We start from the raw sequence: 72089 nt of genomic DNA on the forward strand, positions 1-72089 counted from the left end.
GCCAATGATAAACTGATCCCCTTGATCCAATCAATATTTAAATATGTCCAGGGTTAAAGTTTGCATTAGTCTCATTTTCACTCTGATTTCAAAGGTCTTAAGGAAATGACCTGTCATATGTTTCCTGAACGCCCCCTGTCTCCAGCATTTCAACTTATCAGCACAGTATAACCGTGTGGAATTTCATTTCATGTTTCCATCCCAACTCCCAGCTGTCTCCGCACTCGGTTCAAGTCCAGTGGGAGAATATTGGCAGGTCTGCATTTTGGCTCTCCAGATTCCAAACTGTCACAGCACCGATGCAGTCATCAAAACTCTGCTGTCTTATCTTCACCCAGCAGAGCCTTTCTGCTTCTGTCAAGCCTGATCGTCAGTCGTTGGCCAGCTCTGAAAATGCTCTCTGAGGGAAAAAGAAAGGTGGACGTGTAGGAGGCTTGCACCTGACTGGGACGGGATCTTTCTGTGTGATGACTTCTGAAATATGACTTTTGTAGTAACTGTTTTCTTCTAAGTTAAAGAGTGGAAATAATAATCTACCACAGCTTTTACATAATGATTGGAAGCAGAAGTATGCACGATGGGTTTTTAGGTGGGTTCTGGTAAATATTGTAGAGATGCATCGTACAACTCAGGATGACATATCACAGCACCTACCCTTAAAATGAAACATTAACAGATTAAGATCAAAAGATATTACTCATAATGATGCCAAACTTTCTCAGTGCAATTTCTTATTTTTTTAAAGCACAATAACAATTCAGGAATAATTCAATCAATCTGCTATGAAATAAATACAAACTGTTAAATTGTCTGGATGCCAAGTGATAGTTATAAAAATGAGAAGTATATAGTGTCATAAAAGATTAAATAGAAGAGAAAAAAATGATAACTTTATCGAAGTTAAACCTCTGTTTTGCTAAAGACACCATTAATAAGTTTCCAAGCTATAGACAGGAAAAATACTTGTAGTCCATACACTTGATACAGGACTTTTGTCCAGAATAAATGAGAATCCTATAAATCATTAATAAAAAAACAAACAAATCAATACAAATGGAAACGTTTCTTGAACAGATGTTTCACAAAGGACAAAGACACAGAAGCTGACAGCACATAAAATGTGCTCCACATTATTAGTTGTCAGGGAAACAAAAAATCAAAATTAGTAACTACTATATATTCTTGGAATATCTAAAATTTTAAAGACCAGTAACACCAACACTGGTATGAATATAGAAAAACTGGCACTCTTCTAACTACTAGTGGAAGAATAACATGGTAAAATGTTAGAAAGTTGAGTTTCTTAAAATGAAATAAGCTCATTGACATTATAACCTAGTAATTTCACTTTCATGAAAACATATGCCCCTGAAAATATTTGTACAAGAATATTTACAATAGCTTGATTTATTTTAGCCAAACCCCAGAATGCCCAAGAACAGGAAATGGATAAAAAACTAATATACCTATCCTATGGAACATGATTCAGCAATAGCGTGAATGGATATCAAAATTATTGTAATGAGTAAATGGAACCAGACACAAAAGAGTACATAATATATTATTTCACTTACATGAAATTCTAGAATGGGTAAAACTAAACTGCATTATAAGAGTCCAAACAATAGTTTCCTCAGGAGGAACCTATGCACCCCAATGTTCATAGCAGCACAATCTACAATAGCCAAGTGTTGGAAGCAACCTAAATGCCCATCAGTAGATCATTGGATCAAAAAACTATGGTACATATACACAATGGAATACTACGCAGCAGAAAGAAAAAAAGAACTACTAAACTTCACGACAGCATGGATGGAACTGGAGAGCATTATGCTAAGCGAAATAAGCCAGGGGGCGAAAGACAAATACCATATGATCTCACCTGTAAGTGGAACCTAACCAACAATACAAAGATGCAAGGAAAATAAGACCAGCAACACTGAAAGGAAAAGAAATCAACAGAGACAAGAGGGAAGGAGGGAGCAGGGTGGGGACAAGGAAGGGAAGGGGAAAGTCAAGGAACATATAGCAAGGACTCATGGACAAAACCAAAGGGGAAGAGCTGAGGGAGGGAGGGAGGGGGCAAGGGAAAGTGGGTGGGGTGGTTGGCAGAGACAAATGTATTTGAAAAAATAAAATTAAATTAAAAAAAAATAGTTTCCTCAGGAATTGAAGGTAGGGACTGACTGGGAAAGGACACAAAGGCACTTTATGGAGAGATGGAAACGGTCCGTTTCATGTTAGTACTGCGGGTTACCTAGGTATATGTATTTGCCAGAGGTCATTGATGTGTAAACATAAAATATACACATCTCACTGTATAATTTCACTCAACCTAAGTGTCCATCAGTTAGTGAGTGGATCAAAAAACTATGGTACATTTATGCAATGGAATACTATGCAGCAAAAGGAAAGGAGCTCTTATCCTTTGCAACCACATGGATGAAACTGGGGAATAGTATGCTAAGTGAAATAAGTGAGGCAGTAAAAGGCAAATACTATATGATCTCACCTATAGATGGAACCTAAACAATGGAAAACAAGCAAGTAAAATATAACCAGAGACATTGAAATGAAGAACAAGCTGACAGTAACCAGAGAGGAGGGAGAAGGGGATTAATGGGGGAAAAAAAAAGGAAGGGTCATCAAGAAACATGTATAAAAGGCCCATGGACAAAGCCAAAGGGGAGGTAGGAATGAGGGTGGGAGGTAGAGGTGGGTGGGGCTGGCGAGAGTGATGGGGGGAAAATGGAGACAGCTGTAGTTGAACAACAATAAAAAACATTAGAATAATAAAAAAAAATCTTTTCCTAAATAAAATTTATTTATATTTCTTCTACATTTTCTAGGAGTTTTATAGTTTACATTTAAATTTAAGTCTATGATTCCAGTTGATTTTATATACAGCACAAGGTATGAGTTTAAGTTCATATTTTGCATGTTAATATCCAAATGTTTCAGCACCATTTGTTAAAAATATTATTTTCCTCCATTAATTCCCTTCATAAATATGTCAAAATTGAATTTATAGTGGTTATATTTCTGGTCATTCTGCTCTTTTTCATTTATCAACATGTCCATCTTTTCACTAACAGTACATTACCTTGATTACAATATATATTAATCTTGAAATCAACCAGTTTAAAACATATATACACATATATATTAAACTCGTTTTATTACATACCTTAAACTTTTGAATACACCTATATTTTCTTTCCAAAACTCTTTTTTTCTCAATAAGTTCTACTTTATATTTAGTCTAAAATTTGAAATATTGCAATGATACAAAATATTAGAAAATCATGTGTTTTATTCCCATTTTGTACTTTTATAATCCAATATAGTCTCAAGATTCTTACATCATCAGCATTATCAAATAAGACCTCTATCTTTCTCAGATTTAAAAACAACTTGCTACATGGTTTAATTTCCTTAATATGAATGATAAGGTATTTAACATACTTATAATATTTTCAAAGAACATTTGAAGTAGATTATGAAGAGGAAAATATTCATACAGTGAAGCTAACAAAATAGATGTGACAAAGCTTTTGTTAGTTCTCTTTGTTTTTAAGGTTGAAATGGGTTAATTGCAATAGTCATCACACTGTCAAAGGAAAAAAAGAAAAGGTTCCCAACCCTACTTACTCATATAAGAATTCTTAGTCACAGTCAAAGTCACTCCCTGTCATTTCCGGAAGCCCCCTTGCACTTGTTCACATGCTATTAACAAGAAGGTCAGCCAAAGTTATCCCGCAATACTTGTTATATTTTCTATCTTTGTTCTGATCCTTAGTCCATGTCAATCTCTATTGTCCTCTAAACCACCTAACAAAATCTCCCTATTATACCATGGCATTTGTTCAATTTAAGAGTGAAAATCCCATGAAGAACATTATAGTAAAAAGAAAGGCCAATTATATGACTCTTTGCAGTAAAGGTAAATATGTAACATTACAACATTTTTCACTGAAAGCTCTCATATAGTGTTCTCTAGCTTGGTTCAAGGATTTATAGTTATGCCAGTCTAATTCAATTTAATGGGGAAAGTACAAAGAATCAGCAACTGGAGTAAATATGTCTGAGAATATATACAAATTATCTCTTATTCTTTTTCATTAGTTTTCAATATGCCCAATATACAAATTTCTTAAATATATTGCCTTGGCTAATACAAGGTTGCAATTTTTACCTATGTGAAATACTGACAATCAAAACAAGCACAATTTAAATCTCATCAAATGAGTTATAGGTTTAGTAACCTGGAAGTGTCATAATACACTGGGTTTTCAATATTGTAGGAATCAAATCAAAGATGAGTTACTATCAAGTCCATCACTAAACATTTTTTACAGATAATTCATTAACAGTATGATATCTGGTTGCTCTTTCTGTCACACTAATGAAAGTATTCTTAAATGTCTTTTATCTGTGATCCCTTGAAAACCAAATCTAATAATCTTAGTCTTCAATTTAAATACCTCTCTGAAGCATTATATAATTAACAACTTAAAATTTCTTTTTTTAATGTTTGAGTTTCTTGTATTTATTCAATAGTAGTTACCAGAGTTAATCCCTAACTGATAAAACATTAACTACAGGAATAATCTTTCCATAAATCAAGCAACATAAAATTTAGGAGACCAGGCAAAGTCTATAAAAATTAATCTGTGTTTATAGGAGGTATGAAAAGAACAATTTATACAATAACATTTGAGCATGAATCTATTTCTCTGTGTGTGTGTAATGTACATATATATGTATACATATATATACACATATACATATAGATATATAATTTATAAATGCACAGGTAAAATCAAAAAGATAAAATGATGCAATTGTTACCAGAGTTTACAAAATATTAATTATAGCAGTTTCAAAAAAACAGAATTACAGATTTTGTATTTTAAGAAAAACTCATCAATAAACTGACACTATCAGTGTGTACCTGCGTTTGTCAAAAAAGAAAAAATCAGAAAGAAGTAGTCATCTAACTTTTAACTTATTTGCCAAAAAGACTAACTAAAAGCAACCACTTAATATTTGTTAAATATTTGTTCTTCCTTGGCTGATGAAAAACAACCAGAATCTAATTCTCTCAAAAATTTTCCCTCATTAATCTTCAACCCAGAATTTTTATGATCGGCCATCTGGACATATAACAAACTTTCTGTCTTATTTCCATTTCACATGTCTGCTTTCATTCTAGCTTTTACCATTGGCAAAATATATCTCCTTAAAAAATTAACTTTATAACTATTATAGAAGATTGAACAAATGGGCTTAAAAAAGCCCTCTCATAAATTATATAAAGGTATAGAAAATGGATAATAAATGCTAATCTGGTCAGATAAATTCACTAGTGAATTAAATCAAACATTTAAGGAAGAAATTATTCCAATTATCTACAATCTCTTCCAGAAGATAGAAGCAGAAGCAGTATTTTGTAATGCATTCCATAAAGCCAGGATTACCCCAATAGCAAAACCAGACAAAGACATCACAAAAAAACTACAGACCAATATCACTCCTAAACATAGATGGAAAAGTCCTCAACAAAACATTAAAAAATCAAATCTAACCATATATAAAAGAATTATACACAATTCCCAGGTGTAATTTATCTCATATAGGCAAGACTAGTTTAACACTTAAAAATCAGTTAACATAATGTATAATATTAACAAATTTAAAAAAGAAAAACTGTGTTATCATATCTATAAATGAAGAAAAAGTATTTTACAAAATCAAACACCCATTTTGGTAAAATCTTTCAGCAAGCTAGGAATAGAGCATATCCTCCTAAACTAAATAAAAAATATCTACAAGAAACCTACAACAAACATTATATTTAATAGTGAGAAACTAGAAACTTTTCCCCTAAGATCAAGAAAAGTGGTAAGGATGTCTCTTCTGACCACTTCTTTTCAACATTATCCTGGAAATTCTAGCTAATGCAATAAAACACGAAAAGTAAATAAAATGTATACAGACTGGGAAAGAAGAACCAAAACTATGTTCTTGGATGACACGGTTCTCTATGTAGAAAATCTAAAAATATTGACTAAAAAAATTCCTAGAGTAATAAATGATTGTAGCAAGAGTACAGGATAGAAGGTTAATATACAAAAGTCAATCACTTCCTTATATACCACTAATGACCAAATGGAATTTGAAATTAAAAACACAATGCCACTTACATTAATACCTCTCAAAATGAAATGCTTAAAAGTCTAACAAAACATATAGAAAATCTATATGAAAAAAATTACCAAACTCTGATGAAAGACATCAATGAATTAAATGAATGAGAAGATATTCCATGGTTGTTGATAGAATAACTCATTGTCAAGAAGACAGTTTTCCCCAACTTGATCTATGAATTCCCAGTAAATTATTTTGGGTATATTGACAAACCTATTTTAAAGGTTATATGGAGACACAAAAGATCCAGACTAGTAAAAACAATACTGAAAGAACAAAGTTGAAGGATTGACATTACCCAACTTTTTATAAATCTTCAGTAAATGAGACAATGTGGTGTTGGTGAAAGAATAGATAGATCAGTGGTACAGCCCAAAGAATCCAGGAATAGACTCAAATAAATACAGTCAACTTATTTTGGCAAAGGAGTAAAAATAACACAATGGTGCAAAGATAATCTTTACAACAAATGGTGCTGGAACAATTGCACATCTACATGCAAAAGAATAAATCTAGACTCAGACCTAACAACCTTTACAAAATTAACTTAAAAGGTATCATAGGCCTAAATATAAAATTCTTAGATGACGACAAGGAGAAAAAAGTTGACCACGAGCATGGTGGTCACATTTTACATACAACACCAGAGGCATAATTAATAAAGGAAATAATTGATTGGCTGAATTTCCCAGCAGCAAGATTAATTGAGAAGAAAACTGTGTTATTCCTTTAAATTTCTGAGGGAAAATAATTTTACACCTGGAATTCTACATTTCCAATGAACTAGGAGGCTAGCAAGAAGGCTTTTTTAGACAGGCAAGTTCTCAACATTCTGGCCTCTCACGTACATTTTTGCAGGAAGCTGCTAGAGAATATTCTCTACTAAAAAGAGAAAATAAACTCAAACAGAATGTGATAAACACTCTCAGGAAATATCCAGATTTTCCCTTAATTAAGGTCCTATTTCCTCAGCATTTGGCAGAGCTTTAATCTTTTGTTCCCTGTAGAAACTACCTCAGCTGCAGAGAGCTGTCTTACCCAAGGTAATGTCAGTTGACTGAGTGGGTCATAGCCAAGACATTACTTAGTGTAGACCTAAGCACCTGAACATTTTGGCTCAACTTGGGCCAATTCTAAAGAGCCATTCTAACTCTAGGACTCCTCGTAGAGTCAGCAAAGTCTGTCTTGAAGTACATTGAAAATCACCATGGGCACAGAAAATGGTGGGGACGGTGACTGCGGGAGTGTGGTGGGACATGGCAGGGAAGACCAATGGGGAAAACGGTGGGACAACTGCAACTGAACAACAACAGCAACAACAAAAATTTCTTCTCTTGCACAGCTTGCTTCTTCCTCTCTACTGGTATTGACCCCAATGTTACTTCTTAATGAACTTCCTACACCCAGCTCGATTTGCGTCTGCTCCCTGAAGAACACAACCTGTGAAAAAGGTAATAGAATAATAGTATTCAAAAACAGAAATTCTAATATAGGAGCAAGATGAAGGTAAGTAATATCCCTGATTTTGTTGAAGGGAAATTGCAGATCAATATCTATGCAGCCTACCTTCAAACAGATCTGTCTAGAGAAGAAAGTTGAAGAGTTCCAGGAATAAAATATCCAAAAAATTTTAAGATTTATACAATACTGAATAATTTAATCATGTCATGAGAGAATCGGTTTGTGTTTTTTTGTTTTTTGCTATAGATGCTGGGAATGAATTAATTGTCAATCCATAAGTGCAAAAAAAAAAGCAAAATAAGACCAAAAAAAACTAATAATATGCAGAAAAACCAAAATTGTAGCATAAAGTATATGTAATTGCAGCACTGCTCACAATTCACATATGAATAATATGCACAGTCACAATAGTGCAAAAGTGAATATTGAGCTTAACAGGGCTTATTACCTAACTGTTCTGTGGAGGAAGTATTCTTGTATTTCACTTATTGCATTTTTGTAATAATTAAGTATTTCATTTTGAAATATCAATAGATAGTATTGAAAACTGAATTCAATGGCGTAGAAAAAAATACATAAAAAATACAAAGTTCAAGATGAGCAATGGAAGAAATATACTAATAACAGATATTATTAAAAATGCACATTTATAATTTTTTTAAAAATATTCTTAAGACAATTTTATTTTATTGGCTCCCAATAATTTCTAGTATTTTTGTCTTCAAAATGCTAATTCCCCTTTGTTATGACCTGAACATGTCCCTACAAAATTCATATCTAAAATTGTCATTTAGTGTTTAATTATGTTTGCTTGCATATTTTTCAATTGACAAGTTCTAAAAGTAGGAATATTATTTACTTTTCTCTGAGTAGCCTAGCACAGTGGTTACTATACATAGAAAATCTTGCTAACTTTGATCAACTTAAAAAATATAAAGTTATTGGTAATTGCCTCAGAATCATTCTATGTAGCTGTTAATTTTATTTTACTCTTGGTTGTTTATACATCATTTGATTTTCTTTAGTGTTTAGAAAATTCCTGTGATCTTATGAAAACATAATCCAAGAATCCAACTCAAATTATATGATGACAGAGTTGTAGATTATAATCTACAATATGGCAATATAATCAATAATACCTTGACAACTATGCATGGGGCCAGGCAGACCACTCTGTAAAGTGCATGACTTTCTAACCACTTTGTTGTATATCTGAAACTAATACAGAATAACATTAAATATCAACTGTCATTAAAAAATTAAAAACTAACATTTAAAAATTCAACTCATATACACAAAGACTTTTTAATGTCCAAAAACATATTTAAATCTGAAATTTTATTAAAATTAATGGGCTCAAATAAAATTAAAACAATCTTAAAAATGAAATCACATTTTCTTAAATAGGAAGAATATAAATTCCTTCATGTCTTTGACATCAAAGATGTTGACTAAATGTAAATAGTGTACAAGAAATTCTAAGCCAATGCTCTGCAAAACAAACTATGATAAAATTTTACAATCTCATCTGGTTACCATGGTGATGAGTTCATCTGAAATTTAATTTTGTTTATTAGCATTTTGCCTCATTCTTACATTTGCTAAATGAACTGTAATTGGAGTAACAGAAAGATTATAGAAATTGAATATTAAATGATGATTATGAAATCCTGATGCTGAAATATTAAGCAAATCAAAACCTCATATACATTTACCATATATACTATATACTACAGTGTATGGAACACTTTAAAAATACCAGTCACGGACTCTAAACTTTCTCATCTGGAATCATTACAGGACATATTTCTAAGTACAAAAGAACTGAAAAGTAATATTTAGTCATCATTTTTTATGAAAAAAGCCCATTTAGCATAGACACCACCCTATTGACAGGCCTGCTTGGGCAGCTTCTGGCATCAAAATAGAGGCACCTCGAGCCAGTGCTTCCAACTCCAACTACCAAAGATGATTGTTTTTAAATGAATGATCTTCTCCGTTCTCTCATGTCTTTATTTAGGTATAATATACATAAAATAAAATTCACCAACAATATGTTCTGAGTTTGAAAATTTTTGAGATCTATATATAGTCATGTAACTACAACCACAATCAGGATATAAAATACCTCTATCACCTCAAAGAGGTTTCCTTGTGCTTTTTGCATATCCTTAAACCAATTAACTTTTTGTTACAATTACACTCCTTCCATCCTCTTTATGATATTTTATGTCCAATTAATTAACAGATTATCCTTGTAACATTACTGCTGTTTTCTTAGATGATTCACCTCTTCCTCAAATCTCTCTCTAGATTTTGGCTTCCACTGTATTTATTCTGAATAACACATATCACATATCAATGCATCACATTCTTTACCCTCAACTCATGGACAGGTTCCCCAAATAACCCATCTGCTACTGTGTTTAATATAAAATGGCAAACCATATCCTGTAGGTGCCTTTGAATTGTAGGTCCTATAAAAATTGCTAAATTCATACAGTCATTTAATATAGCCATTCCCCTAAATTCAAATCTTTATTCATTTGTTGTATGTCATTCAGGTCACTGGAAATGAAAGGATAACTTAGGAAAAAATATATATATTAAAATAAATCAATTAGAATAATTAAGAAATTAAATTTATCACTTACAGAAACAATTTTAAATATTTATGCAGAGAAAATATAACTGATTTCTATATTGATATATTAATCTACAGTTATTTCAAATTTGAAAAAACTAAAATAAGTTCAAAAATACTTTTGATTAAAAGGTATTTTAGATAAGATCAGTAATAAAAATAAAATTAATGCAACTTTTTTTGCAAATATAGAATTAAAATAATCAAATGACGGAAAAGTGGCAATGACTTCAGTTTCAGTTCTTATTTTATAATAATCATGGACAATCTAGAGAGCTTAAATAGAAGGTAAAGTAAGAAGTTGAAAGGTATGAAAACATAATCCCTTAAAAAATGTTAAAGCTATGATTTATGTTTGACCCTAAGCAGAGGTAAGACTAAAAGAAGTTTTAATAGATGTCTTGAAATGATTCATGGGTTCCCATGAAAATGAATGAGAAGACATCATGCATATTTCTCTAGAAGGATGACCTCAATCAAACAATGACAAAAGCAAAATTTATAAAGAAAACATTTTGCAAGAAATTCTGCAAAATTGACTGCAAAATGTGTCTAAAGCAGTTCTCAGCAGAGGGTAATTCTGTGTCCCATGGGACAATTGGAAATGCCTATTGACATTTTATCACTAGCTTGGGTGGCGAAGCGAAGGTGTCAGTAGCATCTAGGCTCAATATGCTGCAAAACAACCTACAATGCACAGAGCAGCACCTCACAACAATATCCAGTCCAAAATGGCTACAGCACTAAGACTAAGAAAGCCAGGTCTAGATAATGAAACTGTACAGTAGGGCAATCAGTCAACTTCGGGTTCCCAAGATTTCCCTCTACTATCACTACTCTAAACGAAGCTCAGCAATTTTGCTCAGTGTTATTGTATAATTCCTCTTTGAGTTCTTACTCTAGAAGCATGAATTCTACTTTGTAAAGTAAATTGTACATGTATGAGAAGATTAGTAATGGCACAAATTAAAGCAGAATAAAAGTATAAATTAACTGGGGACTCCAATACTTCAGAGAAAAAAGTGTGTTTCTAAACTTGAGTATTAAGCATACATATTCTGGATACTTTGAATCCTGGTCCCAATTTTGATATTTTCTAGTTACGAGACTCAGAGCAAAATATTTGGCTTCTGAAACCTTCCCCATTCTCATCTACAACATGAAGATCTAACTTTTAGATAAGTAAATTAGTATTTGAAAGGTGCTTATAAAAATGCTTGGCATAGAATATCAGCTATTATTATTTTTATGATGGCACCAAGGTACTCAGAGATATTTTTACAGAGAAGATGAGATTTGAGCTGAAGTTATGGAATATGTAGATTTTAGATAAATGAAGAAAGGGCATTGTGCATGAAAAGAGTTTCTGGCCATACTGTATGAAATGCACAGCCCTCCCCACTCCCATCTCTTTTCATTGCCTCCCTGGAGCGTCTATTCTCTCTAATTTTCTCAGGACTTTTGTGATCATATCCAACCTGAACCAAGATGCTAACTAGTGTGGCTTAAGTGAGACAGGAGAGAATAGCACAGAAACTACCTTTTCTATGTTGTAAGATATTTTTCTGCTTTTGACATGCCTATTTATTTTTGTTGCTAAAAATAACTATATTTTGATATTATTAAAGTACTTTAAAATTGACTTATGTGTCAATTACACAATACTCCATAAGAATTAAAGAAGGATTAAACTGGCATAAAAGCCATATTATTTTTGAAGAATATTATACTTTTAAGCCAGAAACAAACAAAAAAATGCTGCATAATTTTTAATGTCATGGTGAGTTACTTGATATCCCAGTGTGGGGTTTGTGTATATTTTGGAAGAGGAATGATTCATATGTTAAACTAAAATCCAGAATAAAGCTGCCTGTGTCTCATTCAAATATTATATAAACATTGTAATACATCTTCATCTGGAATATAGAAAAAATTCTACACAAATCCTAGATTGAGGCAGTATAATAAATAACAATGAAATGTGAAGTGCATTCATCTGTATACAGGCTTTTGTAAAATAATCCAGTCTCGATAATAATTTTTTTTTCCTGGAAAATAAATAAACTTGAGAACATAGGCAATTTCCTCCAAGGTCATTCAGCACAATATTATTAAGGGCAGAATCAGAGATGCAACCTCAGTTTGCAACAAGATTTTAAAATTTGTTGATTCTGTAAATCTTCTGGATTGCTTTCAAGGTCAAGAACCATAGCCTTAGATGTGAGGTGATAACATAGGCAAACCAATACCTGTCACATGCAATACTTTATTTTTTGAAATCTTTGCTTCCAAAAATCTGCAATCCTAGAGCTTATTGCTTTTTATTCCCTTCTGTACAGTTTCTATCACCTATCATCAACATGAGTGAAAAACTGACATAGTCTTAAGATCCTATTAATACCTGACAACTTTAAACATTTTTAAATGTTTTTGATAAAGAAAAATGTATAACCTAAAAAGTCACTGGAGTAAATATAATGCAAATAAATATGGTACACATGGAAGGAACAATTTTGGATGGTTATTTGAGAGAGCACAGGAAGGGGACCACTATTTTATACATGCGGATGTGTGTGTGTATGTGTGTATATATGTATATCTTTTATGTATTAAACTTTTTTATTTTATTATTGTTCTATTACAGCTGCCCCAATGTTCCCCCTTTGCTGTTCTCCACCCCCCACTCCTACAGTCAATCTGCACCCCGTTGTTCATGTCCATGGGTCATTCATACACGTTCCTTAACTAGTTCCTTCCCCTTCTTTCTATACTATTCCCCTCCCCTCTGGTCACTGTGAGTCTGTTCCTTTTTTCCCTGCCTCTGATTCTATTTTGCTCATTTATTTGTTTTGTTAATTAGGTTCCTCTCCTGGGTGAGATCATATGGTATTTGTCTTTCACCGCCTGGCTCATTTCACTTAGCATAATAGTCTCCAGTTCCATCCATGCTGTTGTGATAGTTAAGATTTCTTTCTGACTGCTGTGTTGCATTCCACTGTGTAAATGTACCATAGTTTTTTGATGCATTCATTTACTGATGGGCACTTAGGCTATTTCCAAAACTTGAACATTGTAAATAGCGCTGCTATGAACATAAAGGTGCATATGATCTTTTGAATTGTGTTTTGGGATTCTTAGGGTATAATCCTAGCAGAGGGATTGCTGGGTCAAAAGGCAGATCCATTTTTAGTTTTTTGAGGAAATCCCATACTGTTTTCCGCCTTGGCTACACCAGTCTGCGTTCCCACAACAGTGCACTAGGGTTCCCTTTTCTGCACATCCTCACCAGCACTTGTTTGTTGTTTTGTTAATGATGGCCATTCTGACAGGCTTAAGATGGTATCTCACTGTGGTTTTAATTTGCATCTCTCTGATGGCTAGTAATGGTGAGCATCTTTTCATATGGCAACGGGTCCTCTGCATGTCTTCCTTAAAGAAGTGTCTGTTCAGGTCCTTTGCCCATTTTTTAATTGGATTGTTTGTCTTCATTGTGTTGAATCAAGTCAAGATACCATAAAAGTCCTAGAGGAAAACACAGGCAGTAAAATGTCAGATATCCCTTGCAGCAGTATCTTTGCCAATATATCTCCTAGGGCAAAGGAAATAAAGGAAAAAATAAATAAATGGGACTACATCAAATTAAAAAGCTTCTGCATGGCTAAAGAAACATCATAAAAATGAAAAGGGATGCAACTATATGGGAAAACATATTTGCCAATGATACCTCAGATAAGAGTTTGATCTCCAAAATATATAAAGAACTCATACAATTCAACACCAGGAAGACAAACAATCCAATTATGTATTAATTTTGTAGAAATGTGCCAATATTTTCTCTTTTATCTCTACAGAATGGTTGAATCACGTGTCTTTCTACTTTAAATGGTCTCAGGATATTTTAAGAGAACAGTTTATACTGATTTTAGTGCTCTTTCAACATAGCTATAGTTGAGAAATAGAGTGGAAAATGCATATAAATTAGGTTATTTTGCAAATTGGGTACATCTTCAATATTATCTTCCTTTTCTTAATGGATTTAAATTAAAAACACTAATGACTATATTAGCATATTTTGTGCTCAGTAGGAGACATAATAGAAGGATTCTGTGGGTACATTTGGAGAGAGATAAACAGTTGAATATCATTAGCACCAAAATCAAAATAATATTTCACTGAAAATATTGAGTTCTAAAGAAATGTCAAATGCATTTCAGAAAATTTTAAATAAATTTATGGAATAGTTGTTAACCATGCTGAAATGAAGACCTTATTGAAAAGCATAATTTTCCTTCTACTATTTTTTTAAAAGTCTATTCCTCTGTGACTTATTCTCAAATAAACTCTGCTATCTCTTGTGTTAGAAGAATATTATCCTAAGCATGTTTATTCACCTGGTCTACAAATAAGGTTTTTAATGTTATTTTAGTAGAAATAATTTGCTTATATTTGTTCCTTTGCTCTCTTTTACATGATCATTTGCATATTTAAAAATTGGAATGAAAACTGGTAAAGTCAAATCATGTTTGGTTACTTAGAATTATTCTCAACTGGGATTTTATGACATGCACAAGGGGGAATTTCACAGAACATAAATGCGGTTCATACAGCTAAGGGGGCTAGAGCTGGGAATAAAAAAAATAAAAAATAAAACAGAAAGTAAACTTCCCTCTTTCTCTAGGACCACATGATCTGCCTTTCTGATTTTTTGGCAGACCTATTACATTTTCCCTTTTCTTTCCTTTTATTTTTTCATAAGGTAGTTTCCTTGGTCTAAATACAACGGACCTTAGCCATTCAGGTATGTAATCAACATGTTTTTACAAGTTCAACTTAGTGCCAACTGCCCAGAATTCTGCTATATCACAGCTTCCAACTGCCTAGAATGAAAGCCATTAACTCAGATCAGCTCTTTTTTTAAAGATTTTATTTATTTATTTTTAGAGAGAGGGGAAAAGAGGGAGAGAGGGAGAGAAACATCAATGTGTAGTTGCCTCTCGAGTGCCCCCTACTGGAGACCTGGCCCCCAGCCCAGGTTTGTGCCCTGACTGGGAATCAAACCTGCGACCCCTTGGTTCATAGACCAGAGCTCAATCCACTGAGCCATACCAGCCAGGGCTCACATCAGCTCTTATCTTCCAAGAGCTATATGCCTAAACCTGACCCATTCAACTGATATGACCACAAATACTTGATGTCATGAAGCTGAATCCTTAATTTACCCAACAAATATTTGTACTTACTGGTAGATAAACACTATGCCTACAGCAGAAAATAAAGGCAGTCTTTTATATCATGAGCAACACAGTGTATAGGAACAGAGTGTTTTTCGAATAATCACACTAATTAAAGTATAATTAATTAACAGAAAAACTCAGAAGAAAAGTCTGAGTTTTCCCGGAGAAATCTGCATTTCTTTAAGAGTTCATGACAAAGGAAATTTATCTGCTTTGAAAGGTCAGGAAAAGCTTTTCTGAGTTAAGGAAGTAGAGACATGATTGAAATAATAGGAGTTCACCAAGGAAGAAAAAGAAGGTGAGAACAGCATACCTGAGAAAGGAAAACCATGTACAAAAGCCCTGTGTAGAAGACAGAATGGTACACCCACATACTATAAGAAGACCTCAGGAGCTGCTGAAAAGGACACAATTATATAGAGCCAGTAGAGGTTTTAAGAGGTACAGAGGGGCCACTTCGCTCAGCCTTGCTAGATCAGTTTTTACTTCATTCTCTATCCTTAGAGCAATGAGAGCCTTAGAAAAACATTAAATAAGTAGGTAACTTACTGAAGCTTTTGTTTCAAAAGTGCCCCTAATTGTAATGAAGAGAGAAATTTGTATGGGGGCAGAAATAGATGCAACATCAGTTCGTAGTCAAGTTCATAACACAAATAAGAAATGATGAAAGTTTGGCCTAAAGACATGGTAGCAGGAATGAAGGAAAGTGTTTAGACATGAGATATATTCAAAAATAAAACTGAGGGCCTCGCTGGGTAGCTCAGCCAGCTGGAGTGTCATCTCAATGCGCTAAGATTGTGAGTTCCATCCCCTCAACAGGCACATGCAAGAATCAACCAACAAATGTATGAATAAACTAAACAACTCAATCTCTCTCTCGCTCACTCACTCTCTCTCCCTCTTCCTCTCTCCCTAAAATCAATAAATTAAAAAAAAGCTTTTGAAAACTGATACCACAAGAATATGTTTCAACCTATAATTGGAAGACCATACTAAAAAAAAGGGGGAAAGAGACAGAGCATGTAAACTTGTTAACATTCATGAAGTACCTAAATTGTTAGGATTAAAGATATCCAGGTATTGAGTTGAATTGTGTTACCCAAAAGACACAGTAAAGTCTTAACCCCCAATACTTCAAAATGTTCCCTTTTAGAAAACAAGGTCCATGTAGAGGTAATCACCTAAATATTAGGCAATTAAGATCGGCTCTAATCCAATATGATTGATGTCCTTATAAGAAGGGAAATATGGACACAGAGACAGAAAGGCACTGAGGGAAAACAATGTGAAGATGCAAGGAGAAGGTGGCCAACATAAGATTTGCAGCAATGGGATTAGCTCTAGTTCTTTGTCTCCTGTGGAGCAAATTTTCTTCCTTTTAATTCATAGACCAAATCTTCAAACCGCCTCTGACAGCAGTCCATCCAGCCTGAGGATGCAGGCTCTGTTACTTTGCCTTTCTCTTCTTTTACGTTTCAGCATTTTACGGTGAGCATGCTTCTATACGTTTGTAGCAGAGAAAATGGATGAAAGAGTAAATGCTTTACCCTCTTTTGACTAGAAGTCCACAAATAGAATCTCTGAGCTACTGTTTTGTTTTTTAATTTATTCTTTTTCATTCCCTTCAAATAGGTGGTGAAGGAGAAGTAAATGGAGAAAGAGGGGAGAGAGAGAAAGAGCATATTTGTAGCATTTAAGGAATTATGTCTGAATGAAATAGAAGAGAAAGAGAAAGCTCATTTTTAAATTTCCTAGCTGTTCCAGGAAAGAAAGAAAGGGCACACAAATTAATCATTCTCTATGCCCTGTGAGTATGCATGCCTCACACCTATGAGTTTAAGAAAAGGTGTTAAATAGTTTCAGCATTTTAATTTTCTATTACCTTAGAAATTTAACACTAAGAGATAAATGGATAGATAGATGGGTGAATGGATAAATATGTAGATAGATAGAGACATATAAATGATAGCTGGATAGATATAGATATAAATATATAGTGTTTTTATTCTTTGAAAGTTCTTTTTACCTCTCTAAAACATCCATAGGTAATGGTCATACATTAAAATTCCAGAATATGATTCTATCACAATTTTTAGAAGTTATCACCTATTGCATACAACTTCCATTGTGCCTCATATAACATAATAGCATCTGGTGTTTTAACTTCCCATTGACCAGTGGCCCCTGAATATTGTAGTGAGAACAGATCAAGATTGTCAAGTGAAATTATAAACCAATTCCACTTTCTCCTCATTTGTCACTCTATTCTTTTTTTATACTATTGCTAATTATTACCTTTATTTATGTTACATTAACTGTTCCTTGTCCTGTAAAATGTATATAATGCTTAGCAGCATATGTCATATTACAAAAATTAAAAAAATGACCTGATTAAAATACAGGTAAGATACCTCACCAAAGAAGATATACAAATTACAAATAAGTATATGAAAATATTCTCTATGTCATATGATATCAAAACATACAAAGTAAAACAAAATGTCATATCATTACATACCTATTAGAATAGCCAAAATCCATAACACTGGCAACAGAAATTCTGACAAGGATATAGGACAACAAAAATTCTCATATTCTGCTGGCAGGAATACAAAATGTCTCAACCAGTTTAGAAGACAGTCCAACTCTTTCTTACAAAACTAAACATGCTTTTACCATATAATCCAGCAATTGTGTATTTACCCAAAGGAGTTGAATTAAAAAGTTCCACACAAAAAGTTTAGCAAGGATATTCATTGCAACTCTATTCATAGTTGCAAAAACTCAGAAGCAACCAAGATTTCCTTCAGTAGGTAAATAGAAAAACTGTGATACACCCAGACAATGGAATATTATTCAACACTAAAAAAGAAATTAGCTTGCAAACCATCAAAAAACATGGAGGAAGCTTAAATGTATATATTACTAAATGACATGTCAATATGAAAAGGCTGCATACTATATGATTCCAACTATATGACTTTCTGAAAAAAGGCAAAACTATGGAAACAGTAAAAAGATCAGTGGTCACCAGGAGCTGGCAGAAGTTGGCAATGAATAGGTAGAGCACAGGGAGTTTCAGAGCAGGGTACCGGCTCTGTATCTTACTGCAACAGTGGATTCATGTCACTATTCATTTATTAAAATCCATACAATGTACAATACCATGAGTGAACTCTACTGTAAACTAGGAAATTTGGGTGATAATGATATGTCACTTTATGTTCATTATTTTTAACAAACGCACCACTCTGGTGGAAGATGCTTATTATGATGGAGACCATGCATGGGTCTGGGAACTGGGTATATGGGAACTCTCCATTCTCCACTCAATTTTTCAGTGAACCCAAAATTCTCACAAAAACTAAAACCTATTTTTATAATGTATAAAATTCATCATTTTAGACTTTTGTCTGTTTCATAATTCTATCAATGGTTGCATAAAAGTTTTTAGAAGAGTCTTCATCGTTCTCTTTAAAATCATGATTTTCTGCTGAGATGTATTTGTCCCCAGATGAGAAGTAAATGCCTATTCATTATAAAAGGGAGAGACTTATTTTGAAAGACTCATTTAGGTTTTGGGAAAAGGAGAGCAATTTGTCAATGATATGAGGGAAGTGGAAGATGAATTCTTCTAGGGAGAATTGTGAAGTGAAAGAGCTTGCCAATGTTGCAGGTCCTGGAGAAATGTAATATTTTCCAGGATTTGCCTTGCATTAATTCCACAAAGGGACATGATAGAAATTTGAAAGAACTAAATATCATGATTCATCATAAGGACATAAAAAAGAAGTTTAGCAGAAAAGCTTAAAAGGAAGGTTTAGTCCAGATTCAAATGGATTTATAAATCCTCAAGATAAGAAGCACCATTGTAATTTTGTTGCCCACAAAAGATAATGTGTATGTGAAGGTGCATGAGTCATGTAAGTATCTATGAAACAGAGAGATTTGCAATGTTGAGTACCTTGGAAAGGCCAGTCAGGGTCAGGACCAGCCAGGTGGACAAGGGTGTCATGTACAAGCATTTCTAAGAAAATGTGGTTTGGAATAAAGACTAAGTGTGGCCATGAGATTGAAAGCCTGAGTATGAAACACAGAGGACAGAACCACAGTCAGAAGGGAACTCTAAGGAGGGTACACGGTAGCAACTAGAAGTGCAAAATGTGAGGAAGGCCATTACAGTAGCTGTTATTGCAAGGTATACAACATACTCTAAATTTCTCTTTTGTCCCATTCAAGTTCTTCTCTCTGTCTGACTCTCTCTCCCCCTTCTCTCCCTGACATCATCTGAATATTTCAAAATGTGTGATATACTATGAAATATTAAAAGTACCTTTTATGAAGGAGGACCCAAAAAACCCCAAATTATCTTCCAGAGGGCAGGCCCTGTAATACAGCCTTCCCCCTCTAGGTGAGTGTTCTAGGAACCCATCTGTATCAGTGTACCAGCTGGTGTTTTTCTGAGAGGCTGCCTTCAGCTTCAGTGAATTTTTTTGAAGACTCTTTCAATGTGTTCTCCCATTTCATGATGGGTGATTTATGAGCGCAGCTGCCCACAGTGTGCTTGAATGTTCAGCAGTTTTTGACCCCAAAACAGCATTACCCCCATGCCTCACCCTCCTTATTCACTGGATCTTGTCCCAAGTAACTTTTATTTGTTTCTCCAATAAAAAAAAAGTCTTCAAAGGGAAACGTTTCATTAATGTGGAAGAGGTAAAACAAAAAAACAGCAGAAGCACTAAAGGGCATCAAAGTTGACAAGTTCAAAGATTGTTTTGAGAGTGAGAAAAAAAGTCTTGCTAGGTATATTGCGTCAGAATGAGAGTACTTTGAAGGTGACTGAAGTTTAAACATGTAAGAATAAATACACAATTTTATATAAATACCGGTTTTTTTGTGGTCCCCCCTTGTATATTACTTCTCAACCTACTCTCTTACTATTCCTTCCCACCATCGTTATTTTCCCTTCCCCTAGTTTTACTTTTTTAAGACTTGTCAAAGTGTGTGCTTGTCATAGCCTTACCTTATCTAGTTCACATAGAAATTTAAAGTGCTCATTTGAGCATTTACTTGTCTAAAGAAAAAATTGTATTCAGATAACAATGTAAGATAAATATCAATCTCTGCACAAAAGACTATTCTTTCTTACCTCTAGTACTCTAACGTGTCTTCTCCCTCTTCATTTCCAAACCTTCTCCCACTTGGGAATTCTGCTTACTTTTCATGGTTTCCCATTGCTTTTATAGGCATTTTCTTTTTATCTGGGTAGAGTTCCAGTCCAGGTGTGATAGTGGAAGTATATGTGAATTTTTTTGGTAGATCTTCATAATTCCACTTATGTAGCTTTTTTCCTTTAATTTTTTAAATTCTTAGTAAGTTTAAGTTGTTTCTCACTATCTTTGAAAAATGAGTAAGAACATTATTTCTAAAGGCCATGCATTAAAGCAACAAGAAGGGAAATGATGTCCGCGTCATCGCCTGGCAGACCAGGCCAGGCCTTAAATTGCAGATCTGTCCGACAGAGCCCAGGATCCAGGACATTAGTGCTTACCTTCCTAGTTAAATAAATTTCAAAGTGTTTTCTTCACACACACAAAAAAAAATAGATTTGATCACCATGGTCTTGTAAGAAATGTTTTGCTTTCTGGAAAGAAGTGCAGATAGTTTAGGGTTGGGTGAAATCATCTTTTGCATTACAATCAGCATTCATCATTGATCCTGAAAGAAGACACATGATCCAAGGTAGTGTAACAAGGACTATAGAGGTTGCCCAAACAGGAAAACCCCCACTAACAGGGCTGGGGGCAGGGGACAAGGAGCAGAGCCATTGAGAGTTACTTTGCATATCTGAAGAACTTGGCTAGTGTTTCAGTAATACTAATAATGCTAGGAGCCAAAGAGATGGGCGTGCCTCCCACCTGCGATGCAGCCAGGAGGTGGTCCCTGGTTATTGGACCTGCATGAGCAGTTTGGAGGCAGTTGCTACATCACAGGGCCAAGTCTGTCCAGACTAACAATGGCAGCCAAAGAAAGGTAGATGTGAACAGAGTACTGGCAGGTGAAACCCTTTGTGGAAGGAGTTGTAAATGGGGTTACAGAGGAAGATCCATGCAGGGATTTAAACCCAAGCATGGCAGCCATGAGAGATCTTAACCACATGCTTGGGAGGTTTTGGATTAAGAGCTGGAGCCTAGTTGAACACAGACCACTGGGAGAAGCCAGAATGTGAAAATGGGAATGTGCCCAGCTGAGCTACAGACTTCCATTTGTTTTTCTGAGAGAGGCAGTACCTCTGACTGGTCTGGGTTGGCAAGGGGAGGCAGGACTGTGTGCGTTTGTGAGTGTTTTGTGTTTTAAAAGAATGGGAGTTAACAGAAAAATTCCACCATTATTTTAATCCTGTATAACTTCTGAATAAATAGTTCCATTCCTTTTCATAACACTCTGGCATTGGGAGTCGTAGTTTTTTGGTTTTTGTTGTTGGGTTTTTTTTTGTTTGTTTTTGTTTTTGGTGGCAGGCAATAAAACCCAAAGGTGTTTCTGTTTCAGTAGTAACTGCCATTTTCTTTTAATGAGCATTTGGGGAGAGGGGTTGACAAGAAACCATGTGATATCCGAGCCAATCAAAACTGTGAGGCAGCACAGAACATAATATCTCATACAACCCTCTTTTAAGGAGAAAATGGGCTGATCCACTGGAAAAAATGAACCCTGACTGAAATTCCGCAACAACAAAACATTTTATGTTTTTTTCCTAATACTGCAGGTACCCACCTCTAATTTCCAGGAGATTTCTTTTCCTCCCCCTCTGCACTTTTTCCTTACCATGATTGGCTAACATGTTTTCAGAGATTACCTTGTAATTTAGTTATTAGTTTCATCTCAACTGATTTATGATCAGACAGATGTATATTGCCTAGCTTAAGAAGTAGAATAACAACAATAACAAAAACTGTTTGTCTACTGTACTTCTTCACCCACCTAGTTCCCACAGATGGACTGCTCCTCCCCTGTCCAACAAGATCGCCTCTGGCTACACGTGCCAATTAATATTTACATTAATTAAAGTAAAATGAATCATTCAGTTCCTCAGACACACTAGCCACATTTTGAAATGCTCAATAGCCACATGTGGTGAGTGGCTACCATAAAGAGTGCAGGTGTAGAGCATTTTCATCGTCACAGGGTTCTGCAGGAAAACCTTAGGTAGTACTGGTGGTATTATTTCTAATTTGTAGATGGGCACAAGGATTTATGGAATATAATACACTTTGAAGTTCTCCCCACTAAGAAATAGTAACTCAGGGATTTTGACAATGTTAGTTGCTTCCAGCAGCCCCTTCCAGATGGTAAGAAACCTGCTACCCTAAATGAAGTATAAAACTGCAAATTCTCATAGGGATAGAGAAGTGAAACAATGTGAACAGATCATGCGTGAAGTCAGAAAAGTGGGGAAACCTGTGTACACTTGGAGTACGTCTATCCAGCCAAAAACATTTATAAAATGATTTTAAAGATAATCTCACTTCCTTGGTCAAAAAACAGAAAAACCCACTCATCCTAGAGTTTAGGTCTCTAGTTCATGGCAACTATGTTATGTGTTTACATATTAATTCAATTTCATTATATTTTTAAGGGAAATTAGCAAAGAGAGTAAGTTAATGATAAGGTAGAAGAAGAGTTGTAGAGGTTAGAAAAGTCAGATCATGTTATTCAATTTATAGTTGAAATTAATCTAAAATAAAAATTGTAAAAATTATATCCCATAAACAGAATTATATATTTTAAGTTAAACTAAACTATATTAAAGAAATTGCATAGGTGAAACAGTTTTGTTAAATGAAGATAAAAACTGTTTCCTAGAAATTAGGTACAAGGGGATTCAGGATGGGAGGGAGAATTGAGAGGGCAAAGAATTCAATGACTATTAGAGAAAATACAAATTTTTTTTTAATTAGGTGGGTTTGATTTTTTTTTTTTATATCACAGTGGCTTTGCTCACAAACAAGAGAAAACTACTCTTTGTCTAAGGAAAGATGTCACTGTCTACACTCCATAAGAAAAACATAAAGTAATATGTTTAGTAATGTAACTTACTGATAAATATAATATCTATTACTATATTATTCTTTGCTTTTATGTCCTGTCTCACTTAGTAAGAAAATGTGCCCTCACTATTCTTATATGATTGTGCACAAACCACTTGAAAAATTTTGGAAATAGATAAGAACACTCAACCTATAAAGAAAAATAACTTCAAGTCCAGAAATAAACCACAGAAAATTGGGAACTAGTGCTAATAAGAAGACATAAAGAGCAGGGTCAGACTAAGAACAATGTTTTATGGTTCAAACTCCAATTTAAAATTAGTTCCATGTAAAATTGTAATTTTTCCAATTCCTCTTTTAAACCTATATTAATATTTGTAAATACTTTCTTTGTTTCCTGAGAATCATATCTTGGGGATTATAGAAATGACATTTCCAAGGAACATAAAAAAAAGAACCAAGGAGAAAGAGGAACAATATTTCACCTTCTATATATATATATATATATATATCTACCTTTATTACCTGTTTTTGCTTCAATAAAATTAATAAGTGGTAGAAATTAGTATTTTTAATAATTAAACAAAACAATATCAACATGAAATTCCATATTTCAGTTCAGCTCAACTTTACTCTTTATCTAGATATACCCATCACTATACATTAAATCTTTGTTTTACTACTCATTCATTTTTAATGTAAACTTTAGGATAATATTTTCTTCTTTAGATTATTTACATTTTAAATATTTTACTATTTTCATATTTTATTTTAAATAATTAATAAATATTAGTGATCCAGAAAGCGAGCCTATATCTTACAAGGTAAAAGTACAACAGTGCCTATGTCAGTTTTTTCTCAAAGAAAATATACCGTAACCAATATATTTGTATCTTAAATTTCCAGATTTTTACACTACAACTAGTTGGGTTTTAATTTCTTTTAAAGTTTCATAAAATAAAACTTTCTGTGATACTAAAACATGCACAATTATATACCTAAAACTTAGAAGCTTCTTTGAGCAGAGAAATTATCTATTTGAGTGTCAAAATTGCTGCTCACAATTTGCACATTCTAAATTAATGCCACAGTTAGATGCAAGAAAATATTTTAAAAAGACATTACAAGTTTGAGACATATTTTAAGTTAAGCTTAATGGTGTTGGGAAGCAATGCTATTTCATATTTGAGTCAAATAACATTTTATGGCACACAGATGCAAGGACAAATCCCAACATAAGCTCACAGAGGCATAAGGGAATTCCAAAAGTTTTAAAATGTTACCTGACTTTCTCATTAAGATTGCAAAAGTTTTATGCCAAAAATAGAAATCTATATCTTGTTTAAATGAAATTGCTGAAAGTCTATTTTTAAATCAAAATATTATATTATTAAAAATACTACTAATTTATTAATTAGTGAGGCTACAACATGTGAAAACTTTAAGGCAGTGATTTTCAACCCTCTTTCATCTCATGACACACGTAAACTAATTACCAAAATTCTGTGGCACACCAAAAATATATTTTTGCTGATCTGAAAAAGGTATAATTTTGATTAATTTCAAAAAATAATAGTTATTACCTACCCTTTTTGCTCCAAAGTGATGTTTTAAAAAATTAAATGCCTATCCTTGTATATAAAGGTTTGTGTTACCAAGAATTAACTAATCAGACACAAACTTATTGTGTGACATGACCAATATAATACAACTTTATTATATGACCTCTATATTTATGATCCAGGACAGGGCATTCACACCAGATGGCTATTGTTGTGTTAGCTGTTGTAAATTTCTATTCGTCTACAGGAAAAAAGGTCAGTGTCCCAGACTAAATAGTCAGGTATTCATGCTTTAAAAATTCTTATAGCATACCACTTGAAAATCACTGTCCAATGGATAATCAGTGAATCAGCTATAAAATAAATTTTCCCTTGATTAAATTAATTGAATGGCCCTCCTCTCTACTATTTACAGAATCAAATTACCCTATGTGTTTTTTTTCTTTTTATTGACTCCATAGCTTGTCTTTTTCAGAATTTCATGTAATTGAAGTCATACAGTATGTAGTCTTTTCAGATTGGCTACTTTCCCCTAGTAATATACTTTGAAGGTTTTTCCATGTCTTTGCATAGCTTCATAACTCATTTTTTATTAGTGCTGAATAATATTTCATTGTTTAGATATACCACATTTTGTCTATTCACCTACTGAAAAACATCTTTACTTCCCAGTTTTGGCAACTACCAATAAAGCTGCTATAAACATCAGTGTGCAGGTTTTTGCATAAATATAACATATTCAACCTCTTTGGGTAAATACCAAGGGGCATGAGAGCTGAATTGTATGGTAAGAATATGTTTACTTTTATAAGAAACTGTCCAACTTCCTTTCAAAGACAATGTACCATTTTTCATTCCCACTAGGAAGGAATGAGATTTCCTTTTGCTACACATCCTCACTAGCATTTAATGATGTGAGAGTTTTCAATTTTGGGCATTCTAATAGGTATGGTAGCTCATTGTTATTTTAATTTTCATTTCTTAGTTCTAAATGCTGTGGAACATCTTTTATATGCTTATTTGCTATTCCTTGGTTAAGTGTTTGTTTTCTTAATGTTAAGGTTTAACAATTTTTTGTATATTTTGGAGAGTGGTCCTTTATCTAATATGTTCTGCAAATATTTTCTCCCAAAGTGTGGATATCTCTTTGTTTTCATTTAAGTACTTTCCAATATAGTAAACAGGGTAGAAATTAAGACTTTAAATATTGGAAAGGAATAATCATCATAACTTGTGACTTATACAACTGTCTGCAGAAAAACACAACACACAAGTAGAAAATTTATTAGATGTTATACTTCAACTTTAATACTCTTTAGTTTTTAATAAGTGGAGGAGGAAGTTGTTTTTAAATGCAATAAAAGCCTATAAAAGACCTAATAATAAATAATTTTTGAAATGTCCAAGCCTGAGATGAATAATAATTCATAATGAAGAACATTAGAGGCTGAATAATGAAATGTATGCAGTATCAATACATTATTGTATTTAATATAAGTCTGTGTCCTTTTAAACATTTCAATAAGTTTTCAAATAATTCAGACAAGGCATTTGAAGTAACCTTCTAACTCCATAGACTAATTATTTATCTGGAAGAGAAAATGTTCAAAGAAAAATAAGTAAACATTTTATAAGATGAGTGGCATTCCTAATTTATCAATCAAGGGTAATGAAAGCCACAAGTCTTCAAAAAGAAGGCTAAACAAAATTTAAAAAGTATTCTTATTTATCCAATATCAAAATATGCTAATAGTAATACTAAATAAAACCATATGATATTTGTGTTAGGAGATATATATATGTATATATGTGTGTATATATGTGATATATATGTAGAAGATACACATACACACATATATATGTAGTAGAATAAAGTAACCCTGTTGAAACACAGACATATGTGTATGTGTGTATTGGTGAACTCTTTTGGACTACAAGAGGACTGGCCCCACAGTCATCTGAACTTGCTGCCCTGGCTGTAGAATCAATGTGCGAGTAAGAGAACATCTTTCTCTTATTAAGTTGGTAATAATTATAAAATACTGTAATATTCCCTGTTAGCAAGTATGTAGGGAAGTTATTATTCTTTATACAGTAATCTTGAAAGAAAAAATTAATATAATTATTTGGAGGCCAAGTTTGCATTTTCCTCAACAATTAAAAACTACATAGCCAGTCCTAGTTCAAGATGACAAATAGCCAGCATGCCCCCTTTTTTCTTTTTTTTCTTTTTCTTTTTTTTATTTACTTTTTAAATACATTTGTCTCTGCCTCCCCCCCACCTCTTTCCCCTTTTTATGCTTGCTAAAAAAGTCATTGATATCAAAAGATGTCAAAAAAGAGCATATACACTAAGGCATTAAAAACAATAAAATATATTTCAGCAAACCAAACATGAACTTCAGGTGGATTAAAACATTAGTGGAACAAAATTCATTGTTAACTCAGAGCTGAAAAGGATGGAGCACCGAGGTTTTAAAGAAAAAACTAGTAGAGCCCTCCTGGAACAGCTGGGGCTGACAGCCAAAGCACTCTAAACTGGTTGAACTGGCTGTAGAATCTCTGCGGGACTTATCCCTCGCAGGGCCCAAAGGTACATGCCAACTCACAGTCCTGAATTTCCACAGGGAACATTCACCCACAAGTTGAAGTCAGAGAAATTATTACTAAAGAAATGAAGTCAACTTTCAGGGGTGAGGGGGTTGCGGCTGGGACTCCCAGGACCAAGGCTGATGTTCCACCCAAATTTGATATGTGGGGGCTCAAAGTCCATCCTCTCAGATTAATTATATTTTGTTCCTGTAAAATATAACCCGTCAAAAGATAAGCATGCACACAGAGAAAACCCCTCATTCAAAAATCAATCTGGTAATTGTGTGAGAAACCAATGACAAATGTTTAATTAAGCAAGTCTTTATTTACAAATATGATCGAGCATCACCAGGCAATTGAGGAAAACCAACAGCAAAAGTGTAAATAATCAATGTAAACATAGAAAAAAAAGTCCCAGGAATAAACATAAGTAACTGAAAAGAACACCATAACAAAAATAAGAAGAAGCTACTTAGACTTCTAAGGAAGATTTTAAAATATTGCAATCAGAGAGGAAATCAAGATATGAAAAGAAGGCAATCAGAAATGGAAGAAGGCAAAAGATGTGTGGTAGTCATATTATTATAGGCTCAAAATATTTCTGTAATTCTTCCCTGGGCCTCCAGGGCATTCTCTCGGGTCCGCTTCCCACCCACTAATGTCAGGCTGGGCCTTCTTTTGTGAATTGTTTTGGGCGATAGAATGTGATGAGCAGAACTGACAAACCAAATCGAAAATAAAGCTTTAATAGATATTGCACGAATCAACCACTGTTCTTCTCCTGCTGCTGGGAAAACAGCAGGTCCCAGATAGCTGGCAGCATCATCGTTTGGAGTCCCAAAGGGAAGAAGACACAGGGAGCAGAGCCATCGCCAGTATGAAGCATTGGCCAAAAACAAGCCCCTGTAGTGGTAAGCCACTAAGATTTTAGAGCTTTTCATTACTACAGTATTAAACTGAGAAGGTTTGCCAACATAAACAGTTAAGTAAAGATCGAGAGAAAAAGCAAATTACCCAGAAAATAGGGCCAAAAGATGAACAGATAAAATGCATGAGGAAAAAAGCTAGGAATCATGGAAAATCAATTCAGAATGCCAATACAACCTAACAGGGCACTAAAGCGCATAGGGGAGAGATGGAATACAGAGGTTGCTAAGGCTGGAGAAAGATACAAGTTTTCAGATAATAAAAATCACAAAGCAGCAAACAGGATTTTTTTAAAGGTGCACATTTTCATGAAGTTTCAAGGGAAAGCTAAAGAACATAGAATCTTACAGAGAGAAAAAAACAGAATTACAGGAAGCAAAAATATGATCAACAAAGGTTTTTAATATTAGACACTAAAAACTAATGAGCTAAGTCCTCAAGTGTTAGGGAAAACTATTTTTAACACAGAATTCCTTGCCAAAACAAGCAATAATGATACGTAGGGAAATAATACAAAAAACAAACAGTGAAACACTGGATCCTAGATACAGTGAAACTGTATCTGAGAGTATAATAAAGAACTTGGAATATGGCAGTTGTAAAGCAAGTTTAGAAGTATTTTAGTATGTGCTAAACTATTTAACAAATTGTTTGACGTAGTATCTGACAGCTATTAATGATAGAAGGAAATTCTGTATTCTTTCACTTGCTCTTCTTTCAAGAAAAGGAAAGTAAAAGGAAGTACTACAGAAAAACTTGTGTAAGAAAAGCATGGTCTAAATATAAATTTTAAAATTGAATGTTTTGCAAAATATACTATGATATAAAAAGAATAATCCATTCATTGTATACTTAACATATATCTAGCATTGGATTAGTTACATGATTATATTTTATTCTCTATAAATCCATTCAAGTGCCTTGTTCTAAAGTAAATAAAATTTATTGACTATAATTGTTTATTGTCTTTTTATATTTTCCTTTTAAAATTATTATAAAATGATTCAGATAAAATTCAAAAACAATTATATAACATTTCTATACCTATTATTTAGCTTAAAAAGCATTTTTAAAAAATTTAGGTCTCCTGTATACAAGTCTTTCCAAGTTCCTTCCTCTTTGTCAGATTTTTAGGAGAAGCCAATACCATTGTTTAGTGGTTGCCACTTTTGCATGCTTTTATCATGTATCACCTATGTACAATCCTATAAACAATAGGTCATAACTGCTTAAAATAGTTAAACTTTATAAAAATTCGTCCACACTGTAATATCAATATATAAGCTATTTTCTATTCCATATTGTATTGAGAGTTACATATGTTGATGCTTATATACTAGATTCATTACTTGTAATAGCTGCATAGTGTTTCTGGTATTTAAAAACAAATTATCTATTTTTCTGTTGAGAGATATTATGATATTTCCAAATTTTAGTCATATTATAATGAATATTTATAATTATAACTTCTTATGAACTTGCATAAAAATTCCAAAATGACAGTGGCTCTCAATCTAGTCAAATGCAACACCTTCTTTTTATATCAACTATTTCGTCACGTACCATCACTCTTTGTTAAAAGCATTCGGAAATAACATAATTAAACCTATACACATATCTAGAAAAGATAAATAACTATAAAAGAAAAATAGAACTCAGGTAAGTTAAAGAATATGTATTTTAATACCTAAAACTCAGGGACAACTACATTGAGTATATAATAAGATGGGAGATACTTACTCCTATATATAGATTCACCTGAAAGCAACATGATATAATAAATAAACATTGATGAGGGAAGGAAAATATAGATTGTAAATATGTTTAAAAATCTATGTTGATACAGAAGGTTGTATTTGTAACTTAAATACCATGATCTCCTTTACTATTAGCGGTAGTTTCAAATGGTGAACAGCAGCATGGTAAATTTCCAAATAAAAGAAAATTCACTCCTAGGAAATTCAGGGTATATTAAACCATACAAAAGTAATACTTCACTCCTTAATATAACATGCAGTCATATTTTAAACTCAGGTTATTTAAAACAGATATATTGCAGCTAGGTAATTGTCCAGAAAAACAATTGAAAAAATATATAATTGTGAACAAAACAATGCTTTGTTGTATGGGGGTTTTTTTTTTGGCCCTACCCACTCAAAGTAAGAATCCTCCTCCAATCACTGTGGCAACTACCCGACATCTCTTACATTTCCAAAATATTAATAGGTTGAGAACAACTTAGATACCTCCTTAGAGAACTTTTAAGAATACCCGGGAATTACTATTTTCTAGGAAAAGAATTGCTACATTATAGACCATACTTCAAATTTATCAGGTAACACTTAAATTTGTCAAGAGAATTTATCTTAATTTATACATCACCCATCAGTGAGTTTCCATTTTTCAAATCTTTATTCATATTTATTGTGGGTCAAATTTTTCATTTTTGCCAATCGAATGTGTGTGAAGCTATATATATATATAATTTAAATTGATATGATGTGGTTATTTGTCATACTGAGCATTTGTCTTATATTTATTGGCCACTGAAATTTTACTGTCTTTGAATATTAGAAAATGATTTGTAATAAAAACAGCTTAACAACATAGACATTTACCAGTAGGGATGATTCAACAAATTATAACAATTATAAAATGGTATGCAATTGTTAAAAAGAATAAGACAGAACTTAAGCCCTGGCAGGAACATATTGACTAGACATAGTGACGCTACAGAATAAAGGCCCAGAATATTATGAAGACTATTAACTCATTTAGGTATATATACATATACACATATAAATATTAGGAAAAGCCTTGGAAGAATATATTCCATATATAAGTAGTGCTGTCTACTGACAAAAAAAATAAAATTAGATAATTTGAAATGGGTTTTTAATCTTACTCTGTATTATTTTATTTGAAATAGCTCCTGGATTTGATTAAGCATCACATTTAAAATATAAAATAGTAAGTAATTAGAAAAAAGGGAAATAATTTATTGGGTGACATTGGCTAACGAGATTATATAGGTTTCAAGTGTATAGTTCTATGATACATGACCTGTATATTGCACGGTGTGTTCACAAGCCAAAGTCAGGTTCCCTTCCGTCACCATATATTCGACTCCCTAACCTTATTCTGCTTCACCCAAACCTCCACTTCCCTCTGGTAACCAGCATCAGAGAAAGGAAAGCTTCAGCTTTTCTTTTTAATTGCTCTACGTTCACATTCTTGCATATATGTCAATGCTGGAAGTTAACTGTGTGACTATGTAGCTGAATTGCACATGACAAGATAAGAAACAAATGTGAGAAACCCCTCCATAGTGAATGCTCTATAATTGCTGAAGTCCCGATTACTCGGCATCAGAGATTCAAATAAGGAAACAATGTTACAAGACAAACACCCAGATAAAGTTTTCTTTATAGCTATATTACAATAAAATATTCTCAGATTTCCTTACTAGAACCTCTTTTCATTTATTCAAGTAAAAGTATTAGCTGGTCAATATTCTTGGATACTGCTACTATTATTCTTGTATATCTTAAGCCCTCTAAACTCCAGAGGTTATGTTTACATATGAAATATGTATCTTTCCTGATAGAAACATACTCCCTCATTAAAAAAAAAAAAAGCAAAGTTTCATTATTTGTTCCCATGATCACTACTACGGGGTGTTGGCCTCTGTTTTAATTGAACCATTTCTTATATGATTATCTTGCCCAAGTTCATTGCCTAGTGAAATGACACAACATATTTAAAGCAAACTAATTTGACTGCAAAATTTTTCACATCATGCACCTGGGGCACACTTCACCTCTTTGTGACCAAGAGTTTATGAGACTAATCACAGGTAGTAAAATTGCACATAGTAAACATTTCCTTTTCTAAAAAATTTCAGGAGAGATATGTGTAATATTTAATAACGGTACATATTTAATAATTAGTATTTAATAATGTTATAATATTCAATATATTGTATTAGTTCGTCAATGTAACTATTATACTGTCTGTGGGTGGGAGAGATTCTCTCTCTTTTCTTTCATTTTGAGGTAAAACAGAAGGGATCATTTTCTCTCCAGTTTTCCTCTTTCTGGGCATGTCATTTGTAAAGCCAAGTGACAGTAGCTTTAATAATAAATAGAATAATATTTACAAGGTACCTATTATCTGTCAGGCACTATTTCTAAGCACACTATGTGTTGACATATTTAAACTTCCACAAACTACAATAAAGTAGGTATTATTTTCACCTTTCAGCTAAGGAAATGGACACACAGTGAAAATATGTAACTTTGTCCCAGGTCACATGGGTTGGTCAATTGTACAGCAGGAAATCAAAACCAGGTAATACGTTCTAGTCTTCCCTCTTAATCACTGAACCATAATGCTTATAACTAAAACCAGTGACTGTACCATTTGCTATATTTATGTATTATCAAGAGTGCTACTTACTCTTCATGGGGGGCTCTTTGTTTTGTCTTCTCCGATGGATTCTCCAGTGGCTCATTAGCGCTGCCTCCAAGAATTCCTTTCCCAACAGTCAGCCAGGGATTTACCCACCCAGCAGGAAGACCGCTGCTCTGTGAGGTTTTTCTGAGCAGCTTAAGTAGAAAAAGCAGTGTGTAATTTGCATTTTGGAATGAGACTTTATGGAAATTTTGGATGAGAAAATTTATGAAAATAGTGTCGCAGTTCTTCTTGCCACTTAAATGGAAACTTGTCTCGTTTTTCTCCCCCATCCCCTACTTCTTCTAAAGAAAACATGATTGAAAAGCTGACATTTCTCCAACAAAAAAACTTGGCTAAACACTAGCCAGTTTTGTGTCAACATTTTCCTTATAACATTTTCAGGAAAAAAAACCCACTTAAATCCTTATTTCTGGTATTATTATGTAGGGGTCAGCTGGTGATAGAATTATAGTTAAGGTAACATCCATATTGTACATCTATTATTATTTTAGAGTCTATGTTATAGTCTATTTCCCCTGTTCATAACACCAAGCAGAAAGATTTCTGTGTGAAGAGAAATTTATTATATATGGTAATATTAGATTTTTTAATCCTCACTAATATTGGCCAAAGTTGTATTTATACATTATCAGAAAATAATTTTATTTTATAGCAGTGGAAAAGCAGAGAGCAAAAAATGGCTTTCTTCATGACAAAGCCCATTATTACAAGCCAACAAAGCTGTACTTTTAGGCATTATTGGAAAGCAGAGGTGAATATGTTAGCAGTGGAGTTAGACCTCGGTTCTTGAGTTCAGCTAAGAAAGAATTCAGAACCTAGCACTCTAACACAAGAAATTTATCTAGAAAATCACAGAGGTAGAATAAGTGAGTCAACAGGGCTGCATAGACTAGGAAACAAGTTACAAAGTCAAAATGAGGTCTTCTGGAGCTTAGGAAAAAGAAAGCAAAAGTACACACCTGAGAGAGAGAGAGTGTGGTCATGCTCTAGAGCAGAGATTTTTAACCATTTTCATCTCATGGCACACATACAGTGATTACTAAAAATTCTACAGCACACACACACCAAAAAAAATACATTTCTTGCCAATTTGACAAAAAATAGGTATAATTTTTATTTATTCACACTCAACAGCTATTGTTTTGGCTGATGTCATTTTTTTTTTTACAATCTAAGGGAAAAGAGATCAGTGCCCCTGACTAGTCAAATATTACATGTTTTAAAAATTCTTGTGGCACACCAATGAGCCTCTGCAGCACACTGGTTGGTTGAAGACCCCTGCTCTAGAGATGGGGGTGGCGGAGGGGAGGAGAATGCACTGGGTCCCTCATCTTAAGTTTTATCTGTTTTCCAAAGGTGGGGATTTTAGGGGAGGTCTCAGGGGAGGATATCAATAGAATATATATTAGCTTTCCAGGTGTGTCCTTCCAGAGTCCTGGTCTCTACTGGTGGATTGGTACTGAGGTGGGTATCGTTAGTCATTGCATCTGGTCCTGATTTTAGTATGGGATCTCGTCATCTGGTTTTAGTGCTTCTCAGGGCCTGGAGCTGAGACACAACTGAGGCTTAGGTGTTATCTCTAATTTGACTAAAACTCTGCCCCTGTGGTCAACTTTTTTCCTAGGGTGATTTGATGCTGATCACAATCTCATTGTCCTGCAGGCTCAATGTTTAAGGAAGTGGTCAAGTAAGGGCTTGTATTGGAGTCATACAAGGCTATCCTCTGGCCCCTTGTTCCTTCTCTAAAGGGCTCTAAAATGCATGACTAACAACATGAAAGGTCCTGAGGTCTAAACAACATGACTAGCAAAATGGTAAGGGAGGAAAGGTCATCTTGGGGGTAAGATCCTAGCCTATAATACTTTTGTTTTCTCTAGCTTTGCCTGTTGCTAGGGACCCAAGACTTTCCAATTGGTAACATTTCATACCTTGCCTATTGTTCCTCATCTACTCTTGCATGTCTAACTGCCTACTCTATCGATTGCACACCAACATTTATTTCTTTTTTGTTTATAACATTATAATTTTCTGCTGGAACTGAGCTGTCAAATAGAAAATATTTCCATTAAAACCAAGTGAGTCTTGTAAGCATTTCTCTCCTAATAGGATCTGCTGCCCTAATTTATTTTATAATTTTCTTAATAAACCCATCTTTCTTAAACAGGAATTCTAGACAAACAAGTTGATTTAAACTCAAGATACACAACAGATGATAACTGATTTTCTCCGAGGAATTACTTTGCATTCCATCACAAATATCTCATTAATTCGCAGAGATTCAGTCGCCAATGCCATGTATAAGTAATTTCTGTTTAGTAAGGGCAGGGGCACTATATGGCTGTATAAAGTGCCACTGCCTTTAAATTTAATTTAAAGACTAAAAGAATAAAAAAAAACATTCTGTTGAATTGTTTAACAATACTGCTTTTGGGTCAACTATGAGAGATCCATAGAGTTCACCAGTCCTTAATACAATTTTTGTTCAGCTGACACAGAATGATTATTGCAGGGTCCAATATTATGATGTTGATTCAACCACTTTAGATGCTAGAGCTTCATGTAAGGCAATGTGCCATCCATTTGGTTGGGAAACAAATGATAATCCCACATTCATCAATGTGAGCTACCACAGCAACCCATCAATTCTGAAGGTATGAAAAAAGGCTACAGCAGAAGTGATGAATTGGGTTTCTCACCTTTCCAATGCAATAAAAACACTCAAACTGCAGGTTATTAATTATCTTCTACATTAGAATGAATAAGTGAAGAATGCAGTGATATTTTACACATGTGAAGAGACACATTGATCATAACAATCTTCATCTAAATAAAAAAATGGGGGTAGAGGGCATGTTTCAGACATTACCTTATCACATTAAAAAGTTAACAATTCAAGAATCTAAGTTTTACAATTCCAAAATTGACATTATCACTATAATAATGATAATGCCAGAGATAACTATGCATGGAAATGATTTCCAGATTATAACTTGTAAAACACTTTCCTGGAGTCAACTGTAATCTTCCAAGGTAGGCATGTCCACATCCCCTCTTAATATCTCTTCTTCCCTTGTCTCTAAAACAACTTCTGTTCCAGACTCCTACATATCAATTAAGAATGTCATCATCTACTCATACTTTCCTCTTTTCCCTTATTGTCTAGATACAATTAGCCAGCATATCTTTTTGAGCCTCAGTTTCTGATGTGCATTGACTGTATCGTTTCCTCTCTTTCCTCTTTCTGGCTCTCTTATCTTTAATTCTAAATGAAAAAAAAAATTCCTAAAATTTAAATTGCCTTTCTATAACTTAACTCTGTAGGTATAATGATGGTACTAGAGTAAGAAAGTAACACGGGCTTCACAAGTGGTTCAAGCAAAGTGCGACGTGTAGACCAATGAAAATATTTGAACCTGATATCACAACAAAAACAGAAGTTAGGAAGAAGTCAAAGGATATTCTCCAATGATCTCTATCACATTTTGACCACTAGTCTTCTTTTGCACAAATGAGAAAATTTTTTTTAGTTAAAATCCCAGTCATAAAAAATTTGAGACAATGGAGTCTCAGAATTCCTTCTACCATTACAGAGAAAGTAAACTCAGCTGCCTTTGTGAAAGGCTGTTTATTTTCACAAAGGCTGGATAAGGTACGCGGAAAAATTTGTAGCAGTGCACATCGATCCTGAAAAAATGAAAATGGTGTCAACAGGCTGTTTTAAGTGTGTGTACAGAGACCAAGATTAAAACAGAAGGAAGAAATGAAGAACAACCATTGAAGAAGAGAAGTTTGGTTAGGGTATCGTTTCTGAATCCTGGTTGTTGGTGATAGAAAGTAGCTCCTATATTGCACTAAGACTACTGCACATTGCACATGATGCATGTTTGTTGAAGATCTCGTAACTTCCATCAATCTAGGTTCCTGAAAAACAATGCAGAAGACAATTTCCCACAAACATTTCCATACTCTCAGTTCTACTACGCATGCAAGAAATAAACTTGTGGTGTGCTTGAACCAATATTCACTTTAGGGTTTCTTTTTTACAGTAGTTATCCAATAAAGAAAGAGAAAGTCATGGGATGACAGAAAAAAAGGAAAGAGAAAAAATGAATATAAAACAATCAAGAAAAGACCAAAAAGAGAACTATGTCAATAAAACAACTTACTGGGATTCAAGCAGAAAGATAGCAGTTTCTGTGAATCACTTAATGACTGCGTGTATTTGATATAATGAAATGTATGAATAAGAAGTAAAAATATGAATGTATGATACATGCATATTTTACCTATAAAGAAAAAACAAAATTGTCTATTAAATGATGGTTCAATTGAAAGCAATCTAAAACTGTGGATGATTGACCAGGGAAGTTTTCTAAGGGAATAATGATTTACCTGTGACCTGAACAAACATGGAGATTGCAGGAATGAGTATTTCAGGCATAGGTTATAGCAAACATCATGAATGCTAGCATAGTAAAAAGCCTCCCTTAAAATTTACTGCCATAAAAAGTAAGTAAATTTATAAATAGTGTAAGGCTCATGAGGATGAAAGACAGGTAATATGGTTTAATATGACATGAGATGATGTCAAAATGGTAAGAAAGGATAGTCAGATTATGAAGAGTTCGCAGAGCATGGTGGGAATTTGATTTTTCTTCCATGTGCACTGAGCAAAAGGGAGCGAAGACAGCTTTTTTATATGGTGAACTTGCAGTAAGTACTGACTAAATGAGATAATCTCGATATCATTATAATTCTTGCTGACAGACTCCAATATTAGTTATTTTTAATGCTATTTTGCCCCATCAAGTGAGTCACCAAGCTATCTCTGAAAAAAAATTCCAAACTCTTCCCCTGTTCTCGTTCCTTTTTGTACTTTACTGGAGGAGTCTGCATTCTCTTTTTCCTAGATTATTATGTAGACTTTTTGTTTACAATTAGACTGTTCCTTATTGAATTTATCCTCTAAATGCAACATTCTTTCTTCAAAATCTCTGTCATTCTCAGAAAAGACTGGTTTCCCCTGGGCTATAGCAGTGATTTTCCGTCAGTGTGCCTCAGCACGCCGGGGGACCCCGAGAATTTACAACATGCAATCCCTGACTATTTAGTCAGGGGAACTGACCTCTTTTCCCTTAGATTGTGAAACAGAAAAATGACAACAGCCAACACAACAATAGCCATCCAGTGTGAATTAATCAAAATTACACCTATTTTTTGTCAAATCGGCAAAGAGGATAACATATTTTGGTGTGATGCACAGTTTTAGTAATTAGTTTTTGTGTGTCATGAGATGAAAAGGGTTGAAAATCGCTGCTCTATAGAAATCCAGAAACTGTAAATCCGAGTCCTCCACAGGTAACACTCTGCCTATAAACCTTGAATCATTAAATAAAATGCCTCCGTTGTACTGAAATGGGACTGGGACTGTGGTCAAAGAGTAATATGTTCTATGGGAAAAAAAGAAGAGCCAAAAGGTGAGGTGTGCAGGAAGACAGATTTCAGCTCAATATTAAAAAATATTTTAGGGAAGTTGAACTGTTTCACACTGTCAGAGATTGTCTCCTGACACAGAGAATTTAAGTACAATTCAGTGACACTATATGGGATAATGTAAAAAGTCAACCAACCTGCTTTATGAAAGAAGGTGAATTAGATTAATTGGACTTTTTTCTAATTAAATGTCTCTGTAACTTTTTTTTAATTTAATCTCTATTGTATTTTTTCCATTACCCTTTGGTCCCCTTCTACCTCCCGCCCTGCAGCAGTCACCGCACTGTTGTCCATGTCCATGAGTCCTTTTTCATTTTTGCTCAGTCCTTCCACCCCCTCATCTCCTCCTGACGGGCTGTCATCCTGCTCTCCATCTATGAGTCTCTGTACCATTGTCTCTGTAACTTTTGAATAAACTTAAGAATTCAACTATCATATTCTAGAGTTAAGACAATAATAAACTAAGTCCTTCATAATATTTCCAATATGAAATGTTTCCATTTACAACACCCTATCCTTTGATTATTTAATTCAAACTAAAAGGAAAAAAAAGCATCAGAAGTCACAAGAAAGCTGTGTGATGTGTGTGATAACGTATTATCTACAGCCTTTGAGCTCTTTGAAGATAAGCTGTTGAATAATGTCACAAGATTATTATTGTAGTTAGAATATAAATACAGGCTTAACATCTTGTCAAGATGATACAACTTTCAAAAGAATACAAATGAGCTATTCACACGTGCAATTTTAAAGCAAGATTCAAAAGATTAAATCAAACAAAAGCTACCTTGTATTTTATCAAATGTACCCTTTTCATGGAAATAAATTAAGATAATTAGATCAATTAATTTAAAATTTATGTTTGCCTGCCCTTTATTTTATAGGAGAGAATGTTTTAAACATTTCTTATGACCTTAATTGAAATGAATTGTATAACTGATTTATTTACATTAAGATCAATATTGGTATTTAAACTGGATATTTTTGTGACATTTATTTTAAAAGTAAAAATTGACCATAATAAGTCCCTAATTATTTAGCTAATTAAATGACATGCTGAAAATAAGACAGACCATAAAATTTTAGAGTTTTATATTGTTGCCTTTAAAGCAAAGTAACATTTTCCAAGAGTGTAGTCTTCTAGTATAAGTGAATATGGTTAATTCTCAAAAATAAACAACTGCTTAACTACCACAAAGCACAGAATCCACAGCACAAATTTAAAATATCAAAATGGGAAAAGTAATTATTCTCTTGGTATAATTAATCTGTCTACTAAGAAGTGGGCAAAATTGTAGTTTAGTGCTATCTATGATTCAGAAGCCAATTTTAATTCCACTGAAACATTATGCTTCTAACTTGTGTATATAATGCTAAAAATAAGTTATATCTTCATATTTACTGTGTAATTAGGAAAACACAGGACAAATTGAAAGGATGTCTATACTCAGACCAACTGCAAAACTTTTAGAAATGTTTATGCTCCTTTACAAACTAGCAATCACTTTTAGGAGCTAGGATTGGTAGGCCTACTTCTACTGCACTTTCATTCAAAAATCTTAAACACAGAGTTACTTAATGCTGATATACAGCAAAAGACATAAAAATTAAAATTTTTCACAATGAGTCCTAGAGAAAAGAGAGTATTTTTAGCAGCAGATGTGGGTCATTTCATGCCATATCTATTCATCGAATGACTGTTTTCACCAATCAATTCAATAATCAATTTGACACCAAAGTAACCTGGCAGCCAAGGAGAGTGGACTGGAATGTGCGTGAGTGAACAATAATGACCTTACTGTACTAGTCAGTTGGGGCGGTAGACACCATTGAATGAGCATGTGCACTAAGTGTCCATGGCATTCAAAATGAGCAAGTGAAGCAAAAAATCTGCATCAAATTTTGTGTTAAGCTTGAACATTCCTCCGTGGAAACTATTTGGATGATTCAGAAGGTCACAGCTATGGGCAACTGGTGATTGGCAGCTTCTTCACTGTGATATACTATCTTGTACATCCCATCTTGTTTGTGCAGAGATTTTGGTGAAACATCAAATCACCCAGGTAACTCAGTCCCCCATACAACCCAGATTTGGTACCCTGTGACTTCTGGCTTTTCCCACAACTAAAACCACCTTTGAAAGGGAAAAGATCTCAGATTATTGATGAGATTCAAGAAATACAATAGGGCAACTGATGGCAATTGGGAGAACCAGTGAGGTCCCAAGGTGCCTACTTTGAAGGGAACTGAGGCATCATTGTCCTCCGTAAAATGGTTCTTATATCTGATATCTTCTTCAATAAATGTCTCTATTTTTCATATTACATCGCTGGACACCACCCAGACAGACCTTGTGTGTGTGTGTGTGTGTGTGTGTGTGTGTGTGTGTGTGTAGTGTAATATATACACACTATATAAATAACATTTTATATATGTACACACACACACATTTCAAGAGAAAGATTTGAACTTATAGAGATTATAAATCAAGAGCCAGATCTCATGTTCACAAGGTATTCTATGGCCTATATATAGAAAATCCAACTGAACCTAGAATTTTTATAATTTATGAGAGAATTTAGCAACTGTAGTATATATACAATCAATATACAAAAATCAGTATTTTTTATCTGCACAAAGTTAGCATGCGGAAGTGCTGTGCTATTATTTAAACTTCTTATGCCTTAAACTATTTTAAAATAAGTTACACATAAATGTCACTGTCACTCTTCTGAGTAGGTATCTCATCATGCAAAAGAGATCTAATCAAGTATCCCAGAAACCATATTTTTAACATAAAAAAACCTGAGTGTCTTTTCGCAAAAATACATTTAAACTGTAGACATCAGTAAATAGAATAGTCAGTCATATAGCAGCCTTTAGCACCTAAAGCTTTTCTGTATTGCGACAATCAGGAAGTTCTTATCAGAATGACTTTGCCTCCTGAAGGAGCTTGAATCTCACATAGACACAGCAGTAAAAGACTTAAAAGCACGCTGGGCTCTCAAGAGCACTAATGTAGTGAGAGGAAGAACCAAAGCATGGAGGGAGTAGGGAAGATGTAGACGGGGCCTCACTCAAACATCTCACTGATATAATTCTGTTCTCTCATTATGGCATACTTGGCCAATTATAAATGTTAGAGATTCTAAATAATAGTAAATCTATGCAAGACCAAGAGGCATCTGTATCTGAAAGAGCCCTAATAAGATCTATAAGCTCCCTGTATATGTTGATTTGCATTCATTGAAAACTCTGATCCTTCCTCCCTTCATTAGCTGTTGTGTTGTCTTCAGAAAAATCATGAAGAGAAAACACTTAATTAGTATTTTACTTTAAGTGAATAGATTGAATAAGAACCCAATTAGTATTTAGATAATAGAAAGTCTAATTAGCCACCAAGCACACACAGAAAATTTTCATTACTTTCCTATCCATAACTGAAGCAGGAGGTACAGAGAGATCAGTATCTCAGGAGTGTCTGTTCTAATCCCTCTTCTGCCATTCATTTATTGCTAAAGGCACAAACAAGTACTTAATGAGGCATTTGGCAAATCTACTTAAGGCTGGTTCTGCTTTGGATGGCTGGAATAAGTTTGGGAACACTCTAGAAAACAAGTTTACTTCTACACATGCTCATAGAAAAAGTGCTAAGCCCTGATTTCACTCAGTTTCTGTTTGAATATGAACAAATGCATAGTGACTATGAGATTTTTAATAATAATTTGTACACTATAATGTGATTGGCTTTGTGTTGGATCCTAAGGGTAGTGGTGTTCAATAAATAGTATTTATTGTCTTGTGTGTGAAATCCTTTTCTATATCTATTGAGGTGAACGTGGAATTTTTGTTGCTTGTTTTTTCCCCATCTACTTGTTTTGTGAATTAATTTAGTGTTGGTAGCAGCAACAGTTCTCTAAAAGAGAGAAGATGAGGCAAGAATTAAAATGTTAACACTTTACTTGGGAGGTGAAAACCTAAATATATAATAGGTGAGGTAAAAATAGAAATGAGGTATAGAGAAATGGGTAGAAAGAAATTAATTTTGATGTATTATTATACAGGCAATTGCTTCACAAAATGTCAAGAACTAAAAGAGAAACTTCAGGTCCTTCAGCAGGTGCATTCATGGGGCACAAAGGACATCTGTGGATAGACTGAAAAGGAAACCTCTCCCCTAAACAGCCTACAAAAGGGAGAATTTATTGACTCAGCTTCTTCCTCCTCAAGTATTCCATTGATTATGGTTGCCTGGTTAAGAAGCTGACTCATCAACATTTGCAGTTTACAAAGCCCATTTCTAAGTGGCTGCTCAGAAGCCAGAACGCATGTTTTACAATGGGTCATTTTATCTAAGTTCAGCTGTAGTAAGACAACTTAGTCAAAACAGGACTGTATATTTTGGCTTGAAGGGCATGCACACATTAGGCTTTACCTTAGACTCTAGCTAGCTGGGAGAGCTGCATAAGGGTGCTGAAGTCAGTAGATACACTTGTGAAGTTCATAGACAGAAGGCATCAACACGATAAATAAAAGACTGGGACATAATAACCAGACTATAGAATGCTTCCCCTTCCCCAACACCTCACCACCACAACTACTAATGGCCTATTTAGAGAAGTTCCTTTTACTTGGACAGCATCTCTGGCTAGTAAGAAAAAATCACTAGACATGCTAAAAGGCAAAAATACACTTTTGAGACAAAAAGCAAGCATCAGAACAAGACAGGGTAGAGGTGTTGGTATTATCAGACCAGGAATTTAAAAACAACTATAATTAATGTGCCAAGAGTGCTAATGGACCAGAAAGAGAGCATGCCAAGGACAAACAATGTAATCAGGGAGATGGAAATCCTAAGAGAAAAACAAAACAATGAAAGTGCTAAAGATGAAAACACTATAACAGAAATGAAAAATGCCTGAGATGGGCTTATACTGAAGAAAAAATTCTGAGCTTGAGGATATTTCAGCACAAATCACCAAAACTGAAAAGCAAAATAAACAAATACAAAAAACAAAAACAAAACAAAACAAAACAAATAGAATATCCAGAAACTGTGAAGTAACTGTAAGAAGTGTAGCATATATATAAAATACAGGGTCCAGCACAAATAGCACTCCTTTTTATTACAAAATCTTTTATTACAAAACCATAATCATGTGATCCTGTAACATAAAAATATCACCCTCAAACACACCATATGACATTTTAGGTGAAATGTTAAAATTAAAACTATAAATTATTATATCCATATTATTACCCTACCAACCACATTCAAGCAGGCCTTGCTTCTACTGGACCCTGTATAAAACTAAATACCAAAGGAATAAAGAGAGAAAGGAACATAAGAAATATTTGAAGCAACAACAACTGCAAATTTTACAAAATTAATGACAGACACCAAACCACAGATCTAGGAAGCTCAGAGAATATAGTAGGATAATTGGAAAACAAACAAACAAACAAAACTATACCAAGGCATAATAATTTTCAAAACATAGAAAATCAAAGAAAAAATCTAAAATAATCCAGAGGGAAAAACCACCATACTTACAAAGGAACAAATATATGAATTACATACATGTCCTGGTACTGTTCTTAGAGACAGAGAGAGAGTAACAGTGATTATTCCAAACTTAGATATGCATATTTACTTTATTAAAACTAAGGATTTATAATTAACTTCTTAGAAAAAATGAGCAAGGGCTGCATATAGTTTTTCATTTAAATGTGCTGTATAAAACACATTGTATACAATGAAGTAATAAATGTTATTTTAAATGAACAAAAGTTTTCTACTATAGCTTTGTCCAAGAAACATGAGATTAAATAATCAAAATGTGACATTGGCTAGGACTGATAAGAAAGGTCTTTAATGGTATCTAACTATATTTTTTAAATTATTGTTCTAATTATATATTAGTTTAAAAATTATTATTGATATTCAAATTTTATAATTTGCTAATGCAATAAAAGATAATATTTTAAACCAATTGGTTGTAAAAACGTTCTATTACTTTGATTAATTATATCACTAGAAAGCCTTAGAAAATTAGGAATTTGGACTTTGTGGGCCTAACCAGTGAGGTACTGTTCATCTAAGAGAAGCTCACCATAATTGAAAACAAAATAGTAGAGAGAGTCAGTTCTGGATTAAACCTATGAACAAAATTCAGTGAAGTATTTTAGCTCTTTTAAAGGATTAGCTGAACTAACATAGTGTTATCAAGCATCACTACAAACTATTAGAGTTTTCTTGCTGTAATTGAGAAAACTTTTGATACTAAAATGTTTATTTACTTAATTATCATTCTCAACTTTTAGTGATCTACTTTCATCAATTTGCTACAAAAAAATACTATGTTGAAGAATAATATTCTTCACTTGTAATTATAATAACAATATAAAAATGAGTGAGATTCCTATTTTTTGTGGGCAAGTGGATGTTTAATTGTGTGTATTTTGGGCAAAAAAAGATCTTAATATTTTCTAATATGCCATTATTTTATCATTATAGTCTGGGGATGTGGTCTTAAGTAACTATTTAGATTGAAAACAATCAGTGAAAAAAATTATTCAATCAAATTCATGTAATATAAAAAGTGACTTTCAAAATATTGCAAAATTGTCCCTTTAAATGCAGAGTAGAGCATTTGTTGAGGTAAGTAGTATTGATCATTCACATTTTCAATATGAGCAAGTTGGTTCAATGAGAGTAGACTGTTTTTCACTTACTGCTATCCCTAGAGACCTTGATTTTGAATTATCACAGTTATCGTAAGTATTTTGTTTACATTATCTGTAAAAAAATAATTTAGCAGGCACATAGAAAAATTCAAAAAGAGTAAAAAGAAATAAAATGTAATCTCAATTATTTCATACATCTATCTTAGTGGAAATGCATGAATACAAAACACTTTAGATGCTCTCAGTTCATCAATTTGACACATTTGTCGCACAAAATCCCACAGTCCTTGATTTCCAGGGATGACAATATAATGCTTACCCAGGTTATTACCACCTTATCAATTCATGACACTTGCAGCAGAACTAACAAGCATTTATGAGTTTATTTTATTCTGCTTTGACAAGTAATGCACAAAGCTTCCACTTTTCCCTCAGATGTTGTCTAACTGTTTGAGCTGTTGTAATGAAATATCATAAACTGGGTGCTATATAAACAACAGAAATTTACTTGTCACAGTTCTGGAGGCTGAGAAGTCCAAAATCAAAGTCCTGAAAGTTTAGTCGTCTGGTTACAGTAAGCTTTCTGGTTCATAGCTGTCTTTTTGTTGTAACCCCACATGGTGGAAGAGCAAGGATACTCTCTTAGTCTCTTCTATAAAGGCACTGATTGCATTAATGAAAGCCCTACCCTTGTGCTCTAATCAGCTCCCAAAGGCCCCACTTCCAAGTACTACCATATTGGATGTCAAGATTCCACATAGGGATTTTGAGGAACCCAAGATTTCAGACCACAGCAGCTGTATTTTCCTACAAAGTATTCAATTCTGCATGTCACAGAGACCCACTGTCTGTGAATTATTGAAAACCTTTCAACTTTACAAAAGTGTAGGGATAAGGAGAGTGACTTTGCCATTTGGTACATACAACAAGCAAAGTGAAGTGTTTGCAAAGGAGGCTACAGCCACATCTCCTAAGAAAGTTTACATTAGTGGGAAGACAGACAGAGAAGCAATTCAACCCTACAGCACTGTGAGTGCATGAGATGTAAACTCAGGACAGAACTGTGAAGAATCCCTCTGGGTTATCACTAATCCCAGCCTTAGCAGAGGTGAAGAAGATATTTCAGAGCTGGTCCTTGTATGTCATAAAAAGATGAGTAAATCTCTACAGGGAAATCTCTTTATCCCAGTCAGAAAAACTGGCATATTCCAAAGGTGAGGCAAAAGGAAACATGGCACTCTCTAGAATTGCAGATTTTTTGTGTAACTGGTTTGTGTTGGAGAATAGTGAAAAACTAGGCTGGAAAGGTAGTATGAAGAGTCTTGATAGGATGTGGCAGTTGGACTGAGTGACAGACATTGCAGAACTATAATTATTGATGCATTCTAGGTAAATCATGCTAATGCCTGTGCCTGACACGTTCACAAAGAAGTGTGAATGGTGGATATAGAGGACACTATAATAGAAATGGAAGAATGGGCAGCCTGTGGCTCAGACCACAAGAGTGAGAAGCAAGACAAAATTAGGAAATGAAGAAAATTTTTAAAAAGGAATAAATATTTTTCAGAACTAAAAAAAAATTATGATGTAAGTTAATAAGTCCAATTTTGAGATATCTAGTAAATTGTCTCTAGAAAATAATTCTATGTTGTGAAACTTTATGGAATGAATATATCTTCTCACAAGAAGCTTACATGAAAACACAATACCTTCTTAGATATTTAAGATCCCATACACTTGCTTTAAAATTAACCTCATTGCTGAAAGCGGAATGCATATTCACTCATTTATCTAAATGATTAAAAATAACTGATATAAAAAGTGGTATTTCATAAAAATGACAATTCCTTTCTCTAAATCAAGGGTCAACAAAGTTTTTTGGTAAAGAGCAAGATATTAAATATTTGCCTCTTGCTGGATAAGAGGCAAAATCAAGCTTACTATGTGAAGCATATACAAAGAAAGAAAGAAAATTTTGCAGAATTTTTTTATTTTTTAATTTTTTAAATTCAAATTTTAATTTATAAATGCAAAAACTGAGTTTCACATTATTTTCACTTTTCACTAAATATTCTTTTTAATTTTTAACCATTTATAAATATAAGAAACATTCTTTGCTCACAGCTGTACAAAAAGCAGTGGACTGGATTTGGCCCTCAGGCTACAGTTTGCTTGCCTCTGCTCTAAAGAAAAGTCAAGAACTCCCCTTGAGATGACCTACTATTCAAAAGAAATTGAGATTTTAATAGTGAAATGTAACAATAGCAAAGAGAATAGCATATGCAAAGAATAGTTGCCATATACATTTTCAGAGCACATATACAGTATGTCATTTGAAATATTGAAACTACTACTGTGAATGAGAAGGCAATTCAAGAAAGAAAAACAACCCTTACTTAAAAGCAGAATGGCTTAATCTTTAATTCATTATTGTTTGGGAAAATATGCAGTGAGAGAAAGCCAGCAAACCAGAATAAATTTCTCAAAGTGTAATGAGATGTCACTAAAACTCTTATTAAAAACATACCTGTGAAAAATCATCAAACCAGCTGTTTTGAATTTTATAGCTCTCTTGATTTGTTTCATTAATTATAAATTTTATACTGAAATTTCAAAGAAGGATAATTCAAGCAATACACAGTATGATAAGGCATATGACATTCAATTGAATGTCATTAGTTACTATGTTACTTTGCTTAAGCAATTTATATACCATGTTAGTACTTTATAATAGGGGGCCATAGAAATCACTATTTCTTTAAAATGAAAAATACTTTGTTTCATTCCCATAGCATGTTGGGTTTTAAGACTTTAAGTAATAAGAAAATTATTAGACTATTCTTTAATTTTAAAGCAGACTTTATTTTTTGCAATTACAAAAATTAAATTTCCAGATAAAAACAAAACCTAGAAAGAAAACTGCCCAAACCTGAATTTATGTATTCCACTCCCTTTCAAATGAGCATTAGTTTCAGTTCATTATTCGTATTTAATGGTCTCAAAAAGCGTAAGAGTTTAAGTGAAGCAAACACTAATTCAAATGAGTACATTTGCAATCAGTTCAAATTTTTTTCTCTGCTTTGTTTGAAAAATAAATACACTCTAAATATTTTTAAATTGTTATCATGCAGAAAAATATCTAGTGAATCAAGTTTATTAACTAATCACAGGAGAAGCATATCTGGATTAACAACCCATGCAGGGATAAGATTTCCAATAGCACACTCTACATAGGCCCTCGCATGGAAGTTACCAAATGCCACAGGATGTGCATCTATCCTATTTGAGCATGGCAGAATCCCAGATCCTACATCACATCTTGACAACAGCATTTCCTCCCAATATTTTCCAATTAGATGTCATACAAACTTAAAACCATTAAAATCCAAAGCTTTAAAAATAAAAATTATTTAATGAAATGTTATGAAATATCAGAATAAATGTCATCAATAATAATATTCGCTGCTCTAAAATTAATGACTTGCTACCATTAACTTAATGCTTGCTACATGCTGCATTAAGCACCTGACTTGCAAAATCTTCCTTAATCCTCATAACCATATTAAGTAGATAGTACTCCCTCAATTTATGCAAGTAAAATTTCAATAACAAAATTCTTGATTTTTTACAGCTCTGTCCCCATCTCTTTCAGTTATTGATGTAAAAAATTACATTTTTGTGCACTTTTTCCTAAAACAAAAACTTACAATTTTTTTAATATATTAGTCTCTTAAAGTGTATAGATACAAAATGTGGAGTTACAATACTAGCTTTTACATTGATTGCTACTTTTCAAAAAATGTATTAGACTTTTTAAATCATTTAGAAAACAAAAAATGAGGTGTTAATATCTTATTTATTCAAATAACTTTTAGTTACTGTCTAGTGACCTTTTATTTCAACCTGAAGAACTCTCTTTAGTATTCCTTGAAGAGAATGTCTAATGGTAATGAACTCACTCAGCTTTTATTTATCTAGGAATGTCTCTATTTCTTCATTTTTCAAAGACAATTTACCCATATATAGAATTCTTAGTTAACAGTGTTGGTTTTCTTTTAGCACTTTGAATATATAAACTCACTGCCTTCTGGCCCCTAAACATTCTGATGAAACATCTCCTGATTTTTTTTTTTTTGAGGATTCATTCCTTCCATGTGAGAAATACCTTCTTTGTTGCTTTTTTCTAGATTCTCTCTTTGGTTTGTTTTTTTTTTTATATTTCACAGTTTAATTATGCAGTCAGCCCTCACTTCACATCATCAATAGATTCTGCATCTTTTAAGCAAAATGACATATAACAAACCCCACTTTACTAAAGGCTAATTGATATACAAGAGTTAAGTTTCTAAGGGCATCTCATCAATCAATGAAATAGTGTTGAACAAAGGAAGTTATTTGAGGACCTGCTTTAATATATCTTAGTGTGGGTCTCTTTAAGTTCATTGTACTCAGAATTTGTTGAGCATCTTGGACATTTAAATATAATGATCAAATTTGGTCATTATTTATTCAAATATTTTTTACCCTTTCTCTTTCTCTTTCCCTTCTGGGACTCCCAATATAAGTTGGATCATTTGATAGTGTCTCATAGGTCCCTTGAACTCTGTTGACTTTTCTTCAGTCATTTTTTAAAGTTTCTTGTGCTCAATCATTGTAATTGCTCTAGCTTAAGATTTGATTATTCTTTCTTCTATCTGCTTACATCTGTCTCTGAATCTTTCTAATGAAATTTTAATTCCAGTTACTTTAAATTTAAGCTAAAGAATTTCTTTATGGTTTCTCTTCTGGTTTTCAATCTCTTTATTGATATTTACATTTTGTTTATACATAATTTTATTGGCTTTTTATGTCTTCCTTTAGTTATTTAATTATCTTTATGAGAGCTGTTTTAAAGTCTCTATCTAGTAAGTCTGCCTTCTGAGGCAGAGACACACATCCCTGTTTCTTAGGGACAGTTTTTGTTGGTTTAGTTTTTTTCTGTTTAACAAGACACACATCCCCGTTGCTTGGTATGTCTTATCATGTTTTGGTTACCAGCTGTACATCTGAGTTTGATAATCTTGGTAATCAATTTTTTTCCCTTTTCTAGGGTTTGTGCTTTTTGTTCTTGACTTACTGTTTTTGTTTTCCTTTTTGTTTTGTTAATTAATGTAGGTTGTTTTCATGCTTAGCATCACCCTAAGGTGAAATTTAAGGTCTTCTCCTGTCTTTTCTGGGACTGGCTCTTTCTCTGGACATGCACAGCGACTTTCTATTTCCCCCTGTATGTGCAGGTGCTTTTGAATTGTTTTAGTCTTTAATTCCTGTCTCCCAGAAGGTAAAAAAGGATAAAGGAAGGAAGGTTTAATTCCTCTATAAGTTACTTCGGTTAGAGGAGGAGAGGCTTTCAATAAGTGATTCATCAATGGCTTACCACCTCTAAGTTTCTACCTCCCAAAATAAAAGCAACGATCAATAACTAGGACACATATCATCAACATTTGGAGAACAGGGCCATAATTGCTCACTGTGGCTCCTGCAAATTCTCTGCAAGCTGCTCCTAGAACATATTCACACCTGCCTGCCACAGAGCTGAGGGTGTGGTACAGGTAACTGCTGCAAAGGAGGCCCACGGAAAACTTGCTTTAATTGATTATATAAACAATTCATATTAATATAAAATAATCAAGGGGTATTTAAATTTTTAAAGTTAGAAAACAATTACTTTCAGTTTGGATTGTATACATTCCCTGATGGTAATTTTGACCAGGTTTATTCAGGCTTATTTTGTATGTCTTGTATTATGCTTTCTAAATGATGTGGTTTTAGTGCATGAATTCCATTAACTTTGAAACTGTTTAATTTGTATAATATTAATATGGTAATATAATACTTATTAATTATATTTAAGGTAAAATTTTAAAGCATATATTTAAAAGTTGATATGAAAGCACATATTTAAAATTTCAAATATATTAAAGTAAAAGAAATATGAATAAAATTACTTTGTATATTTGACTGAGACAAAAAAAGAAACATTAAATGGCAAACTACTAAATTAGCAAAGCATAAATCTGGCACTCAATCTTATCTATTATAAGTAGGTTATTATAGATCACTTGATGATAGATTATCAATTATCTTTCAATTTCTAGGTCAAAATGATATTCTTAATAAATAGGTTTTTCTTTTCCTACACATCCTTTAATACAAGTGAAAAACACAAGAATATCTTTAAAATGAGACTAAAAAAATAACTAATTAAAATATGGATTTGCATTACTTTTCTGAGAAAGATGTGATTGAATATTCCTTTTTCATAGAAAGAGAAAATGTGATTATTAGAGGATCAGGTAGCTACAGCAGGGTATGCCAGAATGCAAAACGCACGAATATGTGAGAGTCTTTAAATGAGAGAGTAATGGTAAAGACAGCTCTTAATGAAAACCCTAGATCACAGGATTATGGAATGTGTAAAACCAGAAAATCATATAGAGATGGCTACAATAAAAATCTAAGTTTACTTAAGTTAAAAATGTACAGAAAGCATTTCATCACTAAACTGACAATGTAGGGCATCTTCTTACCAGGGAATAAGATTCCGTAGTCCAAGAATAGAGTCACTTTGGGGACTGTTTTACTTGGTTGGTGTTAATTAATATTTTTGAAATATTGAGTAAATAAACCTACCAATATATGAGGATAGTATCTAATTTTAAATGTGAGAAAGCTGGGTCTTGGAGTTGTGATTAACTCACGTAAGTGTGCATAACTAGTATTTACAAGAACCAAAATTCATTCATAAATGGTGTGAATTCAAAGTATGTCCCATAGAGTCTGTGCTATGCTGCTCTGGAACTGAGGTATGAGATAACAATATACATTATACTCTTAGTGAATACTCTGTTTTTACATAACCTAAAATCATATGAGCATTATTGGCAACACCATCATGTTATTAACACATATGGAGCATGCAACAAACCAACCACACAAAACCTTTTGCTTTCTTATATGCCAGTAAGTTACATTTTTCTGAATTTGTATTTGTAAGCTCTAAAGACAGAATTATATATGTGTCACCTTTTTAATTCGATCTCAGACATCATTCCAGGCTGTCCTGAAAATTATTCCATAATCAAATGTATAGATAACATTCCCAGGCAAATTTTAAAATAACATTTAACTAAACTGAAGAGAATTTAAGGTGTAGATTACACAAATTTAGGAGTGTAGTATCATTTAAAGAGGTATTGCAAAAAACAAAACTACACCATAGCTAGTATATCAAAAGGCAAAAATTATTATCTGAGTAGGGCTGTTTCCTAACCAATTTGTTGCGCAAGTATCCTCTGAGTCACCTGTCAAGTGGAGAGGAATACTCTACTCTAGAAGATAAATACACAAGAAAGGGCCACAGCTTGTATGTGAACTTGTACCTGAGAATTAGAAACAGGAAATAAGAAATGACAAGAAAATGGCTATTTTGTTAAAACCAAAATGGCAAACGGCCTTTTTGTGCCCATCATTTGTGGTAATATTAAATTAAAGGAGAAGGTACATGTGAAGAATCATGTGCTATATAGATGTAAAACTTTATTGCTATCTTAAGGAACACCTGCTCTAATTACTAAAAAGGTATAACTGAATCTGTGAAAAAGGAGCTTCCATAATGTTTTAGGTTTGTTATTAGAATGAGTCTTTTGGGGGCAGAAAATGAATCATCTCTTCTAGTGTTAAATGACATAATTTTCATGAACACTGGTAAATTAAATGAGATTCTATTATTATGTTATAAACTGCACTTGAATCTTCATGCTCTTACCATTCCACTGGAGGCTGTTAGGCCCTTTTGGCATCACCAAATGAATTAAAAATTAAATGTAAATAAATAAACAATACTAACTTTATGTATAATTTTTATCATTCCTTTGATAAATATTTACTCCTCTATACCTATCATAAGCCCACCCATTCATGTTCAGAGTACTTAAATAATTTAAAAAGCCGTTGAATGTTTTGCAATGGATTACCTGCAGCTGTCCACTAGTTATTACTGAATATATTTCAGAAACCTCCCCTACCAATTAGAGCATTCGTTGCATCCAAAATGAGCACTATGCCTGCTGTTCAAAACAGAATTAAAGCATGCCCTATTGCTACTGTTGTTGCTATATAATTCAAGCAAAAATTCTTGAAGTATATTTGCCCAATGAGAAAACATGTGAAAATGATGTTGACTCTCTTCCCCTAGCAAAAAGCAAATTTGAGAGATGCAGTTGTCTTTCATGTTATATTGTTTTGTTTTTTTCTTTCACTGACTCAAACAGGGTGGATCAATGTGGAATATTACACTTTGCTAGCAACAGCTTCAGCAAAACATATTATTAGCTTCATTTGCAATTATAATTCCAAAGGCACACTTTGCTGGAGCAGGAAGAGAGGCCAAGGAAAATAGAAAGGATAAACGACAAACAGCGTAGTCATGGATTCAGGTGCCGGCAATTTATTCAACTCATTGAATTCAGGTAGCCTCTTCCTGTTTTTTGAATTCCATTTCCTTTACATATCCTTTATGAACTAAGTGATTGTTTTAGAGACAATTTAAATCTGGGATATTCTTTTTATTAACAACTAATGTATGGATCCTAAGATACTCATCACTGTCAAAGTATTGTTTAAAGTTTTGTCACTTGTATTCTAACTCTTTCCATAAATACATAATCACTGTTGCTACTCCCATTATAATACAGAGAAGTCCCCTAATTTCTCTGTGCCTAATGACCCTTGGTCAATTGGTAATGAATGAATTTAGTGAAATGATGCAACACCTCTATTAAACACTTTGAAATCAAAATGCAGGGCCTTTAGCCCATGGTAGTGTTCTGGCCAGCTCACTCAGGGAAAAGTCATTCACCTATGCAAAGTTTTCTAGATTCAGTCTCAGTAAGTTGTACTTCCCACTGCTTTCCCTCCAGTGTCCTGTGAAGATTCCGGGTCACTCCTGGCAGCGTAACACGAGGTTAACAAGAGCAAGAGCACAGTGACGAAGAAGGGCCAGCAGCCAGGCTTGCTGTTCTGAATTCCGAGCTCTGCTGGGCAAGCCTCAGCAGTTACTTCCTCGGATAGCGCAGCAAGCAACACGGGAATGGCTTCCTCTGTCGCTAATAAAAATATACAGCCAAGCTTATGACTGAACATGAATGACAAAACATTTTTCATTTTTACCCAAAAAATCCACAGAAATTGAATGGAACCTCTGGTTTAGGTTAACTAAAAATTGAGCAGGAAAAATTTGTTCTCATATGGACAGACTGAATATGCAATTAAGTTGGGTATAAATCAGTAAAACTCCACAGTAAAGTGTGTGGCCCTTTTCTTTCCTTCAAAAGGAAAAGGGCAGTGAGGGCCGTGCAGGGGACGTTGCACCTTCGCTGCTTTCTCTGTGCCTCCCAGGACCCTCCCTTCATTGAGGTTATTCACATGGGTCCAGGGGCCATCGAAGAGGGAAAGACAACATCAAAATTACAAAATCTGATGATACTTGACGGAATTCATGATTCCTCCAATACTTTAAACGTCCTGTAGTATCTGGCCATTGCTTGTATGCTAGCCTCATTTCATACCAACTTCCTATTGACCTGCTTGTTTTTTTATGCTTGATCGAGCCAGGGTAGACGTCTCTAATGGCCACCAAATTCCTGCCTGAGGATCTTTGCAAAGAATGCTCTTTCCCTGACCCTTCATCTAGTAAATTATACATGGGATTTTTTCTTAAATATGATCTCTTCAGAGAGGACCTTCTCTAACCCTAAACTAAATTCTCCATCATGCTTAGTTTTTAAAAAGTTTATCAGTGTTTTTCCTATGCATTTATTTGTGTGACAATGTATTTATTGACTTTAATGTTTATCCCATTGAACTGAACTTGCTTGACAGTAAGGAAACATTAGTTCACATGAGAGCAAATCCAAAGGTAGGTGCGATTTCAAGGTTGTCCAGTAAAAATTAGATTGTAAAATGGTTGTCAATACTTCACATTCCCTTACTCACATTTTGCAGGAGAGGGAAGCTGGTTTGCAGACTTAAGACCAAGGGAAAACGTCCCTAAAAAACACCAAAAAACCAAACTTAATCTCATAATTTATTGGACAATATTGGATTACAAACTTATTCTTGAATTTATCATTAGCAAGAGAGATGGGATTTTTTTTTAGTCCAATCTGACCCATACTTGGAAGTTAGGTGGGGATCCGATTTTGCTGAGGTATAGACTTTATGTTCAATAAATATTTGCTGGTTGCAAACAAGTGTGTGTGCTCGTGTGTGCGTGTATGTGCGTGTGTGTGTGAGAGAGAGAGAAAGAGAGAGAGAGAGAGAGAGAGAGAGAGAGAAAGAGATTCCCTTCTGTTCTTTTCTCTGAGTCTCTTAAATCCTCCCTCCCAGCTCTCCAAAAACATCAGGTAGAAGCAGCAGGCTATGAGGGGTCTTTTGGGGTGTGTGTTATTTCTCTACATGTAGCTAACTTGAAGAATGTGGTGTTTTCTTTCTTTTCAGTAACACTGAAGTTGCGGTGGATTATGAGTGGTTTTAGTTGTTCTCTTTGCTGATTTTATGTTTGCTTATTACTTTGTTTTGTTTATTCCAGGGAGTATAATTGAGTATTCCAAATCACCACATTATCTTTTAGACTTGGAGGTTCCCTTTAAGTATGTATTTATAAATGTCTTTGAACTGTGTGGGATATATTACACAAGAGGGAAAAACAACTTTATTATTATACTATTTTTCTCCAAAATATTTAAGAATGTGCATACTGTTACAATAGTAATTCAAAAACATATTTTATAGATGTTTAACAATAACAATGTATATTAAACATAATTTTTTGTTTTTTGTTCCCTAGTTCTATAAAGTTATTTCTTTAACAACTGCAATAAGAATTGATTTGATCGACCTTTTACTAATATTTCTGTAACTATCACATCAGGCAATATAAAATGTATACTAACAATCTATATTTTATTTAACTGTTTGCAAGAATTATATCTTTAATCTAAAGTTTTTAATCATGATTCAATACAAAGTAGTTTATCAGGAACCTCAACTGGCTTCCTGATGCTTATTAAGAATAAAAACAAATTGAAAGAAAGTTTGAGTTTTCACCTATTGTGCAAATATTTGCTTTCACATAATACACAAAAGAAATTCATGAAAAAAATAACCCAATAAGCAATTAATTATGCACTCCATTGTTATACCTTTTGTATTGTTCTTTAGAGTTGATGAGTTATATTCAAATCCCAGCTCTGATAGTTAATAGCTGTATGATTTTGTTGAGTTGCTTATCTTCACTGAGATTCAATTTTCTCACTTGTAAAAATGATAGTATTAATGCTACAAACTGTTTTAAGATGTAAATTTTGAAATATAACTGAAAGTGCTTAACATGCTGCCTGGTGGTAGACCCTGAATAAATATTTAGTTCTTTCTTTTCTACTTAACTGCCATTGTATCACTTTTCTTTCCTGTTTATCCAACTTTATTCCTTACTTGTATTATTTAAATGCTGCATTAATTATAAATATATACTACATAATGAATAAGCATCACATAACATCTATTTTATATGTCACATATTTTCCAAATAAATGTATGAGAAAATGCCAAATGTGGTACATCCGTTTGATTTAACATCATCTTAATATTTTGTGTATTTCCCTGTGAGGACAACTTATATCTGATTTTGTAAAATAGCATATTACATACTACATAGAATATAACTTTTATGTATTTCTTCCTGGAGCACCAAATCTTGAAGAACAAAATAATATATCATTATAACACTATGCTTTTATTTTTTGTTGATCTCTGTATTACTTTGCTGGTACTTGCATAACAAGTACCATAGACCAGGTAGCTTACACAATAAAAATACTTTTTCTCACAGATCTGGAAGCTAGGAAAGCAAGGTCAAGGTGTCAGCAGTGCCGCGTTCTTCTGAGGGCTGGGAGAATTTATTCCAGATCTTTCCTTGGCTTGACTGTAGCCATCTTCTCTGTGTCTTCCCATTGTTTTCCCTCTGTGCACATCTGCGTCCAAATTTTCTCTTCAACTAAGGATACTAGTTATATTAAATTAGGGCCAATAGTGTTCTCTTTTACTTTTAAATCTGTTTATTCTTTAATCCTCATTACAATAAACAATTTTTTTTTCCTCTAGATTTATTTACTATGCTTCTCTTTCTCAGTGTCCTCGGAGACTGCTTCACATGGCCTGTGTGTGTCACACATTGCAGGCTTCCATGACCACTGGGTTCCTGGGTCCTGCTAACAAGGGTCTGAAAAGGAGAACAGAAAATGACATGAGAACGAGATCTGAGGATTTATGTTCCTCAGGGATGGCATCACCTCCTAAGTGAAGGTCACAGTAAACATTAGGGGGCCTGCCTACTCAGGCCTCTGTGCCTCTTCCAGGTCCTCGTCTCTTTCCTTGACACTTAGGCCTTGGGGGTTCCTCCCCTGCACAGTAAAAGCTCCAGGATGTTGTGTTCTTCATTGTGGTTTTCCTATATGCTGCACACCCCTTATAATGAGTCCCCATCTTATATCTCCTCAGATCATCCCAGCATGTGCATGCCATCTTCCCTCTCCTGCAGTGACATGCACTGGAGATGGAAACCTTTGAAATTTTATGAATGCTAACACCTTCACTTCAAGTGTTTAGGAAAAAACAAAAAAAAATCCAAAAAACAAACCCACACATAATTATAATTTTCTATTTCTATATTCTGGAATGCACCAAAAAATTATGCATTCTTATATACAAAAAAGACTTAAGTAGCATTTTGCAGCATTAAACAGAGATGTTTTGTCCAGTCTGTTTCAGTGCACAAGGAAATTAATATCAAGTCACAGATAATATCAACTAATCTAAGAACCATGAAAAATCAGATACTTTTCTTTCTGAGTATCTGATGGATGAATCATGGTTCACATAAAAAGCAAAAGATAAAATGTAATTCTCTCACTTCTTCTGACTTTGGTTGGTATTTCTGAACTTCCCAGACACTAAATGGGCGTAACTTCTGTTATACTTAGAAAACTCCTTTGCCACAGCATTTCAAAGACCCTTTAGTATATTTTGACAAGTGTAAATTTGATTCAATAGATTCTACTATAATGAAGTGTCAACCTTATTTTTCTTGCCTGTTTTTAGATACATATTCATCACTTGATGCTATCTCTTCATATACATGCAGCAGATATAATACTAAGAGCAACACAATGTCTGAGCAGAGGCTTCAGCACAATCTGGAGCTGGAAAAATGCAGGAGAACATTTCCAGGCTGCACCAGAATGGGAGGTGTCTTTGCCTTGCCATTCACAGTGATTGCTAAAGAAGTGCGCTATTGACACCACTTCATGAAGGGGGGAAAGTAGCTTTAGCGTCATTATAAGACACAGTCCCTTCTGAAGTGCCAAAACAGGAAAGCCAATGACAAATGAAATGCTTACCCTCATCCAGGGGGCCCTGCAGAAAAATTGCAAAGCAAGCAGACTTGACCTGCCACTTCTTGCTGTGTCTCCTATGAAAATCTAAGATTCCTTGTTGACTCTTTTTTTTCTTATCCAAGTGTCTTCACATTTAGTTTACTAATATAAGTACAGTTTATTCTTCTTGACTCTTATTCTAACTCTTTTTTTTTGCTAAGATTTGTTCTTCCAGAGCTACCTTTTCAAGGCTAATTTTTACAGCATTTAAACTTACCATTATTTATTAGAAGTAAACAATTAATGAGTATATTTACATTTTCATTAAAAATTTTAAGATAAACATTCTTAAAATTCCAATTTTTGTATACCATCTTCTGCTTTCTGTTATAACTGTTGATAAAACGTTAGTATTTCAAAAAAAATAAAATTTGATGGAATGTTATCTACTATCAGCCTTGTGCTTCTGGTTGAAGAGTCACGCACTTCTCTAGGTAGAACTCTCCTCTTTTCTAGAATTCCCTGGGACACTGTAGAAAAGCTATGCTTAAACCCCATTCCCACTCTCACTTCATCACAGAGCTCAATATACTCAACATATCATAAAAACTACAAGAAAGACTTTACTAACAATATCTAAACTTTATAAAGTAAGCCCTACATTTTAGAAAAGCAAGGAAGACTAGTTGGCAAGCTGAATGCATCCTACACAAGAATGTTAGGTAACAACAACTGACTATAGAATCTATCCTGGAATCCTGCAAGACTTGTACCAATTTTGCCGGCAAATATCTGTCTCTATTTGTAGAGAATTGGGGGAAGTCAAGTTTTTGAAGGAAGGAATTTTGAAAGGGTTTTATTAATCATGGTTTTGAATAATTTATTCAGTATTCAAATATGTTTTTAACCAGACACTGAGCTCTTGATACAGGGAAAATGAGACTACAGCCATTTGTTCAACCTGAAGAACTATGTTCAGTAAGAGTTTGGAAAGAGCTGTAAATGATATAGAGCAGTGGTAATTTGTTACAAGTATCTCAAGATTGCATGAAGTCCTATAAAATTTAAAAAGAGAAAATGAGGGAACATTCAAAGTAAAAAGATCAACACACAATTTCATTTTTCTCATTAAAAACCCATTAATTATATACACTTCAAAACAAAATATATATGCTGTTTTTAACAAAATTAAACATTTTAAGTTTATTTCCCCCAGATCTGATATTTTTCTCATATTATTACAGTATATTTAACTAATAAAAATGATCTACTGTTATCTTCCATGTGGTTATGAGCAAACTCATTTATTTCGTGAGTCATAATTTTTAACATAGCAGTGCACTACTCACAAAATTACAAAATAAACACCAGCACTGAAATGTTATTAGTCAAATGAATCCTGACTTAAGACATAAAATGAAAATATTATTTTATTCCAGGAGTGTCAGCCTAATATTATTCTCTCATTTCAATACAGATGAAGTTTCTTTAGCATTTTCCACTAAAATAAAACATGACTCTGAGAATCATTATAATAAAGTCATATAGTATTCTGAATGTTCATGTTTAAGATGCTTTAACAGTGTCACATATGTTTCCTTATTAGCGTTAATTCACTTTCTCTGCAGAGTGGATTAAGAGAGTGAGGGTGAAGCCAGTCAGCCTGCTTGCTCCTGCTATAGTTCACAGGGGAAAGAGAGTCTTCCGAGGAATTCAGTCATGTTCAAAATATCTATTTGTCAACGCTGACAGTGAAAACAGAAAGACTAACAGGCAGAACACCAGGAGAGCTGCGTTACTGGCTCAGTCCTCCTCCCCATGCATAGCCTATCAGGACACATGCTTGGCCATCTCTGCCGATTAGTTCCAGCATTTGTATGTGGGAGTGAGAGTACCATTCTACATACTTCATTAGTTTGTTTTGAGAATAATGTGATAATGGGAAAATGCTGTATAAAAAGTGGACATAAAACAACATCAAGGAGGATGTGTAAGAGATGTTATTATTGCTTCCTAGAAATATATTTTTGCATCATTTAGCAGTTTAGAAATAGGCAATGTTTAGTATATATACAAAATCAACTTCTAAGGAAACATGACATGACTAGCAATCTGTTTCTAAGACATTGCTAGAAAATTAGCTTAATAATTTCCAACAAGAATTTATAGAAGTCTAAGAATTGTTATGACTCTAAGAAAATAAATGTCCTGAAAATGTTGAACTCAAGGACTGAGTAAATACCGCAGAGGGTGCTTCTGAGGGCAAATGGACACAGGACTTCATCCCTGGAGGGGTCAACCTGTATTCCAGAGGTCAGAGCAAGAGCTCAGTTTTGATGAGTTCAGGGAAACACCCTAAGAAAAACAGGAGGGAGAAAATAGTTCCTTCTCCCTTTATAAATGTACAAAAGTTATTTTCATTTACCCTTACACCTTATAAATTGAGAAACTGAATCACCTGTATCCCAGGTGCACCCCCTCAGGGCCCATCTTTCTGCGCTCCCGATATTTCTCATAAAGTATTACCTATAACAAAATTGTGTTATTTTGGATGCTTTAGATACTTTTGAGGACATACATAAATGTTTGGTGAGTCAAATCAATCACAATATAGATGGAAAAATTGTGATTCCGTAACTCTCTTCCTCATTGCAGATTCTGGTGACAGCACAGCCAATCTAAAATAAAACACAGCTGAAATGTAGCTGAGTATTACAGATACAAATTTTCACAAGAAGGAATTACAAGTGTAAAAGGTTAGAAAATCATGTTGCAAGAAAACTAGTACAAAATCAATGTATCTGGTTTGCATTTTCGATTGTACGTTACAATAAAATATCTTCTTCACTTACTAAGAGTTTGGATTTACACAGCTTTGTTTCAGATCCTCCAACTGTGACTGCTAAGTGTTTATTATCTTGAACAGCTTTCTCAGCATCAATTAAGTCCACCTAATAAATGTTTTGAAAGATTAAATGAAAGAATACAAGTAAACTTCTTAGCATAATACTTGGACTTTCAGTATGAAACAAATCGAGGGCCAGATTTTATAAGTTTTGAATGGAATTTATTAACTAGAAATAGAGGCAGACACTCCATGTGAAACACACCAGATAAGAGCAGGTACAATATATCTGTTTCACATGGAGTGGTTCTCAGACTTATTGGATATCAGAATCACCCAAGTATATTTATTTTTGTAAAAACATTTTTTATTTGGGTCCTACTATCAAATCTAGAATTCCTTTCTTTAGAAACTTGGGTATTCTGATCATAGGTTACATTTGGGAACCAATGGTATAGAGCCTGCAAAAAGATGTAGTAAGAGGTATACTTGCAATTTTAGGAGGTATGGTGAGGAAAATGTAGAGCAATTGAATGTCAAGTTAAGGAGTGTGGACTTATTATAGCTTGGCACACATTTTTGAAAAAGAGAATGCCGTGCTCAGAGCGGTGCTTTACTAAGAGAAATTTGGCAATAAGAAGTAGATTAGGAAAAGAGCAGGTTTGGGATAGACTAAATAGAATTCTACTGGTGGGCTGTTTAGGAGCCTATTAGATTAACCCAAGAGGAAATTAGGAATGGCTGAAATTAGGAATATGGTACTGAGCTTCATGCATGAAAGTGGCCAAGGTTAAATGAGAAGTTAGTTAAAATGGGCAAAACATGTAATGGTGGAAAGAGGGTCAAGAAGAAAGAGTATGTAAAAGAAAATGCATAAAATTTGAAATAAGTACAAAGAGTATAGTCTAAGTAATATTAAGAAATTATTGAAAATCAAAATCAAATATAAAACAGGTTACTACTTCCTGCCTGGAAAGAGTGTCGGTGGGAGAGTGGCTGCCTGGCTGTGAGCTCAGCTCGGCACCACTTCTCCTCCCCGAGGTTGTCCGTAAACCTCCCCGTCACGTCTGTTCTTTCTTTGAGGATGCAGAGACTCGGCACATCCAAATGTAGGACTCACCAGATACTTCTCCTTAAAAGTCTTCACTTCTTAGACTATCATAACCCACACTTCAGCCACTCACAGGACAACTCTTAAAACCAAAAAGCCAACTTATAGCCACAATCTCCTATCCCTTTAAAAAGTCATTTTTAACCTCAGCCTCCCTGTGACTGCTTTTCCTCCAGATCTGACATCCACTTTCTACACGACTTTTCTTGTCGTACCGACACATGCTTCTTAGCTTTAAGATTTCCCTTTTCTGCCATACCGTGCCCTTGTCCATGTTTCTTACCAATTTTCCCAGAATACTCTGGGTCAAACTGCCTTCTCTTCTCCTGCACCCAAACTGCAGGACATTGCTGTAGAAACTGAGTTTGACCAAAGTGATGTAACTGCAAATTTATGACCTCCACTTGAACTGGGCCATTAACATTACTAAGGACAATTTCTTGTTAATATTCCTGGTTAGGCTTCCTCTTCCATCCTCAGAAGTAACCAATCGCCCTGGCCCAGCAAATAAAATTAGTTACAAATCCACTGTGAAAACTGAGGCTTGATGGACTACTGTTAACTTTAAAATCTCATTGCTCTACAAATACTGTGATGTTTATTTCTATATATTTACTTCTCTCCTCAGTAGTCTCAAAAGAAAACTGTTATTTCTTGCACTCAAAGATAGAGCATCAAACAGATCCATCAATCCCATCCTGCCCCTCAGGGAACTGACCCTTCAATTACTCATGCCTTCCCCTGTGATTTCCCCATCACAGTGTCCCCTGGCTCACTCTGCATAAACTGTCAACATGTTCTAGCCTTTTCTGTCTTTAAAAATACCATTCTCTATAAACCCAAACATATTTTGATGAATAAAAATATTAAACATAAATAAGAACATACAGAAAATTTACATATAAATGTAGTTCGTAATGAACTTAGAGAATGTGAGAAATTATAAGCGTAAAAATAAAGTCAAAGAAACTAGCTATCATCTGCAAGCCACCTTTTTCTGTCATTTGCACCTGAATATAAACCTGCTTAATATGTAAGTTTCATTGAGTTTACCTTACAATGTTTACTTTTTATTTTTCCTCTTGTACCTAATGCAAGAAAACTTTCATCAAAATTACTACACTAAAATGGCTCTGGCTAAGATCCCTTATGAGCTATTGACAAATTACAGGCTTTGTTTTAATTAATGTCTCTATGACATTTAACATTTTTGATCTTCTATTTATGCTGCTTTCTCCCTGTATTTAGTAAAGAGATAGTTATACTCTAGACATTATCTTGTGCTAACTATGAATATATAATAATTAAAAATTATTTTGCTTCAGGTATGGGGGGTGGGCAAAATGAGCGAAAGTGGCCAAAATGTACAAACTTCCAGTTATAAAATCAGTAAGTCCTGGAGATGTAACATACAGCATGGTGACTGTAATTAACAAGGCTGTATTGTATATTTGAAAGTTTTAAGAGAATAGATCTCAAAGTTTCTCATCACAAGGAAAAGCAATATGTAACTAAGTGTAGTGATGGATGTTAACTAAATCTATTATGGTAATCATTTTGTATTGCACACATATATCAAATTATGATGAGATACATCTGAGATAACATTAAAACTAGTCAAAAACTGAAAACAACTAATGTTCATCAACAGGGGAATGAATAAAGAAATTAAGATATATTCATACAAAGAAGGTATTACTCAGAAACAAACTACTGATATGTACAACATGGATAAACTCAAAAACATTTTGAGTAAAAGAAGTTAGAAACATAGGAGAACAAACTATATAATTCCACTCTCTGAAGTTTAGAAATAAGAACAATATATCTAAACAAATAGAGGTCAGAATGAAATTTGTTGCTACTCAGTGAGAGAGCTTGGCTAGAAAAGAGTAAGAAGAACTTTTCCTAGGAAGGTCAAATAATCTCTGTGTGATTGCGAATGAGCTACATGGGTGAACTAACTCACCAAGACTCACTGAATTGTACATTGAGGATGTGCACCTGTGCAATGCACCATACATAAATTAAATATCAATTTAGGAAGAAAGATTAAAAATCCCAGTTTACAAGGAAAGTAGTGGCCTAAGAAAAATAATAAGAATAGCTGGGTTTCTTCTGAGCATTTTTTTCTGTGCTGAAACCATTACTACTCCCTTATTGGGTAGAATTCTCCTCTGCTAACGGATTTAGCTTGATGACATTGCCTATTAACCACTTAGGTAATAGTGGCTAGTATTATAAATATGTCAAATGTCAAAAATATGTAGAGAATAAGGATGTCATAGTACAAACTTCAGGGTAGCCATTCCCCCCTTTTTATTAAATGTCAATTGCCTTATGTTTTCTCTGTTTCCTGTCATGTACAAAGCACTGCCTATTCAAGTATTCTGTAAAATAAAATCTGATATAAGCTATCCAAACTATTTTAGTTTTTTTCTTTTCATACTTTTATGTCTCTTCTCCTCGAGGAGATTTAATGTTCCAGAAAAGATGGGAAGATCTCTCTGTTTCCCACAATGTTTCTCTTATAGTAGGGCTCTACGTGCCTGATTCTAAGCTTCTAATTAAATCAGAGAGCTCTCAAGTACAAAAGATAGAAGATTAAAAGTTATCACATATTTCTCTCCTCAACCTAAATCAGAATCTTTTCTCTATTTCTAACTAAAGAGGGAAAGGCAGGTTATGAAAAGTAACAGAATAGGAACATATCAAACTCAGAGCTCAGGTGAGCAATATGGCCTGAACTTTTGAAATAAAGAAAAATATTACAGAATGAATAAAATGGTCTCTGGAGCTTGAGAACCTCTTTCTGAGGTAACCAGCACAGAGATTAGCAATTCGAAGTACAAAGATGTACTGGAAAATAACTAGGAGCATATCAGAAAATTAGCAATTCTTACATCAAGGCCCCTTGGCATCTTGTAAAACTTGGGGCCTCGTATAAAATAGCTCAATCTTCAACAAAGTAATATTATTTTACAAAAGAACAGTTCAAAGGTACTCACAGGTAAGGATCACCAGCTAATGTCCTAATAAACAAGGAGAGCACTGACAGGTATCTGGAGTTCTTTGCTTAAAACTCAAGGGTGTACTACTTTCTAGCATCACACTGAACTCCAAATGAGTCCCAAAATGAAAGTAATTAAAAAGTGGCAGATTATATAATCTTTTATATTCTATCTAAGGTATTGTAAGGTAATTGCCCCTCATTAATGTCCCAGCTATCTCAGCATGTCATACACTTCTCTCACTCTTTCATCCAAATAGGGATATTATAATTACAATGCTACTGTGATATCTTTTATAGGGTTTGTTTTCATGTCATGTGGGATTTTTTTTCCAGCTTTTATCTTTGATACTTTAACTTGTGATAGCTACTAAAAACTTTTGATATACTTACATTTGTGACAATGAAATGGAAAACTGACTAAAACTGAATGGGTCCGGACACTTAAACCGATTTTACTAGCTTTCATAAAAAGCTTAAAGAATAACCTTCTGAGGCTGGAAATGCCTCTTTTCGTAGAAATGAAAAAGGCATCATAAAAGGACATTTACTGGGTTCATAAAATTCAAATGAATATATTATTACCACATTTCACAAAGTTAAAAGACAGATGAAGAAAGGAGAAATGAAAAACATGAGCAAATTGAAATTGATCATCAAAAATGCTAGAAATAAAAGCCCTAAAAATTCACTGGTAAACCAATTAGAATTATATTACGGTTCAAATGATTACCATAAAAATCTGATATAATTTAATAGGAGATTTCATTTTTCTATTTTTCCTAGGAGATGACAGAACTTAGCCAAGTATACTTAAAATTCTTGTCATTTATCAAGTGTCTGATAACCTGAAATAAATCAAACTCTAAAATGGTGATGTGATATAGTTATTCATAATATTCTGGTTAATTTGAGTACATTTATGTGCCCTTTCTTCATTTTTTATCCAGTGGCTAAAATGAACAAAAAGCTATCATTTGTATCTGTGATGATAATCATCATTAGTTCTGTCATCACATCTCCTTTGTAATCACTTTAGTTCTATGAAATGGAAGCAGGAGCCAAATGAAACTGCTATTACTTATCTGACTGACACCAACTATAAAACATTCTATGGAACTAAAACTATCTATCAAATCAGGCCTTGGGTAGGCTACCAACCAAAAAAATAAGTCCTTCTCTTCCATACAAGCAGCTTTTTGTCAACTATGTGCTGTTAGAGAGGAGCAATCATTTCTTTTAAGTACCTGACTATGGAGTTACTGTACCCTTATAACAGGGCTGTTTCTATAATTAATTCTCTTCATGATAATAAAGCTATTCAATATAACAATAGGGAAATGAAAAGTTCCTCTATAGCCCCTTCTCTCCTCCACCCTCACAGTTTCCCGGATCATAAATATATTGCATTGGTGTGCCACATTTGTTACAATTGTTGAACCAACACTTATATGTTATTATTAGCTAAGTCCACACCAGGCTTCATAGTGTGTTGTAAAGCTCTATGAGTTTTAACAAATGCACCATGTTACATGTTCATTATTATGGTGTTATACAGAATAGTCTCACTCCCCTAAAACTTTCTTAAGCTTCACCTGTTATTCTTCTCCCTAGACCCTGGCAACCATTGATCTTTCTACTCTTTCTGTAATTGTTCCATGAAGTCATGTAATTGGAAACATATGTAATGTGGCCTTCTTAAACTGGTTTCTTTCACTTAGCAATATTCATTTGAAGTTTCTCCACGTTCTCACAGCTCATTTGTTTGTTTACTCATTGAAAAGTATTCTATTATATGGATATACCAAGGTTTACCCATTTATCTACTGAAGGATATCTTGGTTGCTTCCAAGTTTTGCTAATTATGGATACACTATAAATATTGGTGTGCAAATTTTTGTGTGGACATAAGTTTTCAACTCATTCATGTAAATTACCCAGGAGCACAATTGCTGGGTTGTATGGCAAGATATGTACAGTTCTATAAGAAACTTTCAAACTGTCTTTCAAAGTGGCTGTACCATTGTGTGTTGCCATCAAAAACAAATGAGAGTCCATGTACTATTTCATAGTCTTGCAAGCATTTGGTGTCATCAGTGTTTTGGGGTTTTGCCATTTTAACTAGAATAATGGCGTCTCATTTTTAATCTGCAATTGTCTAATGACATAGGATGTTAAGCATTTTTTCATGTGCTATTTGCACTAAGCCCAGTTGGGTTCACTGGTGCACTCTACCAAATATTTAAGATAGAAAAAATACCAATATTTTACAACATGTCTAAGAAAATAGAAGCAGAGAGAGTACTCCCTGACAGTTTCCATGAAGTCAGCATTATCTTCACACACACATACACACACACACACACACAGAAAAAAACAGGAAACTTTTATACTGTGAAAGATAATATCCATAAAGCCAAAAAATAAAGCTAATCCAGTGCCATTCATCAATGGCTATATATTAAAAATCAAATGCAAAGCTTGTAAAAATTACCAATGCCTAAGTTCTGCCCTAGATCAATTAACTCAGCTTATTTATGGGCAAAATTGACCTCTGATATGTGGAAATACTTAAATCATTCCAGTAAATAAACAAGATCGATATGACAACATAATAATGAGAAAAATATTTAAGCCAGCAGTTCACAGGAAAAGATGCAAAATATTCTCAATCTTGCTAAAAATCAAAGAAATGAAAATTAAACAAGGCATAATTTTTATTACTACACACAAAACATTAACAAGATTGATAATATCCAATATTTATAAACCTGTGTGAAATAGAAATATATACTTTTGATAGAGTCAAATAGTTTGGAGAAAAAAATAGTGATATCCATGAAAATCTGAAATCGTCAAAACTCTTTGAACCAATAATTCAATTTTTGTCATACAGCGGGAGCATCTGAAAATGTACAATGGAAATTTTACTAAACGACCCCCACTTAGCTAACACCAGGTGAGCTGATGCTCCTTTTTATTCGTAACCTACTTGAACAGATCCCCAAGGCCTGCCACATAGTGACAAGCCAGCTACTGGTGTGTGCAGACACCCCTGCTCACGCCAATGAATATAATGTTAACCAAGTCAAATCTGTTTGTTCCCAAACCTTCTATACCATTGAATTCATAATTGTAATTATGCAAATTTATTGAATATTATGAACACCAAAAATAATATACATCAGAAAAAACAGGCAGTTGCTATTTCAGTAAAAAAATAAAATTTTAGACAGTTTGGGGGAGACCTGAAAAGAATCAAGTCTCTTTTGATTCTTTTCAAAAAATCTGAAAAGAATCAAGGCACTAAAATATACTTGTCAAATTAAATACAAAAGATAATAAGAAAGAAAAATCTAAACTGAATTAAATACCTTTTAAATTTGTTTAATTTCTCATGAAATATTTTATAAAAGTAAAACTGGATGCAGAAGAACAATAGATGCAAAACAGAGTGGCATGGGAATATAATTAGTGTTAGCTTACTATAAAGAGTGGCTAAAAACTGTACAGTCATATGCATTCATATTAAAAATTAATATACTTATGTACCATTTTCATAAGTCTTCATTTAATTATCATTGGGTTTTTCAATCTTGTTTCTACTACATAAGAATAATTGAACTATATGCACAAATATTTATTGTATCATTGTTGTAACAAAAAAGGTAGAATCAAAATTAATAAACCATAACATTATATAGAATCAGAGCTATATGAAGTACCAAAAAAGATATAAAAAATAAACTGCTAATTAGAAATCCAAAAAACAACATATAGAATATTAAATGGAATATGTCCCCAATTTTTGGTTTTGAGAAAATGATATCCCAATAGAGACTGTGTAATATCAAGGTAGCTAAACTGAATAAAAAGCTGAAAAACTATTCACCTGTCTATAAGTACTGTTTTCTGTCACTTTCAATATTTTTCCTTGATGAACTTTATTATTTAAATGTACAATTTGCAGAAAATCTCAGTACCTGTTTTCAAATAATTGACGAGTTTATAATCAAATTGTCCTTTTATGTTTTTCTAAAAATGCTTTATACAATGGATATTGCATTAGTGTCAAACTTATAAAATGTATTTCACGTAAATGACATTTACTTTCTCTACCACTTTTGCTCTTGAAGACGAATGCTTGAGCATATAAAGTTGTGTGGTGGAGCCTTAAACTTTAAACAACATGTCAGTCACTTAAATTGCTGATTAATTTTGGCTTTGCACCACTTATCATTTTAGATCAAGAGCTTGATGAAATAATCAGTCATCTATGCTGGCTTTCAGAAATTAGCACACATGTTTATTTGTCAAAATGTCAAAGTGAGTCTTGAACTTGTAAGTACTGTCCTGGGTGCTTTAATGTCAACACTTCTCAACATGAAGAAAGTAACGCTCTCAAAGCATGATTCTTAAACAAGATAACCTTTGTAAACATTCCTTGTGTATTTTTCATTAGAAATTACATAGAGCTAAAGCTTCAGACTGAAGTGATAAGCTCCACAAAATTTTCATCAGAAACCATACTAAAACTTAGACAGGTGTTCTTCTTTTTCTCTTTTAAGGAAAAAGCTATTGACATTCTTTTATTTAATAGGATTACTGAGTGTAAAACAACATGATATTCTAGGTGCTGGGGGAATGAGCCAGAAATGATTCCCATCACCAGGAGAAGGGAGTGGGGAGTGCTGAGCACAGAGTCAGTACTTTGAAATCAAACCAAATCAGTAAATATGTGTTACTGTTTATCAAGATCATTATATGTGTAAAACTATATCTCAAATTAAAAAGAAGGACAATGATAAAAGTATATAGAACTGGCAAGCAAAATTACATTCAATCAATGTCAAACTTCAATATAATGACTTGGAAAAAGAATGATGAGATTAACTCTCAATAGTTGAGAGTTTCAAGTATTATCCAAGAGTAGATGGAATTTATGCTGATGCAATGTACTCTTCTTTGCAAGAATAACTCTATTTTTAAAATGTATACCTTTATTTAATTGTATGTGGTAAACTAGTAAAAATGTTACCCTTTTCTAAATCACATTATCTTCATCTTAAATATCCTTCATACACAAGCTATGTAAATAACATGAAAATGAAGCTAAACGGGAATTTTTGTAAACAATTATTTGAAAGTAGATTAATATAAATCCAAAGAGAAAAAGAAAATTAAATACATTCCAAAAGATACCACTGCTTTTATGATTGGGAAATATAAAATCAGTCCCAGAAATGAGAGAGAGTTGTTTTGTCATTTCTAACTTTTACACATTTTATAAATGAGATAAACAAAGAGATGAATAGGAGAGAATAGAGAAAGAAATCAGAAAGAAGTGATAAATAAAAGAGTTGATTCCATAAATATTTATTGAGTATTTATTATGTTATTATGGTCCAAACATCTGGATGCTCAATAAACAATATGTGCTTTCCTGAGGTTTATTAATATAAGCATTAAAAATTACAGCTTTCCATCTACATGCTGCTTTAGCTGTATCCCCAGTTTAACATGTTTTATTTTCATGAACATTCAGTTCAAAAACTTTGTAATTTCCCATGTAACTTATTCTTTTGTCCATGGGTTATTCCAAAGTACAGTTTAATTTTCAAATGTTTGGGGTTTCTCCAGATATGTTACTATAATATGATTGACTGACCATAAATGAAATATAATTAATTTCTAATTTAATTCCATGGTGGTCATAAAAGATAATCTACATGATTTCAATCCTTTTAAAAGTATTGAAATTTATTTTATGTCCTATCATGTGGTCTATCTATACTAATTAATGAACATACGCCTCTGAACTGGAATTGTTGGAGGACAAGATTCAGTGGTTATTGATGCAGGACTATGAAAATGAAATAGAGTGAAAAAATAATACCACATTTTTTTTCTTGGAATAGCATTGCCTCTCACTGAAACAAAACAGAAACTAGAAATCAAATTATAGGTGTAAGATGTCAGTGTTAGTGAATTTGTTTGGTGCATACACAAACATATTGCAGAAGAAAAAAATAGTGATCAGAGATTATACCTGTCTTGGACATGCTGAGTTTTAACAAGAAACCCAAGAGCAATGTCCAGTGACAGTTTGCTATGCAGGTATATAATTGATATGGGAGTTTTAGAACAGAAATATTATAGGAAAAAAATGAAGCAGGTTCAAGTAAGACTATAAGGGTAAGCAAAGTAGGTGAACAGTTGTTTGTATGTAAAATAACACAAAAATTAATAAATAATAATACAAGAGAAACTGTTTTGCATACTCATAACTGTTAACCTACTTTTGCTCATCTTTGCAT

This window comes from Pteronotus mesoamericanus, unplaced genomic scaffold, assembly GCF_021234165.1.
Source record: "Pteronotus mesoamericanus isolate MK-2021 breed Mesoamerican mustached bat unplaced genomic scaffold, CSHL_Meso_final contig_20, whole genome shotgun sequence".
In the NCBI taxonomy this organism is placed as follows: domain Eukaryota; kingdom Metazoa; phylum Chordata; class Mammalia; order Chiroptera; family Mormoopidae; genus Pteronotus; species Pteronotus mesoamericanus.